The sequence below is a fragment of the Populus trichocarpa genome, chromosome 19 (assembly GCF_000002775.5).
Source record: "Populus trichocarpa isolate Nisqually-1 chromosome 19, P.trichocarpa_v4.1, whole genome shotgun sequence".
Taxonomy (NCBI): Eukaryota; Viridiplantae; Streptophyta; class Magnoliopsida; order Malpighiales; family Salicaceae; genus Populus; species Populus trichocarpa.
In genome coordinates, this window is record NC_037303.2 from 12,041,616 (window position 1) to 12,105,494 (window position 63,879).

Genomic DNA, 63,879 nt, shown 5'->3' on the forward strand with positions numbered 1-63,879 from the left:
ACGTATGATCTAGCAAAGTACAAGTAGGCAGAGAATCCCAAAGCACTAAGACCAGCAAGCAGCCAATAGAAATAATCAAGGTGCGCCCTGTTGAGATTGTTGGCGAACCAGCTCTCTTGACCATCTCCACTTGTTGCTTTATTGATGGTAGAGATAAGAAAGGTGCTTAAAAAGCTTCCTATTCCAAAGATACTGAGGTAGAGTGCGATACCCAGACTCCTTAGTTCCTTTGGGACCTGATCATAGCAAAATTCTTGAAGTCCAACAATGGTGAGCACATCAGCAACACCGCATAGGATATACTGAGGAACCAACCACCAAATACTCATTGGGACTGTCACTTTTGGAAGGTCCACCAGCCCATGATCTTTGGCGGTTTCAAGTCTTTTCATTTCAACAAGAGCTGCAGTTACCATGGAAATCGCAGAGAAAACCATTCCTGTTCCAATTCTTTGAAGCATTGTGATGCCAGAAGGTTTCCGGGTTAGACCTCGTGATATAGGGACAACAATGCGGTCGTACACTGGAATAAAGATCATGATGGCAAACCCAATGAAGGTTTGAAGAGAAGCAGCTGGAACTTTGAAGCCTGAGGCAATTTTTCTGTCCAGCGTAGCCCCTTGCTTTGTGAAGAAAGTTGAGGTCTGTGCAAACGCAATTGCATAAGCCAAACTTGTGATCCATATTGGGACAAGTTTCAGCAACGCTTTTGTGTCTTCTACATCATTGACACTGCACACATTTTGATCTTCCAATGAACCATCTGGTGCAAGCAACGCTTTGTTGAGGAACCTTTAAAATAGGAGAAGCTAGCTGTGTTAGAATTCATAACAGCCTTTAAATGGAGAGGTGCTGAATGCTTGTTCTAGTGATCAATACATTTTCTAGTCATTAAAGAAAAACTTATTCCTCTTACTTGAATTGTTCCGAACATCGATCCCACAGGCAAGCATCCTCTTCACTAGGCATAGCCGAAGGAGTGTTGTGCCGGTTCCTAATCGCTCTAACAATCACTCGGCCAATTCTCATGAATGGATTTTTCCCGTTCTCTTTGGCACTATACCTGTAAGTTCTGCTTCCAAGCAAGAAAACAAGCAGGGCAGCTACCAACACAATACAAGGGATTCCAAATCCCAGGGCCCAGCTGAGGTTATCTTGGATGTAGACCAGCACGATGAGTGTTACGGTGATGCCAACTGATATGGCGAAATACCACCAATTGAAAAATGAGCTCTTGGCTTTGCTCTCCTTCGGATCTTGCCCATCAAACTGATCACCTCCAAATGCCTGAACGCATGGCTTGTGCCCGCCTTGACCAACTGCTACTAGATATACAGAGAAGAAGAACAGTATTACTTGAAACCGAGGAGGAGCACATAACGTAGCATCCTTGGTGCTTCGACAGTCATGAAGGTTAACAGATGTTAGCTTGGCTGCAAGTGTCAACAAGCCTAGTCCCTGTGAATCACCCAATTCAGGTGGATTATGATTAGTATAGGAACTTAACAGTTATAAGACGACCATGCATAAAATGAACATCTCCTTGAATTTATTCGATTTATTTTTTAAATAGAATATTTTACATTTTGTATTCTTTATTTTATCTTAACTTTTAAGTATAATTTTAGCTCCTTTTTGGTTTATAAGCTTCATAATAACTATATATATTTTATTTAAAAAAATAGTAGAAATATTGAGTCCGATTAAATGATGATCCAAGTGCCCGTGAATCAGATCCAAATGATACAAGACCTAAATTTCATCTAATTTATTTATTAAATCAAATAAAAATAAAATCTAATTGGAATGAGATATCTCAAACCCTACGGATCGTATCGAATGAAATTCTCATCCGTGACAACATGTCACTCCGCTGTCTACTCGGCCGGAAAAAAAGAGAGAGAGAATAAGAGAAGTGGACGCCCATCATGTCATTTACCTCTTTATGGACAGAAGACACGAATGATACGCATGGAAAATCCACTGGCCTATTATCACCTCGATTATATTAAACGCGACTAACGAGTTCAACTCTAGCGTGATTGGTGTTTAAGAGTATGAAATAATTATTTCTTAAAATATTTTTTATTTAAAAATATATTAAAATAAAAAACAATTAATTTTTTAAAAAATTATTTTTAAAATCAGTACATTAACGATTTTAAATAAAAAAAATTATTTTTTTAAAATATCATTTAAAAAACAATTCCAAACAACACCAAAATTTACCATGTATCAATTATTATAGTTGTTTGTAACAGAAAATACGAAACTAATAATATAGAAAGAATATATTTTTTTATATTTTTATTTTAAAATAACATAAACTTAATTTATTTTATGTAATTATCTCTCTATCTTTTTAATTAAGCAAACACATTTTTATTTTTTAAAATATATATTTTCTATTATGAAATACTAATTAAATACAATTTTAAATATATTATTGATCAAGATAATGCAGTTATACTGCAGATATTGTTGAAGATATTGCAGATATTCTATCATTTATTATTATATTATTGCCTAACATAGTTTATTTGTTATTTAATTTAGATATGATTGTGTTTTTATTATTAGTATATAATCTTAACAAGATTTATGAGAGAAATTATGTGCAAGATTATCTTTTCTTGCTGCATAATTTCCCTGCTATGTATACATTTGTACAGCCAAAGAATGATTAAGAATTCTGTATCCGCAAATAAATGTCTCAAAATTCTTCATATATCAAAATTTAATCTAAAATTACCATCGTCAAAGCAACTAACCTCTCGTTCAAACCTCCATAAATGAAAATAAATTAACCGCTCGTTATTTGATATGAATAAAATTATATCGGTTGATTCGAACTCGCCGTAAACATGACCAATCATGTCCTAATACTGTCTTCTGGGATTAAGAAAAGTAACCTACGGTAAAAAAAATAGGAGAGATGAGAGTGAGGAGGCTGACCAAGATGTAGATGAGAGAAGCGGCAATAATAGTCCGGTAACGGCCAAGAAAAGAGTCGGCAACAAAGGCTCCTAAAAGAGGCAGCAACGTGGCCGTGCCAGACCAAGTATTCACATTGACGGCGGCACTGGCCGTGGACTGACCAAGAGGACCCGTCAAGTACGTTATAAGGTTCGAAGATATCCCATAATATGCAAACCTCTCTGCAACTTCCACAGCTACACACACACACAAGAACTGCAAGATTCAATCACCATGTTTCATCAGAAGCTTCAGCTCATATGATGAAATTCTTGATACACGGACGTACCTATGATGAAAGAGGCTGATCTCCAGCCACCTGAGGCGGATCGGTGAACTGGGTTGCCTTTGTAGTCGACGGAGCCATTAACAGTGCCTTCTGCTGCTTCCATTAGACGGGTAGGAGTGCATGCTATTCCTCTCTGTGTCCGAGTAAATATTTGATAGATAAGGTATAGTAAATTGTCAGCTAGCTGCTTATAAGCAAGCCAAATGATAACTATTTACCTGATAAAAAATCTTCCAGTTGACCCAATTTTGCTGCCATTTGTTTCTTAGTCTCCATAAGCTGCCATTTTCTAAGTTTCCATAATTGCAAATTGGGACCTATCATTGTACTTCACAATAAATTTGGTGTATTTTTTTTAAATAGCATCTCTAAAATATCTGAAAACATACATATTTGTTTCGATAAATAACTAACTTTCTGATTATTTTTGTATTTTAAAAATATTTAATTTTTTTTATTTTAAATTAATATTTATTAGTATTATCAAATCATTTTGATGCACTAATATCAAAAATAATTTTTTTAAAAATAAAAAATATTATTTTAATATATTTCCAAGTGAAAAACACTTTAAAAAACATCTGTAACCACACTCCCAAATAAAACATAAATTTAAAAGGTAGAGTAGTTGTAAACACAATCTATTAAATTGCATTGATTTTAATAGTACAATCTTTTTTTGGAAAAAAACTTACAAGTGAATCAAATCAATCAAAAAACTAGATAAACTTGTGTTATTAAAAAAAATTTGCATTATTAGGAACAAAAAATCTACTAGGTTGTGTTATTTTCAATATCATAACCCATTACACCATACTATTTCAAAAAAAATTTGAATTTATGCTATTTTTGTCAAATTTGTTTATAAAAAACTGCTATTTTAAAAAATAAAAATTCTTTTTTCTTTTCCTCCTGTTTTTCCCACTACCAAAACGAATTTCTTAAAATACTAATATGCATATAGTGCTTCCTTATTACTATCCTCCCTGCTTTTTCCTTCTTCATGAGGGCTAATTAATTAAGGCTTATGAGACTCGCATTTTATAATTTATATGTTGGCACATCAATTTAATAAACATTTTTCTTTCTTTATTATGTGATGGTTATCAAAATTATGGGTAAAAAAATTGAATTGGGTTAAAATTAAATCAAGAAATTTTGATTGTCATGTAGTAAAAAAATTGAATTGGGTTAACATGGGTTAAAATTAAATATGAATACTTTTTTTTTTTATTGAATTTGACTTCTAGTAATCATATTTTACATCTCATTTCTTTTCAAACTTGTCGGAATTCAATGTCAAACTCGTACAACAAACTTACCCTCCCCCCACAAGCCTCACTTACTTGAAGTCAACCCTCAAATAATTAATTATCAGCCCTCTTTACGACAAAAGGACACACCTATATTCAACTTTTTTTTTAATTAATGCCATGTCTAAATCAGTTTATCTGTTTCTTAATTTATTTGGTAAATACTAAAGTTAATAATTATATAATTTTTAATAATTTTAAGATTTATAAAATTTTTATTGATCATTTCTAGAAAATAAACTCAACTTCTAACTAGTTAAATTAATTTTTATTTTTTTTCAAAAAGAGCTTAAGATAAAAATATATTATAAATAAGAAATTTGCAATACTAAAAATTATAGTAATGATTGTTTTTTAAAATATTTTTTATTTAAAAATATAATAAAAAAATTTATTTTTAAAACTAACTCATCAAAATAAAACAATAAAAAAATTAAAAAAAATCAATTTTCTTGTAAAAAATTATCTGAAACTCAATTGCAAACAACCTTTTTTACTGAAAAGAAAAAAGAAAAGAAAAAACCAACTCAAAAGGCACCCATAGATTGTCTGAAGTCAGCTGCTTTAATTGACTGATGAAATCAATCACACAGTAAACATCAGAATCATATTATATGTCAGTCAATATTGTAAAGTTACCCACGATGAAAAACCAGCGGATTTCCATCCACTGGATTTGGATGTACAAAACGGCCGGCCTGTGGTGCCATCTGAACGGAGTTTCGGTGGCCTTTTGTGGTCTGTATCCACACTCTCGATGCAGCAAGCAGGACTTGTATTCCCCTTTTACCATCCATATAGAGTTTTGACACTTTCATTTGCTTGTGTTTGCCGTCATTCTATATTCGTATGCTTTTCAGTCAGCTCACGCACGTCGTTTTCTTCGTTTAGATTTCCTTTGGGTTCTCAAGTCTCTGTCAATGGCGTTTTACTACTTGCATAAGTGCGCATTACAGTGACCTTTTCTTCTTCCCTTTTCATTTCATGGAGAAAAGGATAATTAGCAGTGTTTTAAAACCCGGACCGGCCCGGCGGGTCGACCCGGGACCCGGCCGACCCGGGCCTGGGACCGGTCCGGGTGGAGGCAAAAACCCGCTCGGGAATTGGCCCGGGAAAACCCGGGAAAACCCGGTCGACCCGGCGGGCCGACCCGAGACCCGGTCCACCCGGTCAAACCCGGGTGAGACCCGGTCAATTTTTTTTTTGTTTTGACTGTCATTAAACGACGTTGTTTTTTGCTTTCTAAAATCCAAAACGCTGAAGACTGAAGAGTGAAGAAGAATGAATCAAAATCAGTAACCTAATTAATTCTTTGAAACCTAGCTGAGGAGCAGAGAGGGATGTCTGACTATTAATCGATGTTGTTTCTCTGTGAAAAAGGTTTGAATCTCCATCTTTCACTCTCTGTTTTTTGTGGCCTCTAGCCTTCTATCCCTCTCCTGACATCGAGCCGCTTCGCCTCTTAGTTCAGAGAGGCTCGACAGAGATGATTCAAATCAAGCGAAAGCAAAGGCATTCGTTGGCACCCGAGATGCAAAGATCGAATGATTAGAAAATGAAGGAAGTCTTGCAGCTCATCTTGATTGAGACAAGTGCAAATTGCTTCACGTTTTCTTTTCTTCTTCCCGCCCTAGGAGCACAAAAAGAGGGATTAGTACTATTGACCCAACTAACACATGGGGCTCCGCGCACTGAGAAAACAGCAACTTTAGCCATATAGGGGAAATAGTACTATTTTTCACTCAGAATTGGGGAAAACAGCAACACCTGGGGCTCTACCTTTTACAGATTGTGGGGGAAATAATGTACTCCACACTTTTTTGTGTCATCTTTTTTTCAGTTAATTTTCTGTCCTTTGCTCATGACCTGAGTTGTTATTGCAGGTGAATGTTACCATTTCACCTAGGGACAATTATTGCATCGAGATTGTTCTTCGCTGTTTGGCAGTAGAGGGTGATGGACTTGGATCACACCAAGTTAATGATGGTGGTGTTCTGGGTACTGTCATGACAGCTGGCTTCAAAGGTTAGAAATTATCAATTGATTATATGATGCTTGGACTTTTGAATTTTCCACTGAATATACAGTGGTGTTCATGCAGTTCTTCCTTGTTTAGTTGAGGTATGATGTGAATGCGCACCAAAGTGTGTGTTCATGTGTGCACTCATGCACAAATGTATCCATAACTATATATAAATGCTCAAATTTTGTTGAAACAATTGATTTGTTGGAACTGAGTTGTTTTTTGTGAATGGAAAGGTATGAGCAGCTCATTAATTTTCTGTAATCTTCTCTGAGCATATCTGTAGGTTCTTGAACCTTTGTTTAAATGGTTGGCTAACTAGGAACCCTTTTTTTTTTGGTTGACTCGGGTTAACCCGAGTCAACCCATATGACCCGTGACCCGATCACTTGATCGGGTCGATGACCGGGTCGGGTTTCAAAACTATGATAATTAGGTTTCATTTTGTTAAAACCATACTCTCCATTTCCTCCCTCAAAATCATAAATATTTTCTTCTGGCCTTCGAATTTAATTTTTTTTTTTTTAATATGGTTGTCCACCTCCACTAATTTTACGGGTTCCAAAGTTAATAACTATGTAAACCTCCAATGACTCTAAAAGGATTCAAATTGAAAAACAAATTTAAAATCTGACTAATTAAATTCTACATTTTCCAATTATGCTCAATAGTATTATGGTTTCATTGTGCCGCCCGACTTTCTTTTTGTTGGTCTGATCAGTCGAGCTACTGGACTTTTCTATACAACTCTTTTCTTTTAGTTGCTTAAAATCAATTATAATAAAATAATTGAGATTATATTCAGAGTTTTATTCCTTTAAATAATATTCCATTTTAGTTTTATTCCTTTAAATAATTTATTTGGAGTGAATTGGGAAGAAAGAGAGAAGAAGGAACTAAAAAAATAATAGGGAAAAACATGCAAATGAGAAAAAGAGAAATAAATTAAAGAATGAAAAAATTAGAAAAATTATGGGAAAGAGATTTTATACATTAAGAGGGGAAAATTTAATTAACTATAAATAGCAAGAAGGAAATAATATAATTGTACATAAAAAGCACTTCTTGAAACTGTTTGGCAATAACGGTAAAAGAATAAATCTAAATTGTGTTTCCCCTGCTATAAATGTATGATCTTGCAAAATACAAGTAGGCTATGAACCCCACTGCACTAAGACCAGCAAGCAGCCAGTAGAAATAATCAAGGTGTGCCCTGTTGAGATTGTTGGCGAACCAGCTCTCTTGACCATCTCCACTTGTTGCTTCATCAATGACAGAGACAAGAAAGCTACTTAAAAAGTTTCCTACTCCTAGGATACTGAGGTAGAGTGAGATACCCAGACTCCTTAGTTCCTTTGGGACCTGATCATAGCAAAACTCTTGAAGTCCAACAATGGTGAGCACATCAGCAATACCGCATAGGATATACTGAGGAACCAACCACCAAATACTCATCGGAACTGTCACATTTGGAAGATCAACCAGCCCATGCTCTTTGGCAGTTTCAAGTCTTTTCATTTCAACAAGAGCTGCAGTTACCATGGAAATTGCTGAGAAAACCATTCCTGTTCCAATTCTTTGAAGCATTGTAATGCCAGAAGGTTTCCGGGTTAGACCTCGTGATATAGGGACAACAATGCGGTCGTATACTGGGATAAACAGAATGATGGCAAACCCAATGAAGATTTGAAGTGAAGCAGCTGGAATTTTGAAGCCTGAGACAATTGTTCTGTCCAGCGTAGCTCCTTGCTTTGTGAAGAAAGTTGTGGTCTGTGCAAACACAGTTGCATAAGCCAAACTTGTGATCCATATTGGGACAAGTTTCAACAACGCTTTTGTGTCTTCTACATCACTGACACTGCACACATTTTGATCTACCAATGAACCATCTGGTGCAAGCAACGCTTTGTTGAGGAACCTTCCACAACAGAAGCTGCTGTGTTAGAACTTAAAAGAGAGTTTAATCAAGAGAAGTATTGAAGAGTTGTTTCATTTAATAAATTTTCTATGAACCACAAAATCAGTAATAAATCCTCCTCATCTTAATGTAAAAGCTTCCTTTTTGCTGAAGTTATGTCACCTCCACTTCATTTCAATTCTTAAAAAACGAACAAGATTATTTTTCTTACTTGAATTGCTCGTGACTTTGATGCCACTGGCAAGCATCCTCTTCACCAGGCATAGCTGAAGGAGGAGTTGTGTGTCGGTTTCTAATTGCTCTATGAATCACCCGACCAATTCTCATAAATGGATTTTTCTCATTCCCATTGACACTATACCTGTAAGTTCTGCTTCCAAGCAAGAGAATAAGCAGGGTCGTCGTCATCACGATACAAGGGATTCCAAATCCAAGGGCCCAACTGAGGTTATCTTGGATGTAGACCATCACGACGAGAGTTAAGTTAACACCAACTGATGAGTAAAAGTACCACCAATTGAAAAATGAGCTTTTAGCTTTACTCTCCTTTGGATTCTGTCCATCAAATTGATCAGCTCCAAATGCCAGAGCACAGGGCTTGTGCCCACCTTGACCAAATGCTACTAGATATATAGAGAAGAAGAACAATGTTACTTGAAACTGAGAAGGAGTACTTAACATGGCATCTTTGATGTTTTGAAAGTCATGAACACTGTCAGATGTTAGCGTGGCTGCTAATGTCAACAAGCCTAGTCCCTGTGAATCATGCAACGCAAGTGGAAGATCATTAGTATTGGAACATTACTGATGATACGACATTACAATGAAATCTTAAGTAAGAATGCATCAGTTTTAACACGGTATCAGAGCAGTAAAGAACCTGTTATCTTTGTCTTGTTGCTGCTCCTATCGTCCAGATTGTTGCTGGATTTTATCCTTACAAGACTTTTGCTAACTTGAATTACATAAACACTCTTTTACTGTTGTTGTTGTTTCAGCCTTTTATTGCCGCTGTTTTGTTACAATTTTTACTTTTATTTTGCTATGATATTGCTATTGTTTTCGCTGCTGTTCTAGCTGAATTTTCTGTTATCCTCACTATTGTTTCGTTGCATTGCACTGTTGCTTGTTTGTAGAACTATAATCTTCATGCCATTTGTTGTCGCATTACTACTGTATTTCTCTGATTTGACTATCTTTTATCAATATGATTGAGTCAAAAAATTCAGCAACACAATATGGATCTATATTCTTGTCAAGATTGATGAAGAAAATGATCGTACAACACGAAAGAAGGAGATTGATAAAGAAAATGTGTGTATACATTCTGTCAAGATTGGATGATATATACTGCCATGTCAGAAGTGATATTCTTTATACAAACTCATTTCCAAAACCACCTCTTTGTTCTCATGTTAACAATGTCAACAGTGTTTCTATGCTAGTCGCTAGATCTGGAACTATTGCTTTAACTGCTACTTTATCACCAGACCAAACATTATTAGTTCCTTTTCTATTCAATAATCTTCTTTCAATGCATCGGCAAAGGAATTAAGTTTTATAGTATTCATGTTCTTGTCTTTTTCAGGATATCAGCAGCAAAAAGATTGGTGGGTGTGGTGCTAAGAGAGAGGGGCTATATTACATCGATGACATCTACTTCAACAAGTGTTTGTCTTCTACGGATTCGGGTTGTCAATAAAAACATTTATTTCCAAAATTATTTTTAAACTACAATGTTTCTGATTTTGTGTGTGAAACTTGTATTTTAGGTCCGACAGCCACGTTAGATTTATTGGTTTTGGTTCTGTAGTCTTGCCTGTATTTAAAAAAAAAATTAAAGAAATTTATTTATAATTGTTTTAAAAATATATTTATTTTGTATTTTTATCTTTTTTGTATTTCTTTCTTCTATTTTGGGATTTAACTACATGCATCCCTAAAATTCACTCAATTTTTTTTTTATTAATCTCTAATTTTAGTGAAGAAATTATCTACAAAATTGCAAAAATTAAAATAATCAAAGGAACAATAAGTCTTTTACATATACAATATTTTCTTTTCCTATAACATAATGTATCAATTCAAAAGTTTTCTCTTATAATCATATATTTTAAATTTTTGTATATATGAATAGTTATAATATAGAATAAACTCTACTTGTAACAAACTTTGACAATTAGATTATGCAACAACATCTCAAATTTAAAAAAGCATGAACCCTTTAAAAAAATGTTCAACATTTGGATGGAAACATAAAATTAATATTTGCATCCATAATGCATATAAAAAAAAAAGTTCATTTTTGAAAACTTGAAATAAATCACTTAGAACTTAGTATTTTTTTTTTTATTCTTTCCTCTTCAAATATAACAAATTTATAAAATAAGTTTCATAAACAAAAAAAAATTTGCAATTAAATTCTACTGCATATAAATAAAAAATCCTGCTTGAATGAGACAGTGTTTGTTTTTACAATTCAATCATGCTTTTGAAAAATTTTAAATTTTTTTACCCAGACGAGCTGGTCTGACGTGGTTGCTAGACCAAAGCGTTTGGGTCTGGCAAACCATGCCAGACCAAGGTGTGTTGGTTTGGCAATCATGCTAGACTAAAGGTGCTTGAGTTTTGCAACCATGTCAGACCCAAGTGCCTTGGGTATAGTAAACATGTATGATTTAACAAACAATAAATAAAAAGGACAATTATGCACTTTAGTTGTTAGAAAAGAGAAAGAAAAGAAAAAACACAAACAATCAATCACCAGCAGCAATCCAATTATTATTTATCTACAGCGCTACACCATGTGAAAAAAAACACTACTGCAGATCAAGTTAGACAGCAAATAACCAGATTTGACCACTTAAACCATAATACACGCTTCTAAGTTAACAACTCTCCGAGATATTCAATCAAATTATTTATTTGATAATGAATATTAAAAATGATCAAATATACATAAACAAAGGACTTAAAATATTACCATGAGAGACACGATAATGGATGTGGTCCCGAGGTAGGTGACATATCACATGCTTTTAATAATGTCTGCTACCATCATGTAAGCATAGTAATTCTCCACGGCCTTTTTTTTCTTTTGTTTATCTTGAATGGGTAGGGGGTACGTGGAGATATAGATATTTATGAGTATTGTAGTTGTTATTTTTTAATATATTATTTAAAAAATTATTTTTAATATAAATATATTAAAATATCTAAAATTATTAAAAAATTAATTTAAAATAATTAAATTTTTATAAAGTAATATTTAGAATGCAGTTCCACACGCCACCTGATTATCCCAGACCAAGCAAATCGAACGCACGACTCCATAAAATTGTGTCTTCTTAACAAGTGTGTTAAGGTAGAGGTGTACAGTAAGTTGATCAATCGAATAAAATTTTCGTGTTTATACTGTTCGATGAAATATATGTGAATCAGATTTCATCACGAGAGCAAGTAAATAATTTTAAAAAATAAATAATAAAAAAAGCATTGGTGGTGAAAAAATAGGAGAGATGAGAGGGAGGAGGCTAACCAAGATGTAGATGAGAGAAGCGGCAATAATAGTCCGGTAACGGCCAAGAAAAGAGTCGGCAACAAAGGCTCCTAAAAGAGGCAGCAACGTGGCCGTGCCAGACCACGTATTCACATTGGCGGCGGCACTGGCCGTGGACTGACCAAGAGGACCCGTCAAGTACGTTATAAGGTTCGAAGATATCCCAAAATATGCAAACCTCTCTGCAACTTCCACAGCTACACACACACACAAGAACTGCAAAATTCAAATACCAAGTTTCATCAGAAGCTTCAGCTCATATGATGAAATTCTTGATACACGGACGTACCTGTGATGAAAGAGGCTGATCTCCAGCCACCTGAGGTGGATCGGTGAACTGGGTTGCCTTTGTAGTCAACGGAGCCATTAACACTGTCATCTCCCGCTTCAATTAGAGGAGTAGCAGCACTGCTTCTTTCGGTGCCAGATGAAATATTTGAAAGATGAGATATTGTCATGGGTAGCTAGTAATTAGCTAGCAGCTGCTTCTCTAAGCCAAATGATAACTATCCACCTAATACGAACATGAAGACTGACTCCCTTTTGCTACCTCATGTACCTTAATTTCCATAAGTTCAAACCTGTTCCTGCCTGAACTCTGTTATTTATATCTGCGTTCTTGTTCACAAGTCCTCTTGTTTTCTCTTCATTTTCCGGACTTGTCTCTTTTCATATGTTAAGAGAAGATATACACTACCAATTCAACATAGAACGTGACCCCTGTTTGTCCTTCAGGCCCGTTTAGAATCGTGATTTGGGCCGGTTTAGCCGCAACAACAATTTAGTATTCGTTGTTGCTGATTATTAAAACTATAAAAATAAAAAATATATATTTTAAAAAATAATCATTATTATATTTTTATAACTTTTATATGCTTCTCAACCACTCTCCCTGTTTTTTCTTAGAGTTGTTTCCTCGTATTGTTGAATTTGTCATTACATAGACCAAAAAAAACTTCAGATATAAAAATCATCTCCTGGAGAGACCCATGGATGCATCTTCAGCTGCATTTGGAGTTTGGTGAGTTTGCCATTACACAGATCTAGTCGGCCAGCAGGAAGAGACCCATTTTTTTGGTGAGTTTTTATGAATTATACCCTTCTTCAATGCTTCCGCAAAGCTCAAATTACAATTATGTTGGAGGGCATGGTTTATACCTTATATAGTCGCCGGGCAAGACATGCATGGCGATCGAGTTTATAGGTTAGGCAAACGTCTTTTTAGCAAGGCAAATAAGGCAGTGGAAAATTATCAGTTCTTTTCTTATTAGATATTTTAATTCCATTATTACTCGAAAGAGTACCAGTACATTATCAATTCCTTAACACATATAAAAATTATAAACACGGAAGTTTGAGCCAGCTCTTCGTGAGAAGAAGAAGAAGAAGAAGAAGAAGAAGAAGAAACACCAGGCACATTGAACAGTATATTCCAGATAACATTCCGTCCTTTCCATTTCATTAAAGGGGAAAAAAAACTAATTCCCAAGTTCTTTTTTCAGGTGTTGCACGTAAATTAAGAGAGAGAAGAGGGGAGGAAAGGAGAAGAAAAGGACAAAATGGTGACCAAGCCATTATGTCTACTCATCAACAGTCAACACATGTTACTCTAGGAGAGAGAACTTGTGCTGATGAAGCTGCGACCATGGCCCCACGTTCCACTTGAATGTGGCAGGGCATCTTTTATTGAACAAAAACATTGACTCTTTCGGGGAGTGCATAGTGTGATTTATGATATTTAAAAAATATTTTTTAATTAAAACTATATTAAAACAGTTTTATTTAGATTTTTTTATTTTAATATTAGAAAGCCACCATCATCTAAGAACGTTGTCTTAACTGCCACCTTAAGACATGTATTATCCAACACAAAAAAATATCAAACCTCTACTGCAACTTTTTGGCAGATTCTAAAACATTTTATTTCATGAAAAAAATTGATATTTAAACATTTTCTAAACATCCAAAAAATATTAACAATAACTTCAAAATAGGATTAACCAAGCAAAACAACATTTTCCTTAATCAACCCACATAATTGCCAAAAACAAAATTACACCAAAAAAATGTTTAAAAACATCATTAAACATACAAGAGAAAGCTAGAGGTGTGCCTCATGGATATCACTTGTTAGGTTAGATGAGGTTTTATACCTTCAAAATTTAAAACAGCAGACGCTACTCTTTTGCTCACTTTTAAAAAGAATTTTGCCTCCACCAATTTCAAACCTTTCAAAGCTAATGAGACTCTTGTGCTAGGCTCATGAACCTTCAGAACTAGGGTTGTTTTCAGTATTTCTCTCCTCTTTTCTCCTCCTACCTTTTCCTCTTTTTTAATTTTTCAGGGGATATTTATAGGTTTTTTTAGGCTTTTTTGTAGATTTTATCAAAGATTGATCAAAGCTTAGCCATTTGATCAAAATGAGAGAATTATGGATAAAAGTTAACTGCTAGAAGCACTTATTCTAGGCTAGTTTTGCAATGGTGGTTTTGGTCTTTAGGGGTTTTGCTAGACTTGGAGGGCAATGAGCCATTTTTCTAGCATTTTGATCTTGAGGGGGAGGTTTTAAATCCCTTGATAAGAACCATCTGAGAAGCTTTCAAGTGTAAACACACTGGAAAAAAAAAGGGTGGTTTTTTTAAAAAATAGATATCATGGTCAAGGTTGATTGGGTTGACCACTTTCAAGGCTTCACTAGAGCAACTTCAATGTAAACATCATTGAAAATCACCTAAAGTTGGTAGAGGAGGTGCACACCTTTCGTCTGGATCCAACTTTGCTCAATTTAAAGGTATGTAACTTCACATTCATTCGTTCAAATGTGTCAACTCGATCAACCCAGAATTTGAAAATGTAGGGAAAACTAATCGGGGACAAGATGTTAGAGATTTTTGTGGAAGAATTGGGATGTAAAGATCCAAATTCATGGGCATAAGGTTGTAGAGGGGGTGTTTTATTCACCTGAGATCATAGTTATTAAACCTGGCTCGGCCCGGCCCAGCGGGTTGACCCGGAACCCGGTCGACCCGGTGGTTGGACCGGTCCAGGTTTAATAAAAGACCGGCTGGGGCAACAACCCAGCAAAACCCAGTCGACCCGGGCAAACCTGGACGAGACCCGTTGGATTTTGTATTAAGAATTGGAGATAAAGGGTTGGTGTTGTGGTTGTGAAGGAGAGTGAAGACTCTTATGCTGGTGTGTCATGTTGTAGTTTAGAGAAGACTCTTCACTGAAGAGAGTTGTAGCTGTTGGAAAGAGCTGGAAGGAGAGACCTTGTGATGGGAGTTGTTTGATTATCACCGTTGACTTGATCGAAATGGATGTAATGCTGCTGTAATTCCTGTGCTGGTGTGTCATTTTGTAGTTTAGAGAATCTATTTTCGTTGCTTGGTAGAAGGATTTTGATGGAGTCTAAGTCATCTTCAGACTTCTTCTTACTGTTGAGGAGTTGTCATGTGCCGCCAAGGCAGAAGCTTTCACTTTCCTTGAAGTGTTGCTACGTGGGTGAATTTGATAAATTAGGGCTTTAATTTTGAAAGGGTTGTTTATAATTTTATATACATGTTGGTTATGCATGGGTGAATTTTCTATCTTGCCCTCTGTCTTGTTTTGCCAACATTACTTTTGGAGAAAGATTATTTCACCTTGGTATTTATCAATTAATACAAGTAAAATAGAATAATTTGATAAAAAAAATTAAAATATTTTTAAAATTTTAATTATTTACAACATGTATAGCCTATATTTACATGGATGTTTTTAAAAAAATTTCATATAAAATATTAAAACTTTAAATATATATTTTTTAATTTTTCCGGGTTGACCCGGGTTAACCCATGAAACCCGGGACCCGGTTCCTTGACCGAGTCAACCTCCGGGCCGGGTTTAATAACTATGCCTGAGATGGTCGCAAACGCTACATTCATTCGTATGAACATGCTCACTCGATCATCCAAAATTACCAATGAAAGAGATGAACAATGGGTGAATGACACGTCATCTATGTTAAACTCTAAAAATTAGGGTTTTTTAATATGGGATTTGGCCAATTTTCATTTGATCCTTACTCTTTCAATTCTTTTTAATTACACCCGTAATTATCTTCCAACTTTTAATTGCATGCAATTGCACCCCTCCCAAATTCAAATACCATCCTTGGAGTTCAACGTCTTTTACGGACGAGTCCTTGGTTTTTAATTTGTTTAATTTCATCCTTAATTGACCAAAAAAATTCAATTCCTTTCAATTTGACCCCTGATTTAACCAGTTTCTACCCCCAAAATTATACGCCACTTACAGGTTGGTCTTTAGTCTTGGAAATCTGCAATTAAGTCCTTAATTGGCCTCCAAACTTTAATTTGTTTACAATTAAGCTCCTAATTTGACCAATTAAACCTTTCAAAAGTCTAATTTCAATCCCCAAACTTCAATTTCTTCCAATTAACACCCAAAATGACTCCAAAAACTTATTTTCCTTGCAAATAAGTTCTCAATAAAATTAATTAAGACTTTTAAAATTCTCATTGAGTCCTTAACCATCCAAATTTATATTTCTTTACCTCAAATAAAAATATATTCACCAATGGGACCTTTAGTCAGTTAGAATTGGTTTTCTATTTTTGCAAATGTTATACATTTTAGTCCTCCAACTTTTTCACTTGTCATCTTGGTCCTCAACTACCAACTTGGGCAATCTTCTAGGCTTTCTTCTTGTATTTTTAGATTTTCTTCTTCTTTATTTTAGGGTCAAAAGTGGGTAGTAACGGTAGTAATCATAATCATAAAAATTAAAATATTGTAAAATACCTATTATGACTTTTAATTTGCAGAATACCTATTATGACTTTTAACTTTACGTGGATCTTGATAAGACTAAATGAAACTAGCAATTTATGATATTAATTGTGTACAAATGTTATTTATTAGTTTTGAAATCGTGGAAAAAAATTGCACTAAAATTGAATTTTTCATGGTTGAATCAATAGATCATGCAATTAGGCTTACCACTAGTTGATGGGCTTGGCTAGTACCTATAATTTCACTTGAAAAAGATAAGTCTTAAAAAAAAATATTTTTTTAATGTTAAATCAATAGATGTATAAAGAGGGAAAAAAATAAATAGGAAGAGAAAACATCAAAGGCTCAAGAATGTGTATCTACGTGTGTTGGCTTAAAAATTGTATAATGGCCTAGCCTGGTTAGGTTTTTGGCTAGATTTTGCAAAACTTGGATTGTATGGCCTAGCTTGTCTGGCTAGGAAAAAATGTTTTGGCTTCCTAGCATGGTGATTGGGTGTATTTATACACCACTCCCTTGAATTTTCTTTATAAAGAAGGAGAGCATATCATTGGTGGAGAAATTGGTGTTCAACCCATCATTTTGTATTTACCTTGTTCTAAGAACTTCGCTTGCTTTAGTAATTATAGGAAATCTCCATAACATAAAAAAATCTTCTAGGTTTCTAGCAGCGAATAGAATTTCATGATTTCTAAAAATTCATTTCTTTTTTACCTATTATTGCATTTTCAATCATTTATTTTGATATTGTACATATGGTTATTAGAAAATATTATCAAATCATAAAATCTAATGATTTTATGATTCAAAACGTACTAAAAATCACAATTGATTAGGATCCTAGTAAAATTAGGGTGTTGAAGATTTAGTTGACTTTAGTGTTTTAGACTACCAAGCTACCACACTCCTTAAAAAAAAATCCTTCCTCGTCCAATTGTTTTCCTGTATTCCAAACACAATTCAGAGATAAGAGTCGAAGATTTAGTTGACTTTAGTGTTTTGAAAGTCCCCAATCTAATTCTACTTTGATGAAACCTTACACCATAGATCAATGACTTTATATACCCAAGAAATTTTGTCTGCGTAGAACAACATTTTTCTTATATTCTGGATGGTCAAGCATTGTTTTGCATGAACACAGTATGAGTCCATGTACACAACATCATTGAATTTCATATTTACGATTAACAATAAAATTAGCTAGTTATGATACTTGTTAGAAAATGATTAATTACTAATATTATTACATGAGTAACATCTTTTAATTTTACAATCTGATCTTACGATATAATTTTCAAGACTCTCCAACAATTCTAGTTTTAAAAACGATTTTAATAACCTTGGTATTGAATCTTATTTTTGTTGTATTTCATTTCAATAATTTTATCTCAATTTTTATTTGTATAATAAATATATAGATCAATGATGAATTTATTATCGAATGTTATTAAAATACAAATTAATCATAAACAACAATTAAAAAAAAATCAACTCCCTACTCATTGTATCATGTTTTTTATTTTATTTTTAACAAATAAAAAAGCATACTCAAGTTATATATATATTAACAAATAAGGGCTATTAATTGATCCCATTGAAAAATCTGCCATTGATTGGGCGGAAATTCTATGTACGGAATAAATGATGAGTTTTTCTTTCTATCTTAGTAAAAAAGATAAAAGATAAAATAGTACAAAAAATATTTAAAAAATAATACAATTTAGAGAATCGTAGATGAGATCTAAGATTTGTGAGTCGTAAGTATCATCTGCAATTGTTTCAAATTGCAAAATTGATAAACAGAACATTTAATAAGGAGAGAGGAGAAAGAGAGAGAAAAGAAAAATAAATTAGAAGCACACCAAAACTCCGACGATAACACCATCAATACCGTTGAAAAGATCTCAACAAGACAAATACAACGATATCAAGAAAGGTTACTAAAAAAAAGTGAGCCACAACACCTTTGGACAGCTCATATGGCCTACTCTGTTCACTTTTTGAGACCTTCTTTGGTGTTCTTGGATTTGTCTTATCGAGATTTTTTCAACAATACCAATAATGTCATCATCAGAGTTTCGATGTGTCTTCGGGGTCTCTCTATTTATTTTTTTACTTTTTTCTCCATCTTCTCTCTTCACAAGTTAAATGGAGGAGAGAGGAGAGAGAGAAAACAAAGAAAGAAAATAACCGTGGAAACACACTGGTACTGTTAGAAAGATCTCGACAAGAGGAATTCAATAACACCAAAGAATGTCACAACACGAGCCGTCTAAAGGTATCAAGCTCACTTGCATTTGAACTAGTTATGTGGCCTACTTCGGTCATTGTTGGTGATCTTTCTTGGTGTCGTTAGATTCGTCTTATCAAGATCTTTCCAAAGATATCGATGATGTTTTTGTTAGAGTTTCAATGTGCATCTGAGATCTTTTTCCCCCTCTCCCTCTCCCTATTAAATGATGTGTGCATCAGTTTTGCAATTTGAAAAAGTCGCAGATAATACTTGCGACTCACGGATTGTAGATGTCATCTGTGATGCTTCAAATAATATTATTTTTTAAAATATTTTTTGTATTATATTATTTTATCATTTTTTTTAACCATGCAAGAGTCTAGAAACACTTAATAAATGAATCCCATTAACAAACATAAAATGCTGACTCCGAAGGAAGTGGATTCAGGAAACAAAACATTCAGTAAAATTAGAATTATATTTGTAAATACAGCAGCCTCCTGAGTCCTGAGTCGTGAGAAAATTGAATCACCAGGGCAGAACAAGAGAACAAAAAAGCAAAGACAAAAGGACACTGAAGAACTGACCTAGAAAGGGTAGACGTACTTGTCCAATTCCTGTAACATCCTTAATTTCTCAATCACTAAGATGTCCAATAAAAGAAAATAAGGACAGGTGCTTCCCAATTTGGATACCAGTATCATCTTGCCAATCTGAGCTGGCCCACAAACGGCGCCGGTTGGCATGCTGAATGGAGAAGCCCATACCCAACTGTGCCACACTGGACAGAATCTGTGCCTCACTTTATTTGGTGTCATCCTTGTGTGGTCAAATCTTCCTCTCTCTCTGTTTTTTTTTTCTTTCTCGTGAAAAGGTAAAAAGTCCTGATTCGAATCTAAATGTGTGTTTAAAATTTTAATGAAATGGGGTATTTTAATGTATCTAAAAATACATTAAAATATTTTTTTAAGTTTAAAAAAATATTAAAAAATCATCACTTTAGTACTTATTTAAAATTAAAAAAATATCAATTTAATTCTTATAAAATAAACAGAAGCCATCAAACTTCAACGCTCCATATTGTCTAAATTGACTATGATTGATATACAACTTTCTACGTTGTGTTTTTTTATTAGTATTTTATGATAAAAAAAAAATATAATAACAATTTTAAAATAAATTTTCATTCCTTGTCAACCTAGCTATCCTATCAGCAGCACAACAAAGACTTAATTGAATCATAAATGTCAAAGCACGGAGAACAAGCTCGCATGATGAATTCACGAGCCTCGGCCTGGGAAGTATGAATTACTGAACAAAATGACTGTTCTTACTTCAAAGGCAAAAAATTAAGATTCTAAGCATTATTACTTTCACAAATTATCATATACAAAATAAAATTTGAAAACAACCCAGAAAAAAAAATTGAAATTAGATTAAGAAATCCTAAAATCAACAAAACCCCTCGAACTTAATTAACAAGGTTAAGCCCAAAATTTAATTTATATCAAACCCCCAAAAACAATCTAAAGAAAATTAACCCAGAAGAGGAGTATTAAGATTATGATCATGATCAGCTTGATCATCGCCATCATTGTGATGATCAAACTCATCACCACACTCATAAACGGATCCAACAAGCCGTAACTGATCTTCTAAATACCTTTGCAATAACCCAACTTCTTCCTCCTCTTCCTCTTCACATTCGCAGTCACAAAACCCCTCTTCACACCGCCGCAACCGATCGCCTCCGTCTTCATCTTTCTTCCTCCGGCCACGGTGGCAGAGGCTGACGCATAGCTCAGCGGCCCAGAGGATAGGCAAGGTGGCGCAAAGAAAGGGAAGGAGGATCGGTGAGAAGAGGAGGAGCAAGACACGGCGGCTCCTTCGGGTTCGGAGCCAGGTGCTGGTGGCTAACATGAGCCGGTAAGGTGGGGAAAACATGGTGGGGTTTTGATTGTCGTGGTAGTGGTGATGGCGGCGGCGGAAATCATGGAGGTGAATTGGTGGTGGTGGTGGTGGTGGTGGTGGTGGAATCTTGGGTTTTGGAAGAGGGGGAGGGTTGTCACGTGAGTGGGGATCTTTATACATGAAGGGCATCTGATCGTCGACAGTGATGGTTTGATTTTTTTTTGTGGTTAAAAACTCTTTGAAACTGTTTATTTATTATTAAGGAAGTTGTAAGGGAAAGGGAGTACTTTAATTAACTTCAATTTAATATTGATTTCAGATTTATTATTTTCTTAAGAAAATTTATAATGATAATTTGGCATAAAGACAGTTTGGTTTCTTGAAGTTTTTTTCAATGTCAACTGCGTCCTCATAATTTTAATTAGGTCCTCATAATTTTAATTAGGTCCTTAGATTACCTATGATACTCTACGGTAGATTGTTTGTAGAGTTTAATCTCAATCCTCTACGTTAGTGGTAATCAAAGTCATACTTATTAAACTTCATCCAATAATCAATACAAGGTTTGAGTTACAGGTTGAATGAATTATCACGAGTTAATAATTTTTTTAAAACAAAATTAAAATGGCTTTATGAAAAAAAATTAAACTCAAGCAGAATCTTTATTAAGTTGTGAGCTAACTCGTTAAGTCGATCAAATTAATTTTATATTGATTTTTTTTATACTCAACTAGGGTTAGAGTCGGATAGCCTTATTTTGTTTTTTTTTACATTTTAAAAACGTTTTCGAAAAAAATTGAAATATTTTAATTTTTTATTTGCTTCAAATTAATATTTTTTATGTTTTTAGATCATTTTAATGTGTTAATATCAAAAATGATTTTAAAAAAATAAAAAATACATTATTTTAATACATTTCTGAGTGAAAATAGACTTTAAAAAGCAACCACAACCACAATCTCAAGCACGCTCAATCTTGGAGTATAGAGGTAATTTTTACTATTATATTATAAACAAAAATACTAAAATTATTAGCACTAAAACTTGTTTAATTGAAATAAGTTATTGCATACATATCAATTAAACCATGCATATATGTATAGAATTAATGTTTGAATATTAAAAGATTTCTAATCTATTTCTCTTATTTGTTTTCTCCCTCTACTATCTTACCAATTTGATTCAATAAAATTGCATTCTTTTTCTTTCTCAAGACCCTCCATGTCAATTCTTTCTAGAAAAAAAAAATAATAATACAAGGAGACGGTCATAAAATCTGATTTAGGTGTGGTCATGTTCAACAAAGATACCTTCTCTCTCCAGAACATTAATGTTTTCATACGCCCGTGACCTTTCAAATGGGTGTCGCGAATTTTAGTTGGCAGCTAACTTGGGGAGTTTAGGTCAAGCTTGGATTAGCTTTTTGTCTGGTATTTATGTTTGATTGTGTGGTAGGGGTTATTTTTTAATGTATTTTTTATTTAAAAATAATATTTTTGATATCGGTATATCAAAACGATCTGAAAATACTAAAAAAATTAATTTGAAGTAAATAAAAAATAAAAAAATTATAATTTTTTAAAAAATACTTTTAAAATACAAAATAAACATGTATTAAAATCTTTATACTCGATAAAAGAAAATGAGCAATTTCTAATTTATTTTTTTATTAACGTGGATGTCCGGGTCAGCTTGCGCACACCTCGACTAATCGCACGGGTCTTAAAATTAACGACCATATAAACCTCCAATGACCATTATATCTGCAACCACAAGGTTTGAATCTGAGACCACAAGAAGAGCAAATCTCTTGATCTCAAGCTCTAGAACTCTAATGAATTCAATTTCTAAATTTTAATATGCTCAAAGAGGAAACAGTGATGTTGTTCTAGGATGTGAAAGACCTTTTTCACTGTATGAGATGTAAAACTTACATTATTAGGTGCTTATATTAATGAACAAGCCCTTTAATTTATTCTCATAAAAATCTTGTTCTTATGAAAATAAAAAAAAAATTAATGTGATAGAGATACTAAAACAATTATATAATTAATGTAAAATGCTTATGTAGTAATATTGAAAGCCTGACTTGGCTACAAGTTCAGTTAATTGTCGATTGAGTGATTTATTAATTGGAACAGTTATTATGCACTTAATTATAACATAATTTTAACATGTCGCACGTTGTGTCCGTAATTACTTTATTAAAAAAAAAAACACAAAAGAAAATTGGACACTAGTCTATAACATTAGAGACCATATGCTTCTAGAAAACATAAAAAGAAAAAAGAAAAATAGATTCTTCGTACTATTGTTGAAATTTAAGAGAGAGCATTGGAAAAAATTGTTACCATAAATATATTCTAATAGTCTATACTTAGATTTGTGGGCACAATTTTTTATTGATTAAAAAAAAGATGTTTAGGTGACTGGGCGTGTTTTTTTAATTTAAAAAATGACTTGAAGCATAGACTAGATTATAAAAAAACTGATATAATTTAATCAAATAATAAAAGAATTGATAACAACACCAAATAGACCAATTTAAACCAAAAGGAGTCATGGGAATATGAAAAAACAAATAGTTATCAAAACAAAAAAGAGATGCATTTGAGAAAATAAAAAAAAAATATGAATCTTAAACTCGAGCTCAATAAACAAATAGTCTAACTTTAAAATCTGGGTTAAAGTCTAAAACCTGCGACTTGTAAAATCTTAGACTCGGGTTCAATAAAAAAGCTCAATTTCTAATCAATTTAATGTCGAAGGATGAGATTGAAAAAAAAATATCGATTTAAAGATTTTTTCAAAGTAAAAATAATAGCAATCCAAAAAATGAAAATCAAATTTGATAAAAAAAACTTAAAAATGATGAAATTGTAAACAAAAATCAATTCAAAATATTATCTAAAATAAAATAAAAAACAATAAAAAAATAAAGATCAAATTTGAAAGATAAAAAAATTAAAGGATATAAAATTAAAAAGAAATTTCAATTTTATAAATTATTGTAGGATAAGTTATGATTATAATATTACAATGAATAATGTTTTGTGTTTACGTGAAGAGTAACTTATTAAGCAATTGTAGTTTTTTTTTTTATATATATATATAATTGTAATTTATTTAAAATCTCACATTATAAAAGATTTAGTATTGATATATAAAAATTGATCCAAGGATATATTGATCTTTAAAGAAAAAGGGAAAAAAATACTAAAATTGATTATTCACGAGAGAGAGAGAGAGAGAGAGAGAGACCATTATCACGTATACATAAAGAAGTGAATTATCCAAATAATGCCACCTGTTATTTTTTCAAGAAATAACAATAATAAATAGATTATTATTATTTTGGTGACATCAGACAGATAGACATAAACATTATTAAACTGGTATATTTTAACTACATATACGAGACAGGTTCTCGTTTGACTTTTGTTTAGAAATTCTTTAAATAATATGTTTCCGGAATATATTTTTAAGCGATTTAAATAGGAATTAAGATTTAAAAATAGAAAAAAGTTAGCAAGTAATTTCAATACTGTTATTCTTTGTTACATATTTATGATGAAGAAAATATTGATATTAGGATCGCAATTCGCGAATTGCCTTGTTTTGTTCAAAGTATAAAAAGTTGTGGTTGCCTTTCTAAAAATAAGTTCAAGTGATAAAAAATAAAGTTTAGTTTTGTGACTGAATTAGGGGTGAACAAAAAAACCGATAAACTGATTAAACCGAGAAAACTGGAAAAAAAAATTAAAAGAACTGAACTGAAAAAAAAATTGAATTAACCGATTAAAAAATCACAAAACAATTCTGATTCGGTTCGGTTTGTAAAGTCTGAAACCGATTGAACCGAACCGAACCGGTTCAACCAACCAGTACTTGAAAAAAAACCAACTATAAATACAATGTTTTCTAACCCTAAAATCACATTCAGCCATCAGCCGCCGCCCCCTTCTCTGCAGATCTCTCCCTCTCTTTACTCTCACTTTACTCCCTTCTTTGCATATCTCTCCCTTTACTCTCACTTTAGTCTCTAAGTAAGGAAGCCCCTTTGAAAGCATTATTCATTATCTGAGTGAATCTCATCCTGTGACAAGTTTAAAAGAAGGACTATTGAAAGCGGGGATAACGAAATATCTTCTCGGGAAAGCTAGCAAGCCATCTACTTTCTTTCCTTCACCCCTCAAGTAGTAAGGCTTTCCACCCGCCGGTCCTAATCAAATAAAAGATCTTATCCGGCTAGCCATTGGTCGCTTTATCAAATCTTGTTTTGATTTTTCTCCCTTTACTTTCTAGTCTTTGCTTTGATTCCCTTTACTCTTCTTTGCTTTGATTTTTCTCCCCTCCCTTTACTCTCTGTAAACCTAAAGTTATATGTGATAAAACAGATGATATCATTGAGATACCAAGATGAAACATCACTTTAACAAGTTTCAAGGAATTACTAATGAGTTGCCTGCAATGGGTATTAACTTTGATGATGAGATACATGGATTATGGCTTCTTGAAAGTTTACCAAACTATTTAGAATGTCATTGTCTAACTCAGATGGGTTTGTCTTTCCAATCACTAATTATCAGTTTAAACTGGTCTAGAAGAGAAAAAAACCGAATCGAATCGAAATTAATCGGTTTGAACCGGTTTTCGGTTCGGTTCGGTTCAAAAAATTAAAAAAAAAATCGGTTTAGTTGTTTATTTTGGTTCAAAACCAGAACGAACCGGAAATGCTCAGCCCTAGACTGAATGCATGAATCTATTAAAAAACAAAAACCCATATGTAAATAATTGTGTCTCTAGATTCATTTTATTATGAATTTAAATAATGTAATAATAATTTTTTCATTTTCAAATAAAATTATTTATAAATTAGCTATTAGGGACACTTTTGTTTTTTTCATAGAGTTCATTTGTCATTATTATATTGATCATTGATAGATCAATTTTTTAACATTTTAGATACATGATAAAATAATTTAAATAGTATTGAAAATAAATTTTTTAAAATTAGGATCTAGAAGGTTTTCAGTCATTTTACATCTTGATAGTATAGTGAAATGATTACATTTTACTTAAAAGCAAAATATTTAAAAATGATGTTCCAAGTTTTTTTTTATCCTTTCATAATGGTTTTTAAATTATCACTAATGTGAATGTTGGATAATTTAGTTTTTTTAAAAATATAAATATATTTAAAAAGCAAAAAAAAAAATTTATTTTGTTTTGTTTTATACTAGATTTGATCTTCAATCTCTTGATTGCTATTTATTTTGTTTTTTAATTTTAAATGATTAAAAATTTTGTTTCATGCCTTTTATGATAACATTAACAATTATTCAATATTAAAAATTCTTGTTAATATTGAATGAGATCTGTATATGATTTTGTCAGATTTATTATTATTATAATTTTTTTTCTTCATAAAAGTGCATAAAAATGATTGATTTATGATTTTTTTTTTATTGTTATTGCTTTCACAATCTTAATAAGTTTTTATTTAAGAAAAATAATTCTTATAAAAAATATATTTTCATAAAAAAAAGAAATACATGAATATGAAAATGAATTTTTATACCCACCTCAAGTTGAGCACAAGCACCTTCCAATTCTCCATTGACAATGATGAAGACCTTGAATTAAAAGCTTGAAATTATCAAACTTAACCCTAAATTATGAGGAAGAAAAGGACCCGACATTGATAAGAAAGGGAAAAAGGGCCACATCCTTCTTTGTGACATATGAGTTGATGGGCGGTCACAAATTTGCCAGAAAAAGCATACACATTTTCGTACCCTACCGAATAAGTAAAAAAAAACAAACCATCATTCCACTCTCTAAACCCACGCACCCCAATCTCCTCCCTTGCTTTCCCACCTAGATTCTTCTCCATTGGACCGTGTACATCACGGGATACCCTTGCATCTGGGATTTAGTTCTTGACCGTCAAGAAGCACGGACAGTGATCAAATCTGGAAAACGATGGCGTTGCAGCTCTTTAAGCTTTCTGATACCTACAATTCACGTGTAACTCCTCCCTACTTAACCACCCTTCATCTGATCTTGAGGAGATAGTATTCTCATCAAGGGTTACAAGAGTAAGACACGCATGGATACACCTACACTTGCGGTGTATAGAGTCAATACGTAAAATAAAAAAACAGACCAGAACTATAAATCTAGTTCCATGCTCTCTTTATTACCGCAAAAGTGAAGTCCTAAAAAGAGGAAATATTGCTCTTCTTTTCTTTTTCTTTCACTTTCTATATCGAAACCCAACAAAAGAGGAAAAAAATATTAAAGCCTCTAATACCCGAGTGAAGAAGCAGATGCAACCAACACCTGCCGGAAGCAGCAACACTAGTGCTGGTGGCGGTAGCGCTGGTGGCGGTGGAGGTGGAGGGATTGCTAGGTTTCGTTCAGCACCAGCCACATGGATAGAAGCACTTCTTGGAGAAGAAGAAGAGGACCCATTAAAGCAAAGTCAGAACTTGACTGAGTTACTTACTTCAAACACACCTTCAAGTAGAGATTCAGTGCCTTTTAATGCTTCTAGTGCTGCTGTTGAACCGGGTTTGTTTGAACCGGTTGGTGGTTTTCAAAGGCAAAATAGCTCTCCAACTGATTTTCTTCGGAGTTCTGGGATCGGAAGTGATCAAGGGTATTTTTCTAGTTACGGAAATGCTTCAAATTATGAGTATATGACGCCAAATATGGATGTTTCGCCTTCTGATAAAAGAGCTAGAGAGGTTGAGTTGCAAAACCCTTCTGCGAGATATCCACCTCCTCCGTCGGTATGTTCACTCCAATTTGTAACTGATGTTGGTTATTAATTGACTGTTTCTTGGTAGTAAATTTATTCTATCTTCTGTGGCAGTATGTGGGTTCTTTTTTGTTTGTGGCGTGGCTCTTTGATTGATTACTTGTTTATTTAAAGTAGAGCAAAAGAATTTTACTTTTGATGTTATGTGAAATTCAAGCTAATTTTGTTATATATGTTAGGATCTTTTTGTGTACAATTTTATAGTCTTCTCAGTATTTGGTTTGGTAGAAAGGAGAGCAAACTGGGCCTTTAAGGGCATCTAGTTTGATAGAAATGGAGATGGATAAGCTTTTGGAGGATTCAGTGCCTTGCAGGGTTCGTGCGAAGCGTGGCTGTGCTACGCATCCTCGGAGTATTGCAGAGAGGGTAAGATGAATCAATTACTAGCAATCTGGTGCATTCTAGAGATAGGCGGCGGATGTGTTTGTTGTTATTGCTAAATGAACTTCATTTTTTCTGAATTAGGTTCGGAGAACTCGAATCAGTGACCGCATAAGGAAACTTCAGGAACTTGTTCCAAATATGGATAAGGTACCTTCTTTGGGAACTCTTATTGAAAATGAAATTTTGTTGGGATAGGAATTTCTTTGTAATCACAGATTTCACTATGGAAAAATTTGCATTACAATTTTATTGTCATAATGCTTTGCCTCAATAGAGAATCTTAACAACCTTTTTGAATAACTGGTAGAGATTTTGAAGTCTATCTAGTGCTGCAAAACTTCAGGAGCACTGTATATATTTCAGCCTCCTTTAAATCCGTTGATTTGCTAGATGTATCATTTCATGTGAGAGTTCAAAATTGAAGTCCGTTCTTGGAGAGTTTGCCTCTTGTATAATATGGATATAATGAAAAGGAGGGAAGAAAAGTCACAGGGTGCTCCCCCACCCCCCTGTAAGGAGTAATAACAAATGAGGAATGTTAATTACTAATGTCATCGTGTTACATGTTTGAGACAAAAAATAGTCATGTTTTGTTTCTGTTTTTATTATCCTATTACATAAAATGGGACTATGCCAAATTTATATAAATGAATTTGTAACTCTTTAAGGACAAATTATAAATCTAGAAACTATCATATAGGTTTCGTCTCCAAAAGAATTACTGAAATAGTTTATAGTCAGTGCCATGACAATAAACTGATATAGTTGTGATGTGAATCAAGCCCCTCGCAAGACAATGAAGTGAGTTCAGTACGTATAAGGTGTGGGGTTATTGATGACATTAATGTTGCAATTGATTCTAGAATGAATGCAAAAGCATATTGTCTGCAAGAGTGATTTTGATGGAATGGTCCTAGCAATGAGGTTTCTTGGTACATGATGGCTGTCTGTGTTTGGGGGTTCAAATGGTGCGTAGATTATGTTTGATCAAATTCTATGGAGAAATTTGGTTTTGAGGTACTAAATGATTATTGGGTTGGTGAAAGCAAGGGATTTGAACTATTCTTGCAAGGTGTTCACTACCAGATTTGGTTGAAGGCTGATAGATGTGCAAAGGCTTGAAAAATGGCATCTACAAGCTCTTTGCTCGATGAAGCCTTAGAGAGCTAATGTTATCATTGTCTTGATATGAATTATGCTTGATTCTCAAAATGGATAGCCAAAAGCAGCTGTGAAGATACTTCTAAATAAATGGACGGATGGATGTTAACCCATGAAGTTGGTTCCATGGTGAAGGGGTGAGCTAAAGTTGTGTGGCAGGCACATACTCGAGATTTGAATCATAGCATTTTTTTAGAGCAAATGACTTTTTGTTTTGGCTGCCTATCCAGGCTTTAACCCATGATTCATGTTACTAATTCAAAATAATCCAGCTAGTTAGCTTAAAACGTGTACTTGATTGTTTCCTTATTTTGCTCATGTTTGTTTCCATATTATACTCTTGACATTTCAATTGTACAACTATAAATATAATGAAAAACTACATGGCTTAAGCATGTTAGCCAAGCCAAAAGATATCTCGTGTATCGGTGTTTTTATCTTTTTTTTGTTTTATTAAGTTTTAACACATCCATCAAGAGTTGGCAATGTTTTGTGGATCTGTTCTTGCCATTGGTGGAAAGAAAAATGAGTGTATAAATGTTAAGTTAGATGACTCAAGAATCCAAATTTGGCTCCCTAGCTAGCTAGCAAAGCATGAATGCTTACCTCGGCTTAAAAGTTAAACTATTGATCATAGTCAATCCCAATGCCAAATAAGCCCCTTTTAATGGTGAGCTTGATGCCTGCTTAATCTCAAGTTGATGGTTTGGATGTGGGCTCATTTTTTCTCTTTTGTTGCCATTAATATTGGTCAAGCTTATCTCCTTTTCATTATCGACATAAATGCAAACGGTGTTATCATTCATTATATAAAACAGTTGCTTGAGAGCCTAGTCTTACATAATTTCATTTTTTGTTCCTTTGTTAATTCTTGGTGAAGTGGCATTTTGTTATGTTCATGACACGTGATTGGGTGTTTATATTTTTTCAAAATCCTGAAATGAAGCACTCTTAGATGATCCTCTGAAAGACCACTCATGAAAGTAATATAATGTATGACCATGAGCTGACCTAATTGCTAGTTTGAGTTATTAGTATTTTGAAACCCTAACAACAAGCTTGCTTAGTTGCTCCTGCAAAGGCCTGTATGAATGCACTATAGTGTAACACAATGCTCATCACTCGACATTGTAATTGGAGTTATTTATTGGGCTTGGTTTGTTGAGTTTTAAAACAAGACAAATCAAATTGCAAACTATCCCGACACTCAAGGATTTTTTTTTTTTGTCTTTCTGTTATCTTCCTTTTCATGTATGCTACAATAAGACATTAATAACAAAAAATACCTCTAAGACTCATAGGGTTTCTGAACAAGAGGCAAAAGCCTTGGTGCGTGGAGGAAGTGCCACCTTGGTTAATGGAGCTTGTAAGGGAAGAGAGATACATATATAGAGTATTTGATGGAGCAGAGGTTTGATTTATTGGAACTTTGTCCAAAATCTTAGTGGTCTTCTCTGTTGATTTTCTAATCCCCTCACTTATGTGTGGATTTTATCAATGATCTTGGTATCATGCACTTGTTTGTTACTCACTTCAGGTTCTCTCTCGTATTTAGTTTCCTCTCAGCTTCTTAAACTTAATATTTGTAAAACAGGAATGAAATTTCATGCCTTTGATAAAACCCCCCATTTGCACAAGTTCTGCCATCAGGCGAGAATTATGGATCTTGATGCATAAAATGTTGAAAACAAAATCAACATTCGAGTCAAGCTTTTTCACTACAATACCATCAGTTTGCTGTAACAAATCCCGCTTCTTGGCTTAAATAACCCGATTTCATTATGTCATGCATGACTGACATATTGGATCAGTGGGTCTTTGATGTAAAATCCCTCATTGAAATTCTATTTTTCATTTCAACATGAATTAGATTGAGTGAATATTGCTACTCTTTTGGTTACCATTAGTTTCCATTTATTTGATTTGGTGTTTTCATGGTTGATTGTTGCAGCAAACAAACACTGCTGATATGTTAGACGAGGCTTTAGCGTATGTTAAGTTTCTTCAAAGGCAGATTCAGGTACTCTCTACACAGGTCTTATTTTGAGTTCATTTGGTTTTAAAGCCATTGGTAAAGAAACAAGATTTTGCAGTCTTTACCTTTGTGAGCACCTAGTAACCAACAGATTCCAAATTGTTCCCTCTCACTTATATGTATAGATAGTGATACAAATTGAAATGCAAAAGCAGGGAAATATTAGTATTTGACTGACTGAAACATGGCAGGAACTCACGGAACAGCAAAGAAAATGCAAATGCATAGCTAAAGAATAACAGAGGTAATATGCCTGCCCACTGTTTTGTGTAATTATCAGATTAATGAGATTTCATTTAAGGTCCATCATAGTATTTCTGATGATCTTCTCTGGAAGCTCCATCATGTAATTAAAAGATTACCATCTTTTATGTCACTCTTATTCTATATATAGATGAAAGCCTGCCATGTGGGTAGCAAATATATTAGAGTTCATGTCAAGGTTTAGCCACTTCATCTTGGAAAGTTCTAGTCTCTTTAAGGTCGTGGTTGGTATGTTAATAGTTGTAGAATCCTGTACACAATAATATACTTTCCAGGGTGCTGCTGAACGGGCTTTAGATATTCTTGATATTTACAGCTATGTATTCCATTAAACTCTCCTGAAGAAGCTGTTGTATCCACGAAAATCTTTGGTCAAATATGTGTCTAATATTATACATAGTATCTTAGAAATTGCTTTGCATGAGATTCACTGTTAATAGTAGCAGCATCTGTTTCGTTTTCTAATGGAAACAGACAAGATTTCAGGTGAAAAGAAAATCTTATGATGGCCTACTGCCTGGTGAAGTTCTTAATATTTTGGAACTGAGAAGTCCTTTGTTTAAACAAGAAAGAGGCTTAGATCTGGGTTATTAACCCCCCCTTTCTTTCTCCTATAATTCCAGTGAGAGGATGTGGTATTAATTGCTTTGTGTGCACACTGCACAGGCACTTGTGCCCACGTCATTGATGGATGACCTTTATCCTTTGGTTGCATTGAAAATCTTACATGTGAAGTTATATTGTGGTTGTCGCAATCTGGATGATGGTGGTATTGTCTATCATATGTCCATCCGGTTGAAATCTTAACCTAAAAATTTCTGCCTGGTGTTTTATGGATTTTCCCCCCCTATAATTTGGATGATGAAAAGTGGAGAGAGAGGAAATTGATGGGTTGCTATGTTGCAGGTTAATATTATTTTTTAATAAAATATTTAGGCTTTACAGGTGTGCCTTCTATTATTTTTAAAAGAGATAAAAAAAATTTCAATAACTCGAGTTACCATCTTGACTAACTAAATAAGCTGATTTTATTTAAATTACATAAAAAAAACAATGATAACAAAAAGCAATTAGAGCAAAAAAATAATGTTGTTTAATTATTAGCTAATTAAACATGCAAGGACAAAATAGAATAAAAAAACTGGTGTAAGCTAATCTGAGACAAAATAGAATAAAAAAACTGGTGTAAGCTAATCTGAGGTATCATAATAGACATGTAATTTGAACATTAAGGGGTGAGATAGTTCGGATTAACTTGATAAATTCGCATCTTAAATCATGAGATTAAGATAATTTGACAAAAATTTTTTGAAGAAAACTTCAATTTTTTTTAAATACAATGCAGAAAATCAGGTAAAAAAGATGATAACTCCTGTTAACTTTCAAACTTGTAACGCAGCTCATCATATCTAATTTCAAAGCACTACACATGAAAAAAACCATGAAGAAATTGAAAAAAAAATACATAAAAAATCCAAAATAAAAATAGCAATTAAAAGAATGAGGGTTAAAATTAAAATAAAAATAAATTAAAGGGCGACAAAATTTTTTCAATTTGAGAGTTAAATTAAAAAGAATAAAAACATTAACAAAAGGAAAAAAAAATCAAAAGAATAAGGATGAAAATAATAAAAATAATACACCATCAACTTGGATTGGAAGCTGAAATTAAAAACAACAAAACTTTTATAAAATGGTTAAGAAAAATTAGCATAGGAATAAGGATAAAATTGAAAATACCAATACATGATAAAAAAAAATTAAACATGTAGAATTCTTTGACGTGTTTTTTTACATAAAAATATTTATAAATATAAATTGAAAACTTATACACGCATCTAATTAAATAAATTACGAACCATTGTGTAAATAAATAATAAATAAATAAATAAAAGAGTTATTAATGATAAATAAAAATATATTTGGAAAAATTGAGAGACAAATATATATCAATATATTTGATATCGCAACACGGATCATTGAACTTGTTGTATTTAATGAATTTATTTATTAAAATTAATTTATAATAGAAATCGACACACACATAAAATTTATTTAATAAAATAAAAGAAAAAATATAATTCAAGACTATACATATTAAAAACATTATAAAAAATAAATATTTTTTATTTTTAAAATAAATTTAATTTATATAAAAAAATAAATTAAAGATAAATCATACTTTCATTTTAAAAACCGTTTAAAAACTGTTAAAAACAATGTTCATGTGATGTTCGTTTACAGCATTTGATGAAGGAATATATAACTTATTACTATCACTGAACTATCATATACATTACGAGGATCTGAATTGCATTCATAGGAAGGAAGCCAAAGATTCTAAAGCTCCCATTCGCAATTGAGTAAAGCTCAGTGTTTCCTTCTATAGAACGTGAATATCTCTTATAAACTTTCAAGACCCTCAAATCATTCTTATAATCAATTGGGATTCTGGCTCCTCCAAGGTTGCAAAAATGGGTGTCCTTGCTTCAGATCAGTGGAGGACCAGCCTCTTTTTTTCCCCAGCGTACTCCTGTCATCTATTTCACCTTTTCTTCCAGGGAATGAATTGACAGGGACACTGCCAGAAGCTTTCGCGCAGCTACTGGATCTTACTATACTGTAAGTTAACATACTCTGGTGTTTACCATAAGTTCTTACAAAGATTACCATGGTTAATGGTGACATTATTTTTTCTATTTGCAGATATTTGAGCGGGAACAAACTCACAGGTGCAGTTCCCCATAATCTCAAGGAAAAGTCTAACTTTGGATGTTTGCAGCTAAGGTTTGTTTATCATTTTCAACGATTACAACTTATCTGCATGTTAATCAAACAATCATTCTATTCCTTTGGTTCTTCTCCAACTTCTTTTCTTACATATGAAGTGAACACTGTTTTTTTCATTGATCGAAACTAAACGTTAAGGAACAAAGAGGGGTCACAAAATAGATTATACAAATCCATTTTCTCTGAATGTGAGTACGAGTTTAAGGAATTAAGTAACTGATACAATTCTTCGGTATATTTCACGGTGATCTTGCTAACTTTCAAAAGCTAAGCATGATCACTCTGATTGAGTTATTTGTTACTGGTATATAACCATTAATTCTCTGTTACATCTGACAATATTTTATATAATGCCAGTTTGGATCGAAATCTGTATTTATGCAAGATGGATGCATGTGAAAAGAAGCAGCAAAGTCTTCTTGTTCCAGTTATTGCATCTGTCATATCAGTTTCGATGCTCCTCCTTCTGAGTGTTATAGCTATATATCTTCTAAAGGTTGAAAAGACATGAATTCTTTCTCAATATGAGATATCAGATGATTCTATTAGTATACGTATATCTTATATGTAAGCTCTTCAGTTTCTTCATTCCTTTTCAGTACGAGATTAATTCTAATTTGGATACCACCCTCAATACCTCATTTCCTTCCTGCAACTTAGCAGATGAGAATACCATTCAGCATGTGATCAGTAAGCAATAACTTGGCAGATGACATATATAGCTCCATACTTTAGTATCTTTGTCAAAATACTGGAATATTTATGGCTTTATACAAAAAAAAAAAATAAAAAAAAAAAATGAAATTTTCCTTTATGGAGAGATTAAATGAGTCATTATCTTCCTCGGTGCTACTGGCGGATGCTAAACATAATAATTAAACAAAGAACACATAGTGTTTTAAATGGGTGAAAGAAGCGCTGGGGGCAAGCCTCGAATTCACAAGTTTAATTATTTTCTAAAAAAAAAAAAGTAATGATAATAAAATTTGCCTCTGAACAGGTCAAAAATACTACCCTAAACCCTAAAAAACAAAAACAAAAATCCAAAATTAAAAAAAAAAAACATAAAATTTAAAATAAACAAGAAATCCAAAAAGAAAAAGAAAAAACACAAAAACCATCAAAATCAAGGGACCATAGAGAGATTTTTGATATCTAAAGATCTGACGATCCACGTAATGATAAAATGACTACTATAGAAAAAACAATCTCTGAAAAATCTTGTAAAAATCTGAACATCATTCAATAATCAGATTAAAAGTTATGGCTCTTTTAAAATATTATTCTGGTTTGATACGACCAGATTTTTATTGAATCTTAACATGTCTCACTTATCTATAAATATATCTTTTAAATCATCCATATAATTTATTGAAACAAGTAATCATCTAATTATAACATTCTCACATCTCAAACAACAGAATCACTTGTTAACATATATACCCACTGCAGCAGTATCTATCTCTATCAGTTTCTTTGGATTGATTAATTTTCGAACAATTAAGTTTTGAGACAGAGTTGGTTGGGCATTCTAGAAAGGTACGGATCAGAGTATCTTTTTGGGTTTTTTTGGTGGGAAATTCGAGGATTAGCCCATGTGACGGTTGACTTGCTGTTGAATGTGATACCGCATGACCACGTGGTCAACGACGTGTCTCCTTCTCACAGTTTTGTGTTTCTTGAAACTTGAATGCCTCACAGTTCTTAATAGCACTAGCAGCGCATCAGTCTCCTTTATTTTTTTTCACTGTTAGATTACCTGCACACAGGTGAACTCACTTGAAAAAAAATTTAATTTTTTTTACTTTTAATTTTTTTTTATATTTTCTCATAATTTCTAATTTATTGATATTAAAAATAAAATTTAAAATATAATAATAAAAATATTATTTTAATATATTTCAAAGTAAAAAACACTTTAAAAATCAATTTACATCACAATTTCAATAAAAAACTAAGTTGATTTTGTTTAGAATTTTTTTTTAATAAAAACATCAACATATTTGATTATTTATCACTGAAGACTGCATCCAAATTCCAAAGCAGATCGTGGTGAATATCAGTATTGACAAGTCTTGCTTGTTATTGATGATTTTTTGGGTTTCGTTTGATATATTAGGTGAAAAATCTTAAATTTCATGACGAATTCCATCAACTTTATATATATATATATATATATATATATATATTCATTGAACCTAATCAATTAGCGTATCCCATGTTTGAAAGATGGAAATACAACTTCCTATACCGTATAATTTCTTGATTGTAATATTTCTCCAGCAATGCAGCATGGAGTTCCAAAATGAATTCAAGAACAAGACGGGGCATCTTGGCAAAACAAATTAATTATAAATAATGCCCAAGTTAAATAGATCCATTGTCACCCCCACGTATCAGAAGAGTAACCAGGGGATCTTTCAAATCTCAGAATCACTAGAGACTTACATGGTCGTTAACTTTAAAGCCTGTAAAATTAGTCGAGGTGTGCGCAAGCTGACCCGGACATCAGAAGAGTAACCAGGGAATCTTACAAATCTCAGGATCACTAGAGACTTACATGGTCGTTAACTTTAGGGCCTATAAAATTAATCGAGGTGGGCGCAAGCTGACCCGGACACCCACGTTAATAAAAAAAAGAAAAAGGGTTAGTAAGGGTAAGTAAAGGTACATTAATGATCTGTCTTAATAAACAAGAAAGTTTAAGGTACGTTAAGGATATGTCTTAATAAACAAGAGTAAGGATGGAGAAAACTAGAAATTCTAAAAATTAATACTAGTTCCAGAGATTCAGATAAGATGTTAGTTATGTTTAAGGGAATAACAATGTCATTCTTACAATATCTTTTTTACGAATGTTTATCTTTACTATGTGTTTTCTTCTAAATTTATCATTTTCTTATTGGCGATAATTATCCTAGCTTTTTATTTTTATTTATTTTTAATTTTTGATTGTTTTGTGAAAAGTTTGATGTCGTTTTTTAAACAAGTAAGATAATAACATTAGTTCATAATTTTTTTTTGTCGAAATTACTAAAAATAAACATAACTCGTATTTGATTTTAAGATCTAAAAATTGATTCCTTTAAAAAGAGACGTGTAAAAATGATTTTTATAGCTAAATTAAGTTTTTTCATATTTATTGTTTATCAAGACAATTTGAATTATCTTTTATTGTAAGCGATATTTAAGCTGTCTTGAGATACATTTAAAAAATATTAAGAAATTAATTTATTTACGTAATATGTTGAAAAAGTTATCATATTCAAGCTATAACTATTAAATACTTAAAAGGTAAGAAAGACACACAGTAGAAAAGAAAAATCATATTTGGTCCCCCCAAAAAAAGGGATAAGAATCCTCTTTTTTATTTGTCTTTCTTATACCGTAAGTACAACATTATCATCATGGAATTTTCTTTTCTTTTTAGTTTAATGTGGGTGTCCGGACCAGCTTGCGCGCACCTCGACTAATTCCACGGGTCCTGAAGTTAACGATCATGTAAGCCTCCAGTGGCCATCATATGAGCAACCACATGGCTCGAACCTGAGACCACAGAAAAAACAAATCTCTTGGTCCCAAGTTTTTACCAGTAGGTCATCGTCTAGATGGTTACCTGAAATTTTCTTAAGGCAATTGTTGGTGGTAGGAGGGTTATAATTGGCATCATAAGTTTGTCGTATAGTTCCTGATCGTTGCCACCCAGCAAGATGTAGACCGTATGATGAATTGACTTTTGTAGTTAGAAATGAAGGAGGATGAATGATCAATGGCCGTAGTCATCTGGTATTTGTGCTAGAAAACAGAAACTATCGTAAACTTTGTGAAAAGGTTTGGGGACCCTTCGGACACACCTTCTAAAGATGCCTTCAAAATAATGCAGATCAAAAAGAAACAATGGAGCAAAAGTGAAAATAATGTGGGTGTGGGGAGGGAGATGGAGAGGTTTCCCCTCTGTTAGGGTCCAGGAATCTAGAGCAAGAAAAGCAAATAAGATAATGTGGGCGCCGGGAGGGAGATGGAGAAGTGGGCTTGCACCTTCTTGAGAAAGAATTCAGGTAGATTAAACCTACAGAAGAACCCTCATGACTAAAACTCAGCAATATTTAAAGAAGAAATATAAGATACTGTGTGGATTTAGTATTATGCAAAAAGCAGGCTCACTGATGCGTAAAGGGAGAATCAATCTGCTTTACCTGGGAAAAGCAGAATTTATCAAATTGCTTGCCTTTTAGGCTGAAAGACCAGATAGACTAGACAATCTCCATAGTTGTAATGGACCTGCCTGATACCTTGAAAAAGGAGAGATCCTATTGGAAGGAAGGAAGGAAGGAAGGATTGCCTCTAGAAAAACCTTCAATGAGTTTCAAGAATGAAGTGATCACACAGAAATCAGAATTCATTAGCCCTTCTTCCCCTCGTCTAAGCTTTTATCTTTATCAACCCTACACTATAATTGCCAAAGAAAACCAACACCCAGGAATTCATCCCCCATCGAAGAGAATCATCACAACCACACACATAAACTTACAAATGTTCAACGTGCCCACCAGAATCTGCCTCTATCAAAGATACATGTACGTATATGACATAGGGGGGCCACCTCATTACCACCAAAACAACATTTAGCTCTCTTTCCTACATATGTTTCTGTCTTCATACTCCAAAATGAGCACCGCATCTCCACCCACCTCCCCACCCTTCTCTCCACCTATCTTCCATTCCCTCTCCTACCATTCATTTCTTTCTTCTCCTTTAATCCAGCTCTTTCACCACCCACCACCTCTATTCCTTTCATTTTAGCTATCAAATAATTGTCCAAGTAGATTTCACAAACCCCTTCAACCCTCCACCTCAAACTACCATCACACCATGGCCAAACTAGTAGTAGAAGTTCATGATGCATGTGACCTTATGCCCAAAGATGGCCACGGTTCAGCTAGTCCTTTTGTGGAAGTACACTTTGATGAACAAAGACAAAGGACTCAAACCAAGCCTAGAGAACTTAACCCTATTTGGAATGAGAAGTTTTCTTTCAATGTAAACAATCCTAGAGATCTTCCCAGCAAGACCATTGAAGTTGTTGTGTACAATGATCGAAAAGGCGGTCACCACAAGAACTTTCTTGGCCATGTTAGAATCTCTGGAAATTCTGTGCCTTTATTATCCGACTCCGAGGCCATTGATCTTCAGAGATACCCTCTTGAGAAACGTGGCCTTTTCTCGCATATCAAAGGTGATATAGCACTCAAGATTTATGCAGTCCATGATGGTAACCACTATCCTCCTCCCCCAACAAATGCTGGCAATTTTGAAACTGAAGCAACTCCAGCATTCCAAGAAATCAACACCAACAAGCTTCAAGCAGAAGATGCCATTGGTGATCATGAGAAGAAGAATAAGAAGAAAAGGAAGGATAAAGAAGTTAGGACTTTTCATTCTATAGGGACTGCAACTGGAGGTCCTGCCGCTGCCGCTCCACCTCTTGTATCTTCCGGGTTCGGGTTTGAGACTCATGTTATGAAAGAAAAGGCTCCTACAGTTGAGACAAGAACTGATTTTGCTCGAGCTGGGCCACCTACTGCAATGCATATGCATATGCCAAAGCAGAATCCGGAATTCTTGTTGGTAGAGACCAGTCCACCGGTTGCTGCCCGTATGCGATACAGAGGAGGGGACAAGATGGCATGTGCTTATGATTTGGTGGAGCAGATGCGTTACTTGTATGTGAGTGTGGTTAAGGCCAAAGATCTTCCTGCTATGGATGTTTCTGGGAGTCTTGATCCATATGTTGAAGTCAAGCTTGGGAACTATAAAGGCAAGACTAAATACTTGGAGAAGAACCAAAGCCCGGTTTGGAAGCAAAATTTTGCATTCTCAAAGGATAGATTGCAGTCCAATTTACTTGAAGTTACGGTGAAGGATAAGGATTTTGTCACCAAGGATGATTTTGTGGGCAGAGTGTTTTTTGATTTATCTGAAGTCCCTCTTCGCGTGCCCCCAGATAGTCCATTGGCTCCTCAGTGGTACAGATTGGAGGACAAGAGGCGGATAAAGACAAGAGGAGAGATTATGCTTGCAGTTTGGATGGGAACACAGGCTGATGAGTCATTTCCTGAAGCATGGCATAGTGATGCTCATGACATTAGTCATACAAACCTTGCCAACACACGATCGAAGGTATACTTTTCGCCGAAGCTGTATTACCTTAGAGTTCAAATCATCGAAGCTCAAGATCTTATCCCCTCCGATAAGGGTCGCATGCTGGAAGTGTCCGTAAAAGTTCAACTTGGTAATCAGGGAAGGGTCACTAGGTCTTTGCAGACGCGAACCATCAATCCAATTTGGAATGATGAGCTTATGTTTGTTGCATCTGAGCCTTTTGAGGATTTCATAATTGTGTCTGTTGAGGACAGGATAGGACCAGGCAAGGATGAGATACTTGGAAGGGTGATTTTATCAGTTAGGGATATCCCAGAAAGACTTGAGACTCACAAGTTCCCGGATCCTCGCTGGTTTAATCTCTTCAAGCCTTCATTGGCACAAGAGGAAGGTGAGAAGAAGAAAGAGAAATTCTCAAGCAAGATCCTGCTCCGTCTCTGTCTAGATGCAGGGTATCATGTTCTTGACGAGGCTACACATTTTAGCAGTGATCTACAACCATCATCCAAGCACCTTAGGAAGCCAAGTATTGGTATCCTTGAACTTGGGATTCTCAGTGCACGAAATTTGCTACCAATGAAGGGGAAGGATGGTAGGACCACTGATGCATATTGTGCGGCGAAGTATGGCAACAAATGGGTTCGAACCAGAACAATTCTCAATACTCTGAATCCTCGTTGGAATGAACAGTATACTTGGGAAGTTTATGATCCTTGCACTGTGATCACCCTTGGTGTCTTTGACAATTGCCATATTAATGGAAGCAAAGATGATTCAAGAGATCAGAGAATTGGGAAGGTAAGGATTCGGCTATCAACATTGGAAACCCATCGAATATATACACATTACTACCCGTTGCTAGTTCTTACCCCCTCTGGATTAAGGAAGCATGGGGAACTTCACTTGGCATTGAGGTTTACATGCACAGCTTGGGTTAATATGGTGACTCAATATGGCAAGCCATTGCTTCCCAAAATGCATTATGTCCAACCAATTTCTGTTAAGCACATTGATTGGCTTCGCCACCAGGCAATGCAGATAGTGGCAGCAAGGCTATCAAGAGCTGAGCCACCTCTTAGGCGTGAGGTTGTGGAGTACATGGTGGATGTGGATTACCATATGTGGAGCTTGAGGAGAAGCAAAGCTAATTTTCTTCGCATAATGTCGCTGCTTTCAGGGATCACCGCTGCCTGTAAATGGTACAATGACATTTGCAACTGGAGAAATCCAATAACAACATGTCTCGTGCACGTTCTGTTATTTATTCTGGTTTGTTATCCAGAGTTGATACTGCCCACAATTTTCCTCTATCTGTTTGTGATTGGGTTATGGAATTATCGGTTCAGGCCAAGGCACCCACCACACATGGATACTAGGCTTTCACAGGCAGACAATGCGCATCCAGATGAACTTGATGAGGAATTTGATTCATTCCCAGCATCCCGGCCATCAGATATTGTGAGGATGAGATATGATAGGCTGAGAAGTGTTGCCGGTAGGGTGCAGACAGTGGTTGGAGATTTGGCAAGCCAGGGGGAAAGAGCTCAGGCACTACTCAGTTGGAGGGACCCAAGGGCGACGGCAATCTTTATCCTCTTTTCATTAATCTGGGCTGTGTTTATTTATGTCACTCCATTCCAGGTAGTGGCAGTGCTGGTTGGACTCTACTTGCTTCGACATCCCAGGTTCAGGAGCAAGATGCCCGCTGTGCCTGTCAACTTCTTCAAGAGATTACCGTCCAAAACAGATATATTACTATGATGAATTGGAAGCTATTATAACTTAAAACACCTTATTTGCTTGATTCTGCTCGAGGAAAGATGATCCAGTAAATAATTCCATCAATGTCATGACAGCAGGAAAGCACCTAGGTTCTTTCTCCCCTGACAACCCACTCCGCAAAAGAATCTTACTTTTGCTGAATATGCATATCCCACATTTCTTCAGTCCCATGCACGGAACCCCACTATTATTTTTTTCTCTTTATTCCATATTCTGTACTATTAATAAGCAATCATATTTTGTATTTCATGAATCATATGCAACGCCCCCAAAAAGTTAGCGAAACAAAAAAAAAGATGGCTACACACTGAAGCAGCTTCAAAGATCAAGCATTGGATCTGTATGAACAAGCGGAACTGCTATTAAGCATGTAAATCATTCCAAGAGAAAGGAGTGCATTCCACAATTCCCAAAGAATTGGCAATCCAAATTCCAAGTAGAATTGAGCTATCCCCTCGATAACATTGGAACAGAACTCCTGCCATTTACAACACAAGAATTTCCATACGTGTCAAATCTTCTATGAAGATTACCCCACAAAAAAACTGGACAAGTAAAATACAAATATATAGTTGACTTGGATGACACGGTCCTAAATCCAACATGTATTAGTGAAGCGACAACAGTAAAAAAGCTGACAATTAATCCTCCTAGAAGTGTCCTATCCACAACACCCAATCACCCGCTCCTTTAGCCCACTCTCGCTTCTTCTTTTTTGGATCCCGAGGCAGTATCATTCACCACCATTTTTTGTGACTAATTTTTCCACTTTCTTAGGAACCATCCAATGAGATTTCTTTTGTTTCGGTCTTCTGGCAGCATGCCATTCTGAGAAATGTTCTTTGCTCTAAAGTAGTCGGTCCTACACAGCTCTCTGATCCCCACAAGCACAAGCTTCTGTCTCTCTTGATTCACAGCACTCACATGGGTCAGAACAGGGAGAACATTTGTACTCACTGAGTGTTTTCTCCACCGACTTTGTCTTCTGATTTATTTGGTTGAGAGTCTCAATTACTGACCACCTTCCAACAGAGGCTATCTTAACAATAGCTGAAGCACCAAGCATGCTTTCTGGAGCAACTATGAGAACCTGCTTGTATGCTTTTGTGTGGCCAACCTAGGGAAATGAAAAAAAAACTAATCAGAAAAGGGAAATAGGAGGTTGAATCATAAACTAAGAAAGCTCGCCATTCAGTTCCAGGAAAAAGAGAGAGAGAGAGAGAAGAAGAAGCAAGTGTCCTGTTTGAACTGAGCCAAAAAAGAGAGGGGCTCTCATTTTTAAGTCAGTGTAAGCAAGTTGGTTTCAATAGAAATGAGAAACGAATAAGAACATTCAAAACATATCAGAGAAGGATTAACACGCAATCCTAGTAACCTTTTCATGACCATCTAGATCCGATTTATTAGACAATAAAATAAAAACAGCAACTGGGTCTTAGAACGAGAGTGTTTCATTTAGATATTTCCATCTCATCAAGTGAATTCCATCTGTTGCGATCTGTTATCCATATTCTTTCCACTCTGCCCTCCATTCCATTGTAAGGAATGAAAGCTTCAAAGATAGAAGTCAATTCACGGCTTTGTTGCTTTACTACATTACTTGGGACATTCTTCATCCTTGCAGCAGGTGTCCCTGGATTTGGAAAGCAGATTAAAAATAGAAAATAGCATGAAGTAGATGCCATTACGCACTCCATTATGGTGTGGGTACCACAGCTATAAATTTTCATAACACACTCAAGGCGAACACTACATACTAGATGTTAAAATGACCAAGGTGTGCACACGCAATGCAGCAGTCCCTCAAACTACAAAAAGAAATAAATGATGTTTTTCCTCCATATAATATGCATATGATATAGTCATGAGTTTTCATAATGGATCAACTCATTGTACATTTGATGATCCAGAAAGAAATGGATAAGAAACACGGGAAAATAAACAATTACACTGAATAACACCATAATTATTGCCCCCATCAATTCAAAAAGTCGACAGATTTTAACTTTGACCTACTCTTTTTAATGATTTTAACAGAGTTAATATCTTCAGTAACCTTTTTGTTAAATATATACTAATATAAACTTGAAAACAAAATACTAGTCGCAAGTATGTTATATTGGTTTTGAAAAATCACAAAGGGTCAATTATTACCCGACCAAGGGTGTACCAAACATCTCTAGTGACATCTATGATTTCACAATCTAGAAATTACATGTCATATCACTATTTTAGATAGTTCACTTGAGCAGTTTCACTTAAAAAGTGTACCAGTAACTTACTGTGAAAACTATTATAGAAATATTCAATTAACAAGTGAGACATAAAAAATTACAGAAAATAAAGGGCCGCGAACTGGAAATCTGAATTTGCAAACTAACCTGGGAATCTACATATTATATCGGTAGCAATCTGCATTTCTGGAACTAGCTCAGTCAAGGTGTCGACCACAGTCCTGAATTCACATTGTATTCTCGATTCATTGCCTGGAGATCTCAAACAATGATATTTTCTAGCAGCCACCCCAAACATAAATTATACAACTACAGCTGGGATCGTTGTTAGGGTTGCGGGGGTAAGGAGAAGCTACTATCAGCACTAAAAAGAAAAGATCAACAATATTGGGACATACAGTCAAAATGGCATCACTTCCAGCCTGCACTGGTACATGAAGAAAGGAGTACACACAAGGGTTCACGAATGAAAGGTGGATTTTTCATCCCAATTCGAAGCATTGTGCTTGCATCAGAAGGAAGTTCAGCAACAATAGCATTCAATAATATTGGAAGATTAACCCCAATGTCACAACCTGTAAGGTTTCAGGAAATTCAATCTGTTCAACAATTTGTATTGTGAAGAACTAGTATAATTAACATCTCAAATTATTTTGTTTCCAAGCATAACACTTTTTCACGAGTCATGGAACAAAAACTCTTTCTGCCGAGCAGCAACGTGCTATTTCACTGGATGATATGAACATGGTGAATTTTATAATTAATTTTTCACATTGGTAAGCATGTAGATTTATTTTTCACTTGTTACTCTAGTTTAAGGATAAGAAATGTAGATGATCAGCAGCACCTTCAAACAGTAAAATAGCAAAAATAAGCATCTGTTGTTAATAGACCATGGAATGATGTGTGACAAAATCATTTTAATAGAGAATTCATTAGAAACAAGATTTCTTGACAGAAAATAATCTCGTATCTGCAGCAGATACCCAATGGTAGAAACATCAGAAAATTACCATATGCTCCAGTGTCTTCACTACTCAGCCATATCTCCTTTACTCCATCAGCTACAACTGTTTTTACACGCTGTGTCTGGAGATGAAAGTTTAGATGTTTCTCAACAAATTTGTTCTTCCGAACCTGTTGTGAGAATCAGGTTAAATCCATGTAAATTATAACCATATGAAGAATAGATTGTGATTTTAATTAATTAAGAAACAGAGTTTTTCATTAAAAAACAAACAAGATCAACATTAAAGAACCTCATTGAAGAAAATGTAGAAACATTACAATTCAAATCTAGACTCTGCACCTTGAGGAGGGAGGTCAAGTTCTGGCAACGTCTTGCGGGTCAAAATCCGCACTTCATCACCTTTTAAAGTCTCTTCTAGAACTTCAACTACATGATCTATTTGCTGGACTCCAACTATACTGACTCCTGGTTCTTTCATGTTCCGACTTCCTTGAGGCACACACCCAGCCACCGCCAAGAACAGATAACCTACAACTATTAAGCAAAATGATAGCCCCGACACATAAATGGGCGTGAATCCTCCCCTAGATCTCTGCAGCCATATCCAGATTGCTAACAACTTGACAATTTGAGATTTATTTAAAAATTCGATAATAAATGTGTTAAAAAGATGAAAAGAGCACATCCGAGACAAAATTTGAAGTTCTACAACTGCCATTGCATAGACATTTAAAATTGTTTTAATCAGTCGTTGTTGTCAAAATCAGACTTATAAAATCTTATAATTTTATGAGTTAATTGAACGTTCAAACTCATATTAAAAACTCGAAAATTATTAAAAAAAACTATTAAACATGTTATGTAAAAAACACCTTGTTTTATTGATTTGTTAAACGCAATTTTATTTTTTGAGAAATTTTTAAATAAGGCCGATCAAGTATATAAAACACATTTTAATTTGCACGTAAATCATAAGACAAAATTGTTTTTCTTGCTTCTCTTAAAAAAACTTTTTTTTTCTAGATTAAATTAAAAAAAAATAGTCAAATAAAATGATAAATCTTATAATTGATTGGATCATTCTCCAGAACGGGGAGTCACTTTCACCTAATCCAAAGTAAATTGTATACATCAAATTTTAGTTATAAATCATTTGAATTATCCTCTACATATTGCTTGTAGAATTTTATCTTCTTTTTTTTTTTTTTTCCAATTTTGAGAATTACTTTGTAGTTGAAGATAGAGTAGCATTGCAAAATTCTCTACCCGCTTCCGTTTCCATTACTGCAATGTCTAGTCAATACACAAAGAGTATAAAGTTGTTATTTTTAAAATTGAAAAAAGGACAACACATATAATCGACTTTTTTCAAGACAAAGACGTGAAGTTGAATAATCAACACCACAGAGCAAAGAAAGCAGTCTTGACTAAATTTTTTTCACAAACACATTCCATGAAGAATTTATTGCAGCTGTTGGAGCAACTCATGCCAAGGCAAAGGAAATGGAGGGCACCTTCAAGATGCAGTCCCCCTGTGGCAGTGCACCAGAAGTGACTGCCTAGCACTTGTAAAAACCATTTTGCAGAAGGGAAACAACAACGCATTCTCTAAATACCGACTCACAAACACAAACAGACAAACTTATTGCTATGTATCTCTTGAGGGGGGCATCCAAGGGATTTTTTATAGAACACAAGAAACAAACTTTGCAGCCGATTGAAATTTCCTTTTCAGAGAATGTGTATATCAAGTCTACATATAAGATGTAATTCATGCCTCAATTAAGAGGGCATTTCACGCCTTTGCATATTTTACAAACAACTATATACTTTCATTTTTCTATTTATTTATATGTAAACAGTTATTTACTTTTTCTGAGAACTGGAGACTCTTATGTGTGCTTACAACAGTCATATAGCGCGTGCAGAAGCTAGCTTTAGATCTTTTCTACCTTCTCTTCCCCAATAATCCATCTCGTCAACCAACTTGGATCTGCAGCGAAGGATTTGCATGACATTGGTACAATCCCAAGATCAGCACCAATGCGATCATAATCCATGAGAGCAGCTTCCATCTCTGCTTCAACAGCCGAATCATCTAAAACATCAATTGCGTTCATGCGTACAACATCAGCATAGTGTTTCTCCCTATCCAGATCATGCTCGAAGGGCTCCATAGCTGGCCCCTGTTGGTCCAATTACCATTTGTTAAAATAACAAATGTTCAGTGAACTAGAAAATAGACATCATTCATTTCAACGTTTTGCTCTCTCTCTCTCTCTCTCTCTCTCACACACACACACACACACACACACAACCGGATCAATTTACCTGGCACAATTCAGCATAATGTTTATATATCTCACTGCTTTCATCTTGATCACCTAGTAGTGTGCCACCATACCAGCCGCTTTCATCAACTGAAGTCATTGCAAGGTACCTTCAAACCGAACCACAACCGGACAATTGTCATTGATTTGAGTTGCCACAAAAATAAATAGATAAATAAACAAAAAGAGTACAAATCATAGAAATTGCAACCACGTGACTAGCATGAATTTTAAATTTAGTGAATATAGTTGCAGAATCAATTTACATTCTTAATCAAAGAGCAGTATTCAAATTTTTATCATCCAACTTAGAAAACTAATAGGAATTTGCATATGCATGCCCACACACTGACATGCATGAAGTTACATGTGAATGGTGATAGATATTTGCCCAGGACTCAAGCTATAGCCAAATCTGCCAGCTTGAGCAAGCAAAGTATGGGGTGTTTAGACCCTTGCTTGGTTCATAAACCATTAATAAAGCTCAACTTTGACTAATAGAAAGCCAATTTGGTCGGCATTGCATTCAGAAACGAAAGTCTAAGAGTACTGTATTCTCTCTGGAAAATGGGAAGACAATATCTAAAAGTACCTTTGGAAGATATCCTCTTCATTGATATCATCAACAGAAGAAAGCAAATTTAATTCTGAGTAACCATCAACATAAATCTCTTTCTGAGATGCTCCATTTTCAATTTCACTTTTAGCAGCCTTGGGGGCATTGCCACTCTCTTCATACTTTTTCTGGCCAAAAAGCCAATTTGGGCTTTTGAGCTGTATTTCACTGCAAAAGAAAGCATATTCAGTGAGTATAGCAAGCACTTGAAAAAAGTCACGAATACATCTTACAAACTTCATGCACCCAAGCAACCCATTTCAGAGCAGGCAAGAGGCAAGTGCGAATCAAAATTAGAACTATGGACAAAATAATGAAAAAAATTTACAATCAATGGACCATTTTAAGAGATTTCTCCAATGCAAATACAGTGTCTAAAGGATAAAGACATAAATCAGCATAACCTACATCAAGTTGTTACTTTTGCCAATTCCAAACTAGGCAAAATACTGAAAAAATCTCAATTAGCTTAACTTTTTTTAATGTGTTTTTGAAATTCTCAGTATCCTTGAAGAAATCCTAATATTCCTATAGCTTCACATTTACATATCATTTTATGTCTCAATACCAAACCTGCTAAGGGCTAAGAAGGGAGAAAACAAACCAATAAACTTTGTACTAAATGCAAAGAGCTATGTTTCACTACACTAAAAGGGCCAAATAATAAGGCCAAAAGTTTCCTATGATCCTTTCAACTAATGCGGTATAGTCAGTGCTGAAATAAAGAAACACAAAATTTGTATAGTAATGTGAGGTGCAGCACATCCTGGATAACAGTTTGAAGACATCAGAAACACATGCAACTGATGATTTAAGAAAACTGAACCACGCATAAAAGATGTCTGCACTTCAGAGGTAAAAACAGATGTGTGCACCCAAACACATGCAACAGAGAGAAAAAATGATAAAATCAGGCAACATGTTAACAGCTCTAGTCAAGGGAAAAATTACGCTGCATCTGGAGCCACACCAGAATTTCCTGCACTGCCACCTGGTCTGTGATCAGGTTCACTATAAAGTCTTACATTCTTTACAGTACTACATGTCCGGTCAATCAATTTATCAAATGATGTCAACTTCATTCTTGAAAAATCCTCCCTGCAAGCTGGAATAGGGGCAAGAGGTATTCCAACTCTTACAGGCTTAGCATTGGTTTCCAAATTGCTGTTGAAGTAAGATACAACAAAATAATCAGAAGATGAGATGTACTGAATTTGAACTAACCCAACTCTATTTTTTTTTTTTAATTTACCACTCATCTGGACAGGGGTCTTCTTCTTCTATTGCATTCCCATAGACATGAAGATAGTAGTCTGAATCTAACTCCCAAAGAGGAGATTTCCCTTCCTGTGGTTGAAAGTAACCAAGAAATCTGGAAAGCAGCAAAGAGATAATCTCAGAATACACTTAAGGAAAATGCATGCCAAAAATAGTATTAGTGGGCATTTGGTATTGTGGAGCAAGGTGCTTTTCGCTTGAAAATGCATCAAATTTTTTTTTTTTTAGTTTTGTTTTTCATTTTTTACACTAGTACATCAAAACCATTAGAAAGCACTAAAAAAAACATTAATTTGATGTTTTTTCATGTCAAACGCACTTTTAAAACGCAATGCCAAACAGTCTCTTAATCATAAAAAATAAGTTAAGAAAATAAAAAAATTAATGATCGCATACAAATATAATCAAATACTGAAGTACACTCACTAATAAAACATGGAATATAGTTCTAGCCTTTTGTGTTTGGTTTTGGTTATATGTAACAAAACCTACACTGTCGTCTTGGAATTCCAAGAATTCAGTCAAAAGTTTTTGATTTAGTTTGTTAGATATATCTCTTATCCACATATGAAATATGAAACTTATTGAAACTTGAGTCCATGGTTGGAAAATCATAGATATTAAGAGTAGAAGCCTCTCCAAAGAGGAAACATTTCAAATAGAATATGATTCATATTTTACTAAACAATAAATAAAAAAACAAGTGTTTCAGGCAAAAAAAAATAATGAAGTGCATTTTGGTATCTTTACAAAAGCTGACATGCACACTTATCTATATAGTCTCCATAATCAAGTACTAGTGATGATAAAATCTGGAAATCAAAAACTCCCTTGTATTTACAAAAAGCATCTGTTCGGGCATTGAAAATTCACCTCATTTGCTTAGCCAGAGAATGTAAATTATGCAATAAATGAAGTAGAAAGCGCGATGGAAAGAACAGTTACAAATTTATTGCATCTTGCTTTTCACCATCAGTGTATGCATTACTGTAGTATCGCTTGATAGACTTGATAAACTCCCTAGATTGAGTTGTAGCTTTCCACTTTCCCTGCCTCTCAAGGAACACCTGAAAAAGATGGGGCCTTGATATGATGACCACAGTTATGAGCAAATTAGATCATAGAAGCCGAAGTTATTCGAGAGAAAGCATACAGTGTTATGAGCAGCAGAACCACCATATTGCTGGGCAAGAGCATCCCCCATGCTTTGATACATATCCATAAGAGCAGCAGCAATGGAACTATCAGGATCGACTTTGGGCATGTCTGTTAGACCCATTGCAAGGAGCTGGCGTCCTAAAGCCGCTAGACCATAAGCATACTGAGCAACATTTGTACGATCCAAGCAGTCAATGCAGTTGGTGCGTAGAACTCCACCTTGAAAACGTGGCCCATCAGCACCAACCGTATCTTGTTTTTTCAGTTGACTAGAATCACTCTCTCTATCCCAATTAATTAAAGAATTTAGATTCTCATTATTACTTCCAATCCTTGCAAGATCCCCTGAATTGACTCTTAGATCTCTAAGAGAAGCGTCCCTGTAAAGAATAAAGTCAACTATATATGAAACCCACAGTCTACATAATCTTGTTTTGAAAGGAACCTCCCATTTCCTGCTCCAACATTTACTCTGAAATTGGAGGTTTTCATTTCAAAAACAAAAGCAATGAAATGATAAAGCAAACAGCCTTGACAGAAAGACATGGCTGATTTTATGCTTTTCAGCAAGAGAGGCACTAAATTACCAAATGAAAAGAAGACACCCTGGGTTACAGAATTTCCAAGTACAAAAGAAAGCTTTCTACTTTCAGGTTTCTTAAGGTCCAAGGTTACCATACTTATAATTGATTATAATACCTTTTTACAAATGTAAGGGATACATCACACACTTAACAGTCATTTTTTTTTCAAAATGCAATGATTAGAAAAAAAGAAAATCTGACCATCCACCACAGCACATATTCTTGAAGTTATAATGGTAAAAGCTGCTTCAAAATCTTCATATCGTGCATTAATCGTGAATGTTTGATGACCTTGAATTACATATCTGTAATATAACTTATCGCTCTCTCCCACACATGGGCACCTTAATGGTTTTTTTTTTTACAATAAATTCCTACTAACACTTCAACACCCATGGTTTAAAAAAAAAAATTCAAAGACCAAAATAAAATGGGACGATGGTTGACCCAAAATCTCAAAGAAACTGAATATTAGGCATTGAAAAACTTTATACCCAAGAGACCTGAGTTGAAGGTTACATGAAAAGTTCCAGTCATGAAGTAACATAAACACTATAAGTTTGTTAAATAAATAATACAACTAAAGAACTGGAATACCTTCCGGTGCTTGTTCGACTAAGTTGGTTTGCTCTCCTCTTAACAATGCTAGGTTTACCACTATAGTAAAAACCAGTCAAATCAAGTGCTTGACTTGCCACAGCACCCAAAACAGCCAAAACATTGGCAGACTTGCTTTGGAAACAGAAAAAAGAATAGTAGTCAGTTCAAGATGGTTGTTAGTTATAAATTGGAGTTGAGGTGAAAAGAAATGCATATGTACCTCTTTGCAAACTTGTGATAGTCCCAATGGATAAACTGAAGTTGCTTTTCTTCTGGAAAAATCGTGTTCAGATACACAACCGCATTTGTAAACTCACGCCTTAGCATCATTTCTCTAGGTCTTTTTTCAACAGTCTGCATTTGAGCATTTAAATGACATCCAGGATGACATAAAGCAATAGAAAAGGCATTCCAATTTGTGGTAAGCATGTTGATAAGTGAAAACTACGACAATTAGATAAACCACTGAAGTTAAACAAGAAATGTCACAAAAGAATAAAATTGTCACTGTGTGAAAGCTGAATTATTATTTTGATGAGGCTGACCATAATTCATAATTATCATAGAAACTAAAACAGATTCAGAAATGGTTTCTTTAACTTCCAGATCCTCAATAAACAGAGAGTTAAAAAGGACATGCCAAATCATGTACTTCGTCCAAGTGTGAAGAAAGTATAATGGAAAGATGGTATACTTTAAGAGGACCATTTAAACAGACACATCACCACATTCTCCAGAGATATATTAAAGCTGATTGATAAGCTTTTGTTAATTATGATAATATAATCAAGTGTGGAAAATAAGCAATTGTCATTTTAATATGTTTTTCCAGTTTAGGAATGAGAAAAACAAATTCAGGTAACCATTTATTAATGCCCAGGGAGGTATTGAAAATACATGAAAACAATGCAACAACAGCCATTTAATGACAATCTAGTTGAAAAGGCTGCATACTTGAAAGTCCTGCAAGGAACAATCAGCGGGTGTACACAAAAGAAACTGTAAGGAGCAAGTAATTTGGGTTTGCTGGTATAGTATAACAAGCAAGAAAGCCAACTCTAATCTGGTGATTTCCTTTGTAAATTAAATCAAATGCAAGAATTATTCAATTGCATCATGTACGATAATGCAAGATCTATACAGCAAACAGAATCAGTATTTTAGGAAGGCAACAATCAAAAGGAATCTAACAAGAGTCTCGAATACATTAAGCACAAAAAATAAATCTGAAAATAACCTTAATCAAATTAAGCACAATTATGGGACTGCCATATCTCTTCACCAAGTCTTCAAAATGCAATTTGGTCGCCTGATAGGTAGGATCATACCTTTGCACTAATATAGATTGAAAAATAATATCAGAAGACTTCTTTGTAAGAAGATAGGTGCTATAGGTGCTATGTGATCTACATCACTGCGAGACTCAACAATGAACTAATCAAATAGGTCAAATCAATGGCCTTACAGATTATATCAGGTTTAGGACTAAATCGTGAAGCTTCTTGTGACCAGAAAAGGGGAATTGAACCACGCATCTGCACAACAGAACTCATTTTCCCCTTGCATGATCCAGCATCTTCATCAAGGACAATTTGCTCTGTTTCAACATCATTTGCAACTCTTCCCATATCATTAACCCCCCTTTTCAAGTAACTGCACTCAATCAACATAAAGTTATTACAAAGGTTGTCTTAAATGTAGTGGAAGATTTTATGGTTGGTCAGAACACTTCTCTGAAATAAGCAGATATAACTTCAATGAAAACGAGGACACAAAAAAAATGAAAATTGATGGTTTCCAACAGGCCACCACAATCATTCAAATAATACCCATAACCATAATGAAGCATACTGTGGCTTGTGCAATCAAGAGTAAAGACATTCATCCAAGGACAATGTAATGATGTAATGGCAGATGACTGCACAAACAAACACAGACCATAATGTGTAGATTATATCACAGATAATGTCAAAAGGAACATGAGTCTCATTATTAGATCTCTAAACTTAAAACATAAGAAGTCAAATGAATCAAGGTTGTCGAATAGAATAAGTTCAACCAGGGTTCCCGTGAGCAGGCCTTAATTCCAGTTCAGCTATAAGAGAAACTTGTAGTCAAACCTGGTCAAATACCGGCTGTGTCAGGCATTTGGACTGCCAACCTGACTAACCCAAACCAATTTTAATCGATTGACCTAGAACTAATAATGGTGACCAGTTGTAACAGGTTCACCAGGAACTAATAATGCTGATGCAGCCAAATACAATTACCAAGACAATTAAACTTAGTGGTTTTTTAAGTCCTCAGGCTCGTGTGTCTATTGAGGCCGAAGGGTTGTGCTAAGCCATTTTATTAAGGAGGTACCTTTTTTAGCTTTGGTTTTAAATGACATGAGACTTAAAATAAGTACATATCTTAGCATTGCAATTTGCTGGAGCATATACATTCTCAAAAATAAATTAAAAGATTAATTACAGAGCATATAACTAGTGATTGTTGTCAACCTAAGCAACCCTCGACCATTCCCTAGTGCCATGTGGTTCATCAATCATGTTAGTGTGAAGAAAGGTTCGGACTCAAATTAAGATTAGAAAAAAAAAAAAAAGAGATCTACCTATCTAGGATTTTCAAAGATAGAGTGGTTCACATGCACAAAATAAACATTAAACATATTAGAAACTACTTCAGCTATTTGTATTAGACTATTAGTGTGAAAGGATGTGTTAATGTTTGCCTTAAGTTGCACACAGGATCGTGTATCCTATTGCTTGCCTCACTATATTTTTTACTCGCCCTTCTACAGTGCTTCATTTATTAATGAATCTCGACTTATACAAAAAATAAAATTCAAGAAGAAGAAGAAAAACTTTTAGTTGTAACAAACATTCATGGAAAAATATTTTTTTCTCGATACTTTGTTAGCTGAAACTTTTCCAATTTGACTAGGAAAGAATGCTAAAATAGATTTAAGATACAAATGAGCACATAGACACTGAGACAATTAACAAAGATTAAATTAAGCAATTTTTTATACTTTGTTTAACATTCAATGTATATTATTTGACAGCTGTTCAAGCCAGACAATTCAGGTTGAACCTCTGACCTTATTCCTTTTCCACATCAATTTTGAAAACTTTGGAATGAAGATCACTACTATCACGATTCTAAAAGAAGATGTACTTGAGACCCCAAAATCCACTCCCCAAAAACTCAAATGGACCAAACCTACTACAGAAACTTGTGTAAGAAAAGCATAACCTAAATATATCTTGCTGCAATACAGAAATTCCAGGAAAGCAAGGGAGTTTAAAATAAAAACAAAACCTGCATAAGAGAGTGTGGGTGTGTGTGGACGGGTGCTGGGGCAACCCAAAATGTATAGCTCAACTAGTCACACTTGTTAGCTAGAGTTCCCATCTGTCTTGTGAAGGATTTCGCTATTTATTTATTTGAAAGGTGGAGGCATGACTAAAGAAACAGGGAAAAAGGGATCATCACTGAAAGTCTCAGAAAGTTGGTTTAGAAACAAAATCCTCTACCATAGGATTATTTTAATGAAAAAGAGAAGCGCTAACCCACCAATAATTTTTTAGTTAAAGAACCAGAATATCAAAGGGGAAAAAAAACATTAGCCACCATAACACAGTCCAACCTAAAGTGAAGGGTACAAAGAAAAACCTGCATCAAGTTTGGTGGAAGACTTCATAACTTCACCCTGTCACATCTGATCTCCTAAACTGACCATATAAAAATCAACTTCAACACAATCCAAAGGCAGCAATCTTGTAAGTTTAATTGTCTTGGTAAATCATCACCATACATGCAGTCATCCCTCTCTACAAGTACAACACCAGAAATAGCAACTAAGCCTTAATTCCCAACTAGTCGGGGTCTCTCTCTGTTCATGCACTCATTAAATTACAAAAGGATCCTCTAATTTTGGGACCACTGTCAGTTTGGTCACTGGCTTTTAAATAATACACACAGTCTACTATGTGTATGTGAAAGAGAGAGAGAACCACAATATAAAAAGCTAGGAAGCCTCTGTGCAGAATCCAGTGACATAAACCCGTTTGTTTTGTTTCTAAAATATAAAACATGAAGTTGCAACTGAGCTTTATGCATAGATGAACTTATTCAAACCAGAACATACCGTGTACCAGCAAAATGCCGAGAGCGTCTAGAAACCAGTGAAACACCAAAGTCTCTCCCAAAGATCGACAGCCTGATCTGCCATGATTAAGTACAGTAGAATTAGTTGAAATGCTAAACACACATTACACTCAAGTAGAATAAATTTTAAGGATATTATCAAGAAATCACATTGGAGGAATTTATTTGTACAAGATAACAATGTAGTTAGAAACAAATTCCAAATCCTTAAAACACATATCCTACTTCCATAAATCAAAATCACTTGACGTAAAGCAGCAAAACATATTACAGACCAATAACTCAGATTCAAACCAGAAATGAAGTTGTTATTTTAGCTTAAGAGAAACAAATTATAACATTTTTCATTTGTGCTAGAGTTCTTCACAGATTATGTCCCAAGCATCTCCAAATCTTCCATTTTTTACCAAAATTCATACTCCATTAGCATTAAGTACTAGTAAAGCTTCCAAATTTTGCCTAGCACAAACTACATTACATCTGAAATTATTACTACGGCCACTTATTTTTCTTAATATACAGAATATCAATCTAATAATCAGCAAGAATATGGTAAAGCTGCGTGCATATTTGTAGTTTGTGAAACAGTTCTTCACTAATTATGTTCCAAGCATCTCCAAATCTTCAAAATTTATTCAAATACATCATTTCCATTAAGTATTGTAATGCTTCCAATTTTAGCCAGCATAAATTATATTACATATGAATCTATATTTGAGCCATGGTTAAAATTTTTCTTGAAATACAGAATATCAAACCAAACAATCAACAAGCATATGATAATGCTACGAACATAGTTGAAAGAAGTACAACTTAAAAGAAAACACAAAAATAGAGCAAGAGCATGTTGAAAAATAAATTATCTCAAAAAAGTAACTGCAGGGTTACAATGACGAAGATATATTCAAAGTGTAAAAACCGTGTAAAATATTTAGCATGACAAATGATCATTGACAGATTAGTTAGAGATACAAGAAGCAAAAAGAATTGCAAACCTGCTTAAAATTTCCATGCACTAATGCTATTGTCCAAATAGTATTACCACATCTAGACCGAACAGCTCGTGTTAGATATGCATTCCAGACGAATATGTTATCATATGGCATCCCATCTTCACCCATCGAGGTCACATTCTTTTGCAAGCTTTGCATTATAGGATATGTGTAGCTAAAGAAAAAATCCTTGGTCAAATCTACACTAGATAATAGCTTTTTGTACCTGCATTTGAGGCAACAGATAGAAGAACTATTCAGAAACTAAAAGTTAGACTCGTGTTAGACAAGGGGTGAAAAGAATCTTGCACCACTAAGGAAAAGAGTGCAAGGAAACACTTAAAAGCTTCAAAAAAAGAAAAAAGGCAAATGAAACTAAGGCGAGAAAATAAAAATTGCCACATCAACCATTCCAATTAGTCTCCTCATGTTTTACCATTTTTTTATAACAAATTATAGATGGCGAAGGATAAATCATTCCTAACATTCTCTTTGTACATAATGAATTGTAAGTTTTATGCTCTTGAAGAAGATTACATTTACACTTTCTCCTTCCCTTTTTCTTTCAACTATATTCTTCATTTCTCTATTTCCATCTCTAAGAGCATTCATATTTTATGTTGTTTGAAATATATATATATATATAGAGAGAGAGAGAGAGGGCAAGACATGGAAAAGAAAGCCACAATAATATGTGCTCTCAATAAAAAAAAAATATTAAAATGATATGTATGCCAATATTCTCTCAACCATAGATTTTTTTCCTTTTGATAAAAGAAGCAATTTATTAAAATGAAACATACATACAAGGGTTGCACCTCATTTGTGCTCTATAATCAATAGATAGTAATAGATAAGAATATGGAATGCATGTTCGTGATTTCTTTTTGGGGATTTCTTGTCCTCCCATTCGCCTCTTTTCCTTCTTGAATTTTATCAAGTGCTTAAAAAAATGCAAATTGATTATTCTAGATTGGGGATCCTCTTTGCATTTCCAACTTACAAGGTTAGCAATCTCTTTAGCAATTTCAAGGCTATTTTGTTCATCTAAACAAGAATTTTCCTACATGACCTCTTACTTTTGTGGCCGTAAAAACCATGGATGCTCTGTAAGGAAAAAGAGAACAGGAATCATTTTTCATTCATAAGAAATATGAAAGATTGATGATATGGGGGAGAAAGTAAGTATATGTGCTAAGCAGTAGAATGTAAAATTGGCACTTTCCCAATTGAATTCAAAAAATAGTCCTAATAAGATTCTGTAAGATTTGACATTAAAACTGATGCTATGAGAGGGAAAGTGAGTATAATAACTCAATTGTAGTAACATAAATTAGCACTTTACCAAATTGAATTGGACAAAGAATCCTAAAAAGGTTATATAAGATTTTTCTTTTTCTTTTTTCTTTTTCTAATTTAAAATACATGCCTAATAATAAGTTTTTCATCTCAAGCTAGAAACTGAATTGTTTGAGTCATGCCAAAAAACATCTTTTCCTAATAATTAGGCAAAGCTATGGTAATGATAGTGGCAACAATGACCAACAAAATTCCCACATAATGGTTTCTATGAGCTTGAAAATTCTGCAATCATATAAAATGTAGGACAGAAGAAGCTGCAAATAAGGAGTGATAGTGACCACATGAAACACACACAGAGACACAAAATGGGAGGATAGAGTAAAGTGAAAAGGCGTATTTGTCATTGCATTGCATTGATAACAGAATGAGAAAGAAAAATCATGAACAGAATGCATTTGTGCCTGTGTTTCTTATGTACATTTGCATAAACCATGAAACCAAAAATTCTGGATGAAGAGAAGAAAAGGCAAAACCTTAGCTCAGCAAAGAGAAGGGTCACAAAGCAATCAATCAACAGCATGCAAAGGGAAGGAAATACCTTAGCTCAGCTTTAGAATGCGCCACATCAGTTTGAACTGTTACATGGGGAATGGTAATCAATTGGCTCTCATCAATGCCATATATCGCATGACCACAAATAAATCCTATTTGCCGACGCTTTGTCACTAGAATCAAATAATATGACTCCAGAAACTTAATGCAGCCTAAAAACACCAAAAGAACAAACACCAGTAACACATCCATGCATCAAAAACACAAAAATACACATAAACTAGTAGTGACCCAACACTAACCTGCAATACCATAAGCCTTCACTACAAAGTTTAGCCCCCCAGTGGCACGATTCCCTTCAGCAATTCGCTGAAGCAAGTTTTTTATTTCTTGCGGTGAATAAACAACTGGGTCTTCACTGATATTGAGATCAGACGGCTCTGATCGATCAATCTTCAATACTCGAAACAATTGCTTGTTCCTATCACTCCCAACTAGATAAAATCTCTGATAAAGAAAACCCAAAAATATCATATTAGTTTTATTATTCATGTTCTAATTTCTTCTGGAAACAATGAATTTCTTAATTAAACTAAAGATTCAAGAAATTTAAACATTGACCATCAACCAATTCAAACTATTGGAACCGCAATTACATGAAACACTAAATACCGAAGATCCCCAAAATTCTACAGTTTTCAAATTTAATCTTCAAATTCCAAAATAACCTAGCTATATTCAAGTACGAATTTTAAATCAAAAGCGATAAGAGAATGATTGAATATTGTTACCTGTCTAGTCTCGTAAAGTCTAAATTTCTCGAGCGTGTAAGAGTTGTGATCCGTTTCGGGGTCGTTGGAAGGGTGGATTTTGGCGGAGACGTAAGGAGGGAGCTTGGATTTCGAATTATCCAATTTCGCCATGGAAATGGAGGTGGGTAGTTTGGGAATTTAAGAAATGGAGAAGAGGGAGTGCTAAATCGCCATGAATGTGTTTCTTTTTGCAGTTGGAGTGGGGAGAGGGAGAGAATGGGAATTGGAAATGATAAGAGGGTGTTTTGGAGAAGCCATGGAGTTATATCCGTTTGTTTTTAATGTTTCATATTTTTTTCAAAAGTAATTTTTTTAAAATAATATATTTTTTATATTTTTAAATGTTTTAATATGATATATAAAATATAATTTTTTAATATATTTTCAAGTAAAAAATATTTTAAAAAACAATCGTTACTACACTCTCAAACATCTATTAAATATAAATTTTATAATTTTCTAAGTGTTATTTATTCAATGTTTTTATCCACATGGAATAAGATCATAATTATAACATGACGATCCAATTTAATATATTAAAATTATAGTTATTAAACCTGATTTGGAGTTTAACTTAGTTAAGAGATCAAGTCTAGAGTTATATGGGTTAATCTAGATTAACTTGAAAAATTAAAAATAAATTAAAAAAACAATTCATATAAATATAAGCTACATATATTATATAAATAATAAAGTTTAGAAGATTATTTAAAAAAAAATTATTTCATATTATAAAAAACAAATACTATTTTTTTAAGTTTAAGTTAAAGTATTTAAATTTTTTATTCTACATTAAAAAACATAATTTTTTTCTTGTAAATAGAAAATATATATATACTTATGTGCTTCTAATTTCACATTAGAAAAATATAACTTTCTTTTAATATTTATATAATAAAATTTAATATGGTTTAATAACCAATAAGAAAAACTATGAAAATAAAAATTTAAAATAAACTTATATTTAAAAAAAAAATTGTATACATGAAACATGTTTTCACTCTCTTTCTTTTTTTAATTTGAAACATTAAAAAAACACTGCCAAGAATTCAAATTATTAAATTATCAAATTAACTTTATTTTTTAATTGAAGTAATAAATTAATAACGTTTTTAAGAAAAATTGCACACAACAAAAGATATGGGCATTGTATTGTTATTTTTTTTAATTTTAATTGCAAACTAAAATATTTATCTTTATAATTGTTAAATAAAAAAATATCCAATATAAAACAAAAGAACAGAGAGGATGCAAATAATAAAAAAAAAAAAAAAACTCAAGGTGGTGCTTCGATTCCACCCAAGTATTTTTATTTGTATTGATAATTGATAATGATATATAAAATATAATAATCTTAGACATAACACACATAATGTATATTTTATGCAACAAAAATCAATAATAAGAGAATCCATGGGTGTTAATGGTGAGGCCAAATATTTCAATATAATGTTGCTAAAAAGGCAGAGAAGGATTTACGATAAAATGATTAACATATAAATTCTACATATAATTTACAATGTATATTGTGTGTGATTTAATGATTATATGAAAATTTGTAATTATAATATAATTTGAAATAATAAAAGATACTAAAATAACATAATCAAGATATTTTAAAAGAAATGTATATTCTAATATTCATTAATAATTGCTATGGTATTTTAACAACATTTAAATTTTTTTTTATATTAATGTGATTATTCGGATCAGCTTGTGCGTATCTCGATTAATCCTACGAGTCTTAAAATTAACGATCATGTAAGTTTTCAGTAGCACTGAGGTTTATAGCCTTAAATTATAACCTTTAAAAAATAAATATATTATCAGTTGAATTATATCTTTAGGGTTGTGCTTTTATCTGTTTTTGTGGAAATTTAATGTGGTTTTAGATGCTTTGACTGCCAAGAATTTGGGTCGAAGAGTTGTTCTTGTTCTGGGGAAGGAGGGCTGACAACAGAACAAAGAGGGGAAAGATAACACTAACAAAAGTCAAGTTACTCTCTCGATTATGGAAAGGAAAATCAATCATATTTTTCGTTGATCTAGCTTGTAGCAGCCTCTACTCTCATGCAACAGTGCTTTTCTCATTCAAGAATCAGAATCCTGTTGTTTTTCAGAAAAAAGGAAAGGATATATCAACGTTCCTACTCTTAAAACCAGACATCTGTCGTTAACAATTCAACTCCGGCTACAAATCCAACAAAACCTATGAAATTTTTTGAGGAAAGCACTGTAAATCTGCAATGTTTCTTATAAATGGCCATTATGGAAATTCCAAAATGTTCTATATTTTAGCTTTAATGGGGTTGGAAATTAGGGATGGAGATGTGCTTTGTGCTTGCAGGAGAAATTATGTACAAGGGAAACATGATTTATTTGGAACAAATTGTTCTGTAGAATTTGTTTTTTATTAAAATGTCTTTTTTATGAAGCTATAAAATGTCTTTACAAACATCAAAGTGAGATAGGAGCAGCTTCTTGGTAAAGAGTGAGCCATCGGCCACCAATAGCGAACACCTAACACAAGATCCTGGAAAGAGACAGTCCTCTGATGCCATCTCCTGGGAAAAGGGAGATTTTGTAATTGCAGCAAAGTTTGAAGCCAAGATTCGGCTCCAAGATGCTGGAAATCGTCAGCAATGTCTATAGATAGCATCTCTCCGCTCTACGTAATCTCCATCTGCTTGATCATCACTACAGTAGTATTCTTTCTCTGGGGTTTGAATGTATCCAATGCTATTTCGCGTAGCTAACAGATTGTATGAAACAAGCATGTGAGGGAAGCGGAAGCACAGCAGCCAGATCGATAAGGAAATCAGAACGCATTGCAATCTCCTTAGCCAAGCTCTCACCGTCCAAAAACTCTTGAACTTGGAGCAACAAAAACTGTACGAAACTTCATAAGAATGTGAAGGAAGAAGAACAAGTCTGCTGTGAACCTAAAATATGTGATTAACACTGCAAAGTTTTCTGTCGCTGGATAAGCAAACATAAATAACGTCTGAATGAGTAACTCTGTCTCTGTGCTTGGGACCGACATAGGGCAGGAAAAAGTATAGAGGGTCGATGAAGAGGGCAACGATTAAAGTGATAAGGAAGACATGTTTCCAATACGTGACAACGTCTCTATCAGGATCCAGGATGTGGTTTCGCCATAGGATTTGGAGAGGGTTAGGATCTGTTAAGCTGATAGCATGTTGGTGGTGACGCCTGAAGCGGCGGAACTTGGTTGTTGGCCGAGAAGCGAGGAAGGGACGGGGATTGGCTGGCCTGCTCCATTTATTGATTTCCTGTTCCATTTCTTTCATTTCTAGCTCGCTGAGACCCGAAAAATCATTTATAACAATTTTGTCAAGAGCTTGACTTTCTCTATGTTTCTACACCAAATCTTGTTACTCTTTAGATTCTGCAACTTTCACTTGCTCTTATTAATTGAACCCATCAAGATTTATTTATCAAAAGTTAAAATAAAGAGTTGCAGAATTCATCTGAAGAAAGGAATTGTGACAGGGCACACAAAAAAGAAAAACAATTTGCATGTTCATCAACTGACGATTATAGGTGTTGGCAAAAGGATGCAACCATGACATACTTGAGCCACACGAATATTAACTCAGCTCTTGTGAGGATGGAGAGTAATTGGAAGGCTACAAGCTGGCATCGGAATAGACATGTATATGATCTTTTCGTCTTTAATCACTTTCTCCCATTTGAATTGTGTTACCACATTATGCATAAAAACAAGAATCGCCAGCCGAGCATATTCTTTTCCAGGGCACATTCGAGGTCCTCCCCCAAAAGGTACAAAACTGTATGGTTCAATGTCCTTCCCTTCAAATCTTGAAGGATCAA

General features: G+C 34.1%; 6 protein-coding genes and 1 pseudogene across 13 annotated transcripts in view; 2 read left to right on the plus strand and 5 right to left on the minus strand.

The window, feature by feature from the left end:
* Nucleotides 1-12,737, minus strand: part of LOC7467401 (protein NRT1/ PTR FAMILY 5.10) — a 12,862-nt gene extending 125 nt beyond the window's left edge. The window contains exons 1-5 of one of the 3 annotated variants that reach the window (XM_024591105.2): nucleotides 12,368-12,736; nucleotides 12,058-12,275; nucleotides 8,731-9,275; nucleotides 7,808-8,519; nucleotides 1-80 (exon numbers count right to left, since the gene is read on the minus strand). The exon at nucleotides 1-80 is cut by the window's left edge and continues 125 nt beyond it. In XM_024591105.2, coding sequence (XP_024446873.2) covers nucleotides 1-80; nucleotides 7,808-8,519; nucleotides 8,731-9,275; nucleotides 12,058-12,275; nucleotides 12,368-12,536 — 1,724 coding nt within the window. In that variant the 5' untranslated portion in view covers nucleotides 12,537-12,736. Of the gene's footprint in view, nucleotides 793-916; nucleotides 1,459-2,955; nucleotides 3,174-3,265; nucleotides 3,444-7,562; nucleotides 8,520-8,730; nucleotides 9,276-12,057; nucleotides 12,295-12,367 lie in introns of those variants that run through there. The other 2 variants (XM_024591109.2, XM_024591106.2) reach the window with 2 other exon arrangements.
* A 7,711-nt stretch (nucleotides 12,738-20,448) lies between these two features.
* On the minus strand, nucleotides 20,449-21,246 carry LOC7467402 (uncharacterized). Its single transcript, XM_002325935.4, has one exon. The coding sequence runs from the start codon at nucleotides 21,206-21,208 to the stop codon at nucleotides 20,645-20,647; it is 564 nt and encodes a 187-aa protein (XP_002325971.1). The 5' UTR covers nucleotides 21,209-21,246; the 3' UTR covers nucleotides 20,449-20,644.
* Nucleotides 21,247-27,207: 5,961 nt separating this feature from the next.
* Nucleotides 27,208-35,067, plus strand: LOC7467403 (transcription factor bHLH81). 5 transcript variants are annotated; one of them, XR_002979239.2, is made up of 8 exons: nucleotides 27,209-27,816; nucleotides 28,074-28,211; nucleotides 28,311-28,376; nucleotides 31,342-31,410; nucleotides 31,617-31,669; nucleotides 34,251-34,311; nucleotides 34,396-34,476; nucleotides 34,837-35,067. XR_002979239.2 is itself a non-coding variant. In XM_002325501.4 (6 exons), the coding sequence occupies exons 1-5, from the start codon at nucleotides 27,352-27,354 to the stop codon at nucleotides 31,662-31,664; spliced, it is 786 nt and encodes a 261-aa protein (XP_002325537.3). In that variant the 5' UTR covers nucleotides 27,209-27,351; the 3' UTR covers nucleotides 31,665-31,669; nucleotides 31,820-32,066. The 5 variants fall into 5 exon arrangements, 3 of the variants coding, with proteins under 3 accessions (XP_052305689.1, XP_002325537.3, XP_052305688.1); XR_002979238.2 differs by having other exon boundaries at nucleotides 34,396-35,067; XM_002325501.4 differs by lacking the exons at nucleotides 34,251-34,311; nucleotides 34,396-34,476; nucleotides 34,837-35,067 and adding an exon at nucleotides 31,820-32,066.
* A 2,765-nt stretch (nucleotides 35,068-37,832) lies between these two features.
* LOC7475785 (FT-interacting protein 7) lies at nucleotides 37,833-42,679 on the plus strand. The gene has a single exon (XM_002325502.4). It carries the CDS (start codon nucleotides 39,352-39,354, stop codon nucleotides 42,400-42,402), a length of 3,051 nt encoding a protein of 1,016 aa, XP_002325538.2. The 5' UTR covers nucleotides 37,833-39,351; the 3' UTR covers nucleotides 42,403-42,679.
* A 159-nt stretch (nucleotides 42,680-42,838) lies between these two features.
* Nucleotides 42,839-46,105, minus strand: LOC7467404 (uncharacterized; annotated as a pseudogene).
* Nucleotides 46,106-47,333: 1,228 nt separating this feature from the next.
* Nucleotides 47,334-60,270, minus strand: LOC7467405 (phosphatidylinositol-3-phosphatase SAC1). 2 transcript variants are annotated; one of them, XM_024591431.2, is made up of 16 exons: nucleotides 60,004-60,270; nucleotides 59,515-59,719; nucleotides 59,259-59,424; nucleotides 57,362-57,584; nucleotides 56,347-56,423; nucleotides 53,659-53,846; nucleotides 53,431-53,528; nucleotides 52,414-52,547; nucleotides 52,191-52,325; nucleotides 51,005-51,389; nucleotides 50,797-50,918; nucleotides 49,826-49,945; nucleotides 49,525-49,737; nucleotides 48,550-48,741; nucleotides 47,959-48,067; nucleotides 47,334-47,813 (listed from the first exon to the last, which is right to left on the minus strand). In XM_024591431.2, the coding sequence occupies exons 1-16, from the start codon at nucleotides 60,133-60,135 to the stop codon at nucleotides 47,565-47,567; spliced, it is 2,748 nt and encodes a 915-aa protein (XP_024447199.1). In that variant the 5' UTR covers nucleotides 60,136-60,270; the 3' UTR covers nucleotides 47,334-47,564. The 2 variants fall into 2 exon arrangements, with proteins under 2 accessions (XP_024447199.1, XP_024447200.1); XM_024591432.2 differs by lacking the exon at nucleotides 52,191-52,325.
* Nucleotides 60,271-63,452: 3,182 nt separating this feature from the next.
* Nucleotides 63,453-63,879, minus strand: part of LOC7467407 (beta-amyrin 28-monooxygenase) — a 4,508-nt gene continuing 4,081 nt past the window's right edge. Inside the window, exon 3 of the mRNA XM_002325939.3 lies at nucleotides 63,453-63,879. This exon is cut by the window's right edge and continues 61 nt beyond it. Coding sequence (XP_002325975.3) covers nucleotides 63,641-63,879 — 239 coding nt within the window. The 3' untranslated portion in view covers nucleotides 63,453-63,640.

Excerpts from the sequence above, each read along its gene's own strand:
- LOC7467403 (XM_002325501.4), top strand. The coding sequence starts at position 27,352 with ATGCAACCAACACCTGCCGGAAGCAGCAACACTAGTGCTGGTGGCGGT. Across the intron at positions 28,377-31,341 it reads TTGTTCCAAATATGGATAAG|CAAACAAACACTGCTGATAT; the intron begins GTACCTTCTTTG and ends TGATTGTTGCAG. Across the intron at positions 31,411-31,616 it reads TTCTTCAAAGGCAGATTCAG|GAACTCACGGAACAGCAAAG; the intron begins GTACTCTCTACA and ends GAAACATGGCAG.
- LOC7467402 (XM_002325935.4), bottom strand. The coding sequence starts at position 21,208 with ATGCCCTTCATGTATAAAGATCCCCACTCACGTGACAACCCTCCCCCT.
- LOC7475785 (XM_002325502.4), top strand. The coding sequence starts at position 39,352 with ATGGCCAAACTAGTAGTAGAAGTTCATGATGCATGTGACCTTATGCCC.
- LOC7467405 (XM_024591431.2), bottom strand. The coding sequence starts at position 60,135 with ATGGCGAAATTGGATAATTCGAAATCCAAGCTCCCTCCTTACGTCTCC. Across the intron at positions 59,720-60,003 it reads GACTTTACGAGACTAGACAG|AGATTTTATCTAGTTGGGAG; the intron begins GTAACAATATTC and ends TTTCTTTATCAG. Across the intron at positions 48,742-49,524 it reads GGTGTGGCTCCAGATGCAGC|TGAAATACAGCTCAAAAGCC; the intron begins GTAATTTTTCCC and ends TTTCTTTTGCAG.